The sequence below is a fragment of the Mytilus edulis genome, chromosome 3 (assembly GCF_963676685.1).
Source record: "Mytilus edulis chromosome 3, xbMytEdul2.2, whole genome shotgun sequence".
NCBI classification, from domain to species: Eukaryota; Metazoa; Mollusca; class Bivalvia; order Mytilida; family Mytilidae; genus Mytilus; species Mytilus edulis.
The window spans coordinates 85200612-85261532 of NC_092346.1; the positions used below are offsets into that span (position 1 = coordinate 85200612).

The 60921-nt window shown below is 33.1% G+C and overlaps 3 protein-coding genes across 4 annotated transcripts; 1 reads left to right on the plus strand and 2 right to left on the minus strand.

Annotated features, from left to right (window-relative positions):
• Positions 1-1058: 1058 nt before the first annotated feature.
• On the minus strand, positions 1059-22849 carry LOC139514594 (cyclic AMP receptor-like protein A). 2 transcript variants are annotated; one of them, XM_071304000.1, is made up of 14 exons: positions 22746-22827; positions 20708-20760; positions 20146-20200; positions 19135-19191; positions 18480-18540; positions 17159-17246; positions 16584-16673; positions 16169-16204; positions 10481-10559; positions 8333-8463; positions 7719-7795; positions 7158-7228; positions 6644-6770; positions 1059-5165 (listed from the first exon to the last, which is right to left on the minus strand). In XM_071304000.1, the coding sequence occupies exons 1-13, from the start codon at positions 22800-22802 to the stop codon at positions 6645-6647; spliced, it is 981 nt and encodes a 326-aa protein (XP_071160101.1). In that variant the 5' UTR covers positions 22803-22827; the 3' UTR covers positions 1059-5165; position 6644. The 2 variants fall into 2 exon arrangements, with proteins under 2 accessions (XP_071160101.1, XP_071160102.1); XM_071304001.1 differs by lacking the exon at positions 6644-6770 and having other exon boundaries at positions 22746-22849.
• A 10196-nt stretch (positions 22850-33045) lies between these two features.
• LOC139517656 (uncharacterized) lies at positions 33046-38495 on the plus strand. The gene is made up of 2 exons (XM_071308932.1): positions 33046-33475; positions 37544-38495. The coding sequence occupies exons 1-2, from the start codon at positions 33299-33301 to the stop codon at positions 38222-38224; spliced, it is 858 nt and encodes a 285-aa protein (XP_071165033.1). The 5' UTR covers positions 33046-33298; the 3' UTR covers positions 38225-38495.
• Positions 38496-40176: 1681 nt separating this feature from the next.
• On the minus strand, positions 40177-60385 carry LOC139517657 (von Willebrand factor A domain-containing protein 8-like). The gene is made up of 5 exons (XM_071308934.1): positions 60206-60385; positions 56463-56712; positions 49971-52799; positions 41825-43369; positions 40177-41293 (listed from the first exon to the last, which is right to left on the minus strand). The coding sequence occupies exons 1-5, from the start codon at positions 60254-60256 to the stop codon at positions 40311-40313; spliced, it is 5658 nt and encodes a 1885-aa protein (XP_071165035.1). The 5' UTR covers positions 60257-60385; the 3' UTR covers positions 40177-40310.
• Positions 60386-60921: the final 536 nt, after the last annotated feature.

The window sequence follows — 60921 nt, forward strand, 5'->3', positions numbered from 1 at the left end:
GTATTGGTTCCTAGATTTCCAAGATTTTATAGTATTTTAAATCTATAAAACATACTTGGATATGTACAAGACACAACTATGTCGTATATCAATATTTAAACACTTTTTTAATATTTCAATCGTGCTATAAAAAAATATATACTGGATACTTAAATTTGTTCACATCGACCACTGACACCATTCAGGCACTGGGTCGATGCTGCTATTGTTAGTTTATCAATCCTTGAAGGTTTCATCAGCCCAGTAGTGCACCTCGGTACTGTTATGATTTATAACAAACCTTTCTAAACTACATTAAAAAAAATATTTAACTTCCTCAGGCAAAGTTGACCTCAGATGGATTTTGCTAAAATTTGTATGTCCTTTTTGGTCATGCATTCCTTCAATTGTTTGGTTCGTATACATCCTTGGTTTTCAGATATTTAGAATTTGGTGTTCCTGATAAAGGTAAATCCAGACACGAGCTTCGAATGAAATTTATAAAGAGTTGTTCATATTTTGTTTTTAGATCTTTTGATACGATTCACAATCATCCTTCATACAGATGTGTAGATACAACATGTCACAAATCAAATTGCCAAAATATATAACATATATTCTTTTTAACAAATGAACCCATAAAAATAATAAGAAAACCACAAACGAATTGGCTGGTGTGAGACAGATACAAGAGTTAACGAATTTAAAATAGTCTTGTGAATATTAACAAAAGACAAAAGAGAAAGGGGAAAAATAATATTGACACTATAAGATAATGTTTACATTTTGAGTTCTTATCATTTGTCTATTTGTGTAGAACAATATAAGATAAATAAAGGTAACAGTAGTATACCGCTGTTCAAAAGTCATTAATTGATCTAGAGGAAACAAATCCAGGTTACAAACTATAACCGAGGTAAACACATCAACTAAGAAAGAAAAACAACAGAACTTTGAAGTGCAAAACAAAACAAACGACAATGCAACATACATAGAAACGAACTATATATGTGTTTATGAACTTTGAAAATTGGACAACTCATGCCTTTAACATCTTGTGCTAAAATAATAAATCAATATTTGTAACAAGAACATTTATTCATTTTTACAACATATTTTACAAATGTGATTACTTTTCAAATACAAATCTGAAAACACAACTATTTAAAAACTGTTTGTTGTGAACTTACATTCCCTTTAAAAATGTTTTTTGAAGAAGTTGTAAACAAGCCAGTATGACTCCCAAAATCAATTTTAATACAGTGATACCTAAGTGATCTACAATTAGTTTCCTGTATATTTCAAAAGAAATATAAACAAAGTAGCAAAGAGAAATATATAACTTAAGCCAAATATACCCCTAATTAATCATATATATCACATGAAAAAAACCGCCTCAAGTCAATAGCAGTATAAAATGTTATTGTTTACAACAAATTACTTATTTCCTGTTATCTACATTTTCATGTCAACTACAAATTCACAACATGGTGATATAAAACAAACTTGAAACCTACTTATTTTTTTCAGAAATCAACTCTAAAAGTGTGAACAAGGTGTGCTTATGCATATCCCATCCAAAAACATTTATAATTCAATGTCATGTAATCTTCAACAACATACATCATAGACAAATTATTAAACTTTCAAACAATTCAATTGTTCATTGGCAAAATGTAAGTTTTTGGGGAAGTGTATTTGATATTACTTATTTTATACTAAAAGTTCTGACTGAATATCACATTTATGGTTTGATTTTTTAAATAATAGTATGCAAAATAAATCATATTTTATATTTAATTATAAACATCTATAAATCCAACAACTATAAATCAACAAGTTTGTTATTCGTTCAAATGTATTAAAAATATCAGTATATTAACATTATTAGGCCAAAATAAAAAATAAATTGTGTTCAGGGTTTGCCTACACACTCTAATTTATTATGCCTATCTTTATGTTATTATTGGCACTTAACATTATTATTTCATTAGGACAAAATTGCAGCTTTCCCAATACACTGAAGCTGAGACTACACAGTTATAGTAGTCTCAGACTGAAGGTAAAAATAAAAGGTGAAATAAAAAATATTTTCTATGTATCTACCGTATTTTTCTCCATGGAGGAAACCCTAAACACACACTGTTTTTTGTTTGACCTTGGTGAAACGTATATATATTGTATCCTGCATGTCTGGTACTTGTATCATTAAAAATCTCTATAAAAACAATGATTCAAACTGAAATATAATGATCACATAAGGTGTTAAATAAAATTGCACAACAAATGTTTTATACACAACTAAATAATGTATATAGACATCTGACTATTTCCTTACATCTCTCTTGCTAGGTTCAATACAGCTTAATGAAAGTAGTAATATTGTTAGTCTTAAAGAGTTGGAGAAATCAAGATCATCCCAGTAGACTGTCAGTACTTACCTTTACACATATCCAGAAAGAATAGACAGGTTATACTATATTTAAAAGTTCAAATATTACAAATTTTCAGAGAAAGTATAGATGGTCACAATAAATAAAATGTACATTTGAGGCAAATAAGATAGTATGGTCCCACAGTCACCAATAAGCATTAATACTCAAAGTAGACAATATAAGCAACACTAAAGCTTAAATAATTTAAATTAAGTACTTGTAAAACTAATTAAGTAATTATATAAAACAATAACATGAATATAACACAATGGTATTTGCCATAATATATACACTTTATAGTTTACCAGTGTTTAGTGTCAAACAAAAAGCTTATTAAATGTTCATACATATTCTTCCAATACCTATCGTTTTTAGACATGTGAATGTATGATAAGATTGTTAATTTGATCCCTTAAATTTCAAATATATATTTTTTTTTAAATCTCTGTGTTAATCAAGTTACAAGCATCTAGATGTTGATAAGATTCTTTTGTGTATATTTAAGACTTCTCAACTTTCATTTACAAAATAAGCCTCATTTTAGGATCTTCCAAATAACACTTAATTTTCTCCCAAAAAGACTATTTCAAAAAATATCTTGTATCAAAAAGTTAAATAAGTGATACATTCTTTTGTGGTAGGCTGATTCTCTTTTTAATTAAAACTATTTTTTCAATAGAATAGAAATTTTAATCAAACAGTTCAATGTTTATGTTTGACATTACTATGCATAAAAGTCAACAGAACACATAATTTTATTTATCTACCAATTACATTTACACATGCATGTTTTACAAATTTAAGTATCTGTTTTCCAATTCTTTTCAATTTCAGAAGCAAAACTGAGGGTTCTTATCATACTTCCTTCTTTGAAATTTTTTCTTTTCATGAATTTTAAAACTAGAAATTGTTTACTTAATGAATGCATACTAATTCCAATGGTTGAAGAGAAAAATGTTTTCTTTACCAATGATAAGAAAACAATGTTAGATATAAATCATCTCCTAGTTTATCCAAGGATGGCCAATCAATGTACCATAAATATTTTATAAAATATATTATTGGACCTGCTCTACTAAATAAATATGATATACAATCAAAATGGTGATATGTATACACTGACAGAGTGGTTCCGTTGACAGCTTACTTACTTAAGTTAATCAATTACTTAGACCTTAAGAATTTAAATACCCTGTTCTCCACAAATACTAGTTAAATTAGAAAAAAATTGCTTATAAGTAATAAATATGCAAAAAGTTATAAAGAAAACAGTATAGTTATTATCCAAATTGTATGATATCAATTCTCATTGTATAATGATCACCATAATACTGGCAACACATAACTATTTTTAAAAAGACTTTAGTATTAACTCAAACAGACACTTTATTCCGTAAATGAAAATAAAGTTCTTTTAAGGCCCAAAGAAAAAGTAAAACATTCTGTCCTTCCAAATTATAATAATAATGGAATGATTTAGCATGTTAGTGGGAATATTACAATTGCCTTTATTTAATCTAGTTTATGTCAAACATGTATGTAAATAAATCAAATTGTAAAACCTAATTTCTTATACTTCAAACATTATTATAATATCGAATTCATATTACCTACTGCCATTTATCTCTAAAAATTCTAGCAATCAATACAAACTAAGATATTTATTCCTAATTTGGCAATTCAATACAAAAAAGGTAATTCTAAAACAAAAACATGAATAACTTGAGTAAATGTAGCACAGCTGCTGAAGCACATGACTTGTTTGCATATAAGTACAATAAGATAATAATTTAAAACTAAGCTTTTTAACCTTATCCACCTTATATAAAAAAGCTGCATAATGACAATGATAACTATTTTACTTGTTCAAAAGTTCCACCTTTCTTTCTACTCTCTCTCTGCAGTATCTGTAGTATGGGATTTCTGTTAAGAATGGCATAGGGAATTCAGAAAAGATCAGAAAAGAATGGATTATGAGAATGGAAATAAAAGCACCAAAGTTAGTACCCAGAGATTTGAAATATACACACAGTACCTTAACTGAATTGGATTAGTTAAATGTTTACCACTATTTAGGATAATGTGATTGCTAAAAAGTTTCATATATGTTATCACATAGACATTTTACTTACCCTGTGTCTGTGAATAAAATTCCTAATCATTTTACTGTAAGCAACTCTACCAAATATTTCAATTTGCTTTTATAATCTATTTTAAGACAAGGCCATAATGCAGGCCATGGTAAAGGGCTAGGAAAGAATTTAAAGAAAGGTTTGGTAGCTAAAAAAGCAACATCTGACTTATAAAAAAATAATAAAATAAAAATAAAAAATATCAGTCAAAAGCTAGCTAACTTAATGACAACCCATAAAAAGGTTATATGAACATGTCAAACAGAGTATTTTTTTCTGATGTAATAACATAGAGGAAGCAACAGGAAATGATAATTGATCTTAATTTTAACAACATACATTTCCACAATAATAAATACACATGTCCTGACAATTAAGACAGCAAAAACAGTTGCATTACCATGATTTTTTAAATGAGTATGAAAAGCATTACATGTATCAATAAATAATAATTCAACAGTCTCCTGAACATGAATAGCATCTGTATTATATTTGATTCCTAATAATCTTGGTGCTCTGGACAATGGTCTTCTGCATGCTCTATGGATTGTGCCATGTCATAGTTGGGGGTGTATTCCTGTATACCTTCATCACGCTGAAACTTACGTTGAATTGCAATCTGTAATTGTAATCAGAAAACATTTTTTTATTATTTCACTACAGTAAGCTCGTGAAGAAAAATATCTCAAAAACTAAATCTACCTGGAATGTTGCTGAAAGTTGTAGAATAACAATGATAGTTCTCACAAATGTTTTTTTCTGCAGTAATTTTTCATGTTTTTGAGAGTCTTAATTTAACACTTTTAAAACTTCTATTTCCATAATAAATCATAGAATTACATCAAAACCATTTCAAGTGTATTAATTCAAAGCCATAATATCAAACTTGTAGAAATCTAATTCAGACAATTAATCAATATTTACTAATCTACAGAAACCTACAACTTGAAATGTTAAAATTACAAATTTTCTATAAATTTTCATGAAAAGAACAATAGATACAAACTTCAAAGGCAAATATAGCTTCATGCGTATAAATAGAAAAGTCAATCACCAGATATATTTTTAACAGAGTATTGTGTCAGCATTCAGAAAGGCTCTAAAACTGAAGTATGATAATACACATTGAGAAATTCTGACATAAAAAAGAGTGCATACCTTTGAAACCAATAAAAAAATTAACAGTGCATGTTTTAAAAATGGTCTAGTATATGTAATCCAAAGACTATCAAAATAGTGAAAAATTAAGGATGATTGTTTTATAATTGTTGAATTTTCAAAATACTGAGCAAAGTATCTATATCTAAGTTTGGATAAAAATTGTCTCCTAAATTCAAGTAGGCACACAATAGTGTTTTTAATGTTTTTTCCAAAGATGTGATCGTGTGTTATTCTATTAGTATGGTTTGATTAAATATCCGAAACATTTGTGCATGTGTACCTTTTTCAATATTGAAAGCTTTTATTGCTAAAGTTATCATAAGTATGTGTGGATGAATATTAAATTTTTATTAAGGATTTTGGCTTTAGTTCTATATATCAACTGGTCAAGTCCCTTTTGGTATTTTACCTCTATGTGCCCTATTAGCAAATCATTGTAGACTATCACAAATGTGTACCTAATTTCTGTGTCACAAGCTGTTGCATTTTTTTTTTAGATTTGATAAAAAAATGTAAAAAAGAAAAAAAACCTGAACCACAGTAAATATTAAAAGCAGTTAGTTATAGAACACTGAATTGTTGTACCAGTTATAATGTCAAAACTGTAACTACATTTATATTTTTTTTATAAAAAATGAGAAAATATCTTAGAACTTCATATTTTACAAAGCAAGGTTGAAAGTATTCTACGATATTTTTTTTCAATAATGCATAAAAAATTAATTTTACACCATTAACATCAGTTTTGAATACTATTGCCTTGGCTTCAATGATGCAGATGATGAAAACATGATAGAGTTACCACCATCAACAAATTAAAAACATCAACTGCTGTGGCAAATAAAAAATGCATGCTTTAAAATAAATGCACTAGCTAATACACAAAGAAATTAAATGCACACTAGGTAGAAAACAAAAGTTGAAAACCAACAGTACCTCAATGAAGTCTGGAGTACGACACCTTACTATAACGGTCAGGGCGAGAAGGAGACGACGGCTCTTCATCATAAGCTAGAGGATATTCTCTGGGTTTTTGGGGTGATGTGTGACTACGCAAGGCCATCTAATAAGAAAAGTAAACCAACTAATAACATGCAAGGTGCATGCACAAAATTTTACATTAGAATTTTTAAGGTCACTTTGTAACTTGATTTTCTTTTAAAAAAAACAGTAGCAGATTTAAAGCAAAGAAATTTAGCTGCATCATCAAAATGGTTTTAAAATTAACTTTGTCAGAATGAGAGCTTGAGAGTTTCAGATTTCAGATTTCATGAAAAATCATGTACAATATCTCTTTCAGTATTCTGGTTAGAGAAATAATAGTTAGTCTTACAGTGCATAGAAGCATGCTAACTAGAAAATAAATCTAGAATGGCTGCTTTTACATGTTTAAGCAATGTCTCAAATCAATATGAAAATTATGTACAGGTAAATACAATACGGTTCATACCTTTAGCTGTGATGGTGTAAGTCTGCTGAAAGTTTCTCTGTCTAAACCATACACAACAGCATTTACAGCGCCTACAGGAAAGTCAATAATGGCAAACTTAAAAACACACAAACATTGTACTAGACAGTATTAAATACATAGCTAACTGTAGCAAATCAAAACCAAGAGAAATTGTTTTTTTTTTCATCAATAATATTTTAAACATAACATTGTGACTGTGGTTATTTTTTAAGATAAAATCCTGATATTGCTCATCACTTAATAAAGAAGATTAAAATCATAGACATGTAAACTAAACTTCAAAAACAGACTTTGTACTACAAATCATCAACTTAAATTCAGAAAAATTAATAAACCATCTTACATAAGTGATGAATAGCACTCAACTTTATCAAAGACTTCTATCACATGATACGTTGATTCAAATGCTGCTCATCTTTAAGTGTTGCATTGAAGTACTAGTGGTATGTCATGATAGAGAAAACAGCTGTAAAGTATTAAATCTTAATCTATTACTTAACTTACAAAATTGGACAAGTCACAGAAAGACAAATACCATACCTTGTAATGGAGAAGATAGAGCTTGTAACACAACCAGAGCAAACACAGGAGAATCTGGTGCAACAGCATTCTGTATCCTAAAAATCAAAAGGAATACATGTATTTTATATTTTCATCAATATTCCTTTAACTTCAATAGTTTGGATAAATAAGCAGAGGAAAAACTTTATACAATTGGTTTAATGATCAGATTAACAACTGTCTCTAAAATAAATAATTTTGATTGACAGGTTAAATTTTGATTTCTGACAGAATCAGTTAATACTATCTTTCTTCCACTTATATATTTTTTAGGTCATGGTTGAACAAAATAAGATGAAAAATTTGTCGGAGACTATTCGGAATAGCACAATAACCATGGTGAATGCACATACTGGATTTGTGTGTAAATTAGTATTGGATTTAGAGAAAATGTGTAATCATTTTTCTAGATTTCAGAATAACCTAGCCACCCTTTTTTAACCTTACTTTATTAATCAGAGGGAATATAAAACATCAGTTTGTAAACTTACTACATTCAAACATTTATAAACTTCTCATGGATGGTAATGCAGAAACAGCAGTGCTGTGCACTATTATTTACAATAATGATTATTATTAACAAAATTCCTCACCTATTTATCAGTGGAAATATAGAAACAGCAATGTAAACAAATGGATAAGCTGTTAGAGGCTTTATATCCTCCTTTAACATTTGTTTTTGTCTTTCTGTGTCTGGATCGTAAGTACCCTGCCAGCTGGAGGCCTGTAACCAAAAGTATATTTAATTGCATAATATCTCATTTAAAAACAATATGGGCAATCAGGCCCATACTGGTATTTCGCTCAAAATTTAATGCAACCTAAAATTTCCAATAACACAACTACAGTATAGTGTTTAAGAAATAAAATAAAATTTCACAATTGACAAGTTACCAAAGTAAGAAATAATGGTTTAAATTGTTGTTTTTGGTATGGTGTTTTCTTTTGAAAATATTGCTCAGCATGCATAAGATTCAGTGAAGTGATGCAACATATGGTAGTTCAACTTAATATAAGAAAACCCATAAAGAGAATTATGTCACTTAAGGGGCTCGTGGGTCTAAATCAAATTTTTTACTTAATATAGGATTTCGCTATATTTTTCTATAAATGAACTTCATCTTATACTTAAAAGAAAAATAAAATAAACCAGGTGCACAGCACGGCGCAGCTTTATACGACCCCAGTGGTTGAACCCTGAATAGTTGGGGCAAATTTGGTCACAATATTCAAGCTTGATTCTGTCTGAATTTTGATTGTGATAAAAAAAATTACATAATATAGGTTTTTGTCACAAAATTAATGTGGTCAAAGATCTAACAAATCTATTGCACAATACTATGCAATTGAAGATTTCTTCTTGAAACTTCTTTGAAAAAAAAGGAACCCCTTCAAAAAATGGTAAACAAAAAACCCCCCCCAACTTTTTGAACCCCCCTTGGAGCAATAACCCTTAAACTCAATCCCATGCTTTCCATTGCAGTATTGAACCTTGTAGTACAATTTCAGAGAGATCCATACACTTAAACACAAGTTATTGTCATAATTGTTTGGAAACTAGAATCATGTTTCTTTTTGGCCCTTTTTTGGCCCCTAATTCCTACATATTTTGGGCAATTAACCCAAACCTAATCCCAGCCTCCCCTTTGTTATATGGTACATTGTGGTACAATTTCAGAGAGATCCATACAATTACACATAAGTTATTGTCTTGAAACTAGAAAAAAGCTTGTTTTGACCCCTTTTTGGCCCTTAATTCCTAAACTTTGGCTCCATAACCCTTAAAATGAATCCAAACCTTCTACTTGTGGTTTTAAACATTGCAGTATGATTTTAGAGCAATTGAAATACTTCTACACAAGTTATTATCCTGAAACTAGAAAAATGCTTGTTTTGGGCCCCTAATTCCTAATTGGTTGGGACCATCATCCCCAAAATCAATCCCAACCTTCCTTTTGTGGTATTGAACCTTCTGAAAAAATTTCATGAAGATCTATTAACTTAAACTAAAGTTATTATCCGGAAACCAATGTGTCTTCGGACGACGACGACATCATAACAATATACGATCCAAAAATTTTTTTGGGGTCGTATAAAATGGGGTCACCGTTCATTTACGCTTACAATTTGACTTGAAATGAAAATTATTATTTATTTTTTTTTAATTTTTATACCCTTGAGTTGAGCCTCCTTAAGTAAACATAAAATACTGTTGACCAAATACTTTTTTTTAGACGACAGTAATCAACAACCTCAAATATTTTGACATGACCCTGAGTATATTTCTGAAAATATGATGTAAAAGTCAAGTGTTGAAAACAGTTAAAAAAGTCTCTTTTTTTGTGGAAAAAGTATATAATGAATAAGGGTTAAATGAGAATAGATTTTATTTTGATTAAAATTGATTGATTGTGCTAGTACAACACAAAGAGCCTGACTTTTAACATGCTAGATCACATGGTGAAAGTCCACACAAAGAAATATTACCCTACCCAGAATTATCTTTCAGACTTTGAGTCGGGCCAATATTTGCTCTCACTCCTTCTGTTCTTCAAGATGTAGCAGCAGAAACCCATTCTAAAATTTTTGATTAGACCTGGTAGAGAGTTAAACACATAACAACATTTAAGCCAGGCAAGCATGCTACCATGTGACTACTGTGACAGTTAATACACATTGGTATTCCTGATTCTCACATATTTGTATTATTTCTGGTATTATACTTAAGTCTAAAAACTTACCTTTCTATATAAGCTGTATACAATGTATGAATATGTGATAACTAATCCTATCAATATAACAAACAATGGTCCATAGTATCTGAAATGTAGAATAAATAGTTGTATTTCCATATGCTCATGTCAACACAATGCCATAATTAAAGGTGGGGTAGGATACCTTGTGGCATAAAACAATGTTTGCCGGACATAAATCGGTTTGACCTTAGTAATTAATGATATCATAACTAGGGTACTATATATCTTTGACCAAACTAAATTTTAATTGATCATGAAGTTGATTGAAGTTAAGTGATGAACTCATAAAGGATAAAGTATGGATTAAGAAAACCTTTTACAAGCTACAACAGACTTTTATTATAACATTTTTCATTAGGATAATGATATCATGAAATAACAATATGAAGCTAAGACTGAATAAACTTTAAAATAGTTGGGTCACATGCTTGATTAAACTCACATGATTTTGCTATTGAATATATATTAAAAAGTCCACAGATGATACTGCTACTTCCATATAACGCTATGAAGGGGCATTACTCAATAACTGTAAAAGTGATGCCTCCCAAATTTGAAAATGATCTGAGTTTTGTTGTAATCAACATTGTGTATAAGTTTCATAACATTTGGTTGAGGCAAACAGAATTTAAGAGAACAGAAACAAATTTTGGGACATACATATATTCAGATGGACATGGGCAACACTAATTGTCCCCTCTGCTGTGGCAGGGGCATACAAATATTTATCTACAATTCCATTCCTTTTTTCCACAAAAAGGTAAAGTAATAAGAGTTAGTCTGAATTACTTCCTGATAGTGAATATATGGCTCAATATCTTTAATTGTTTTTACATAGGCGGTAATGGTAACATTTTTTCCTGTAGCTCAGTCCATATCGTAAACTTGGATACGTATGATAGCTCGTTTCGAAGCTGTGACATTTTCACATATGTGGTTAAATTTTTGGGGTACGAATTGAGATTACTTTTTCCGTAAATTAGCAAACCCCGAACATCCTTTTGTGATGCGGCTCCTTGTGGTAAAATATCCCCTTTTTAACACAATAAGTTCTTTGAAAATTTAATACTTTGAACACATTCAATAGCTCTATAGATTTTACACATTTATTCTATGTTCCTCTACTTTCCTAATCACCACAAATAATTAAGTTCAGTCATTTGTTAAAAATAGAAACATGTCCAATATCACTACACAGAGATTTTTTCTTTACACGTGACTTTTGAGGTCCTCATTTCTAGGGGCATTAGGGATGTTGTCCCAATATATTGGCTCAATATCTTTAATTGTTTTTACATAGGCGGTAATGGTAACGTTTTTTCCTGTAGCTCAGTCCATATTGTAAACTTGGATATGTTCCAGACCATACGAGTATTTGGACCGTACGCGTACAGTCCGGACCGTATACGTATACTCGTACGGTCCGACCATACGCGTACGGTCGGACCGTATGAGTATACTCGTACGGTCCAGCTGACCATACATGTTTTGGTATCATATGGGTTAAATTAAAAAAAATAAACAATAACCAAAAATTTGTAGCTTTAGTTCTCCAAGATGCTATTTTTACATCAGATGGGTAAGTGAATAAGCGTACAATTGAAATTAAATGTTTGTTTAATTCTATATCTGAATCCCATTTTTGTACTCTCGCTCCAGTTGACACTAACTACCACAAGGAATGTTATGTTTTTTTTTATTAATTTACATTTACATGTTTGCGGTCCATTCATGTTCCTTTGCATATGCATTTTTTTTTAAAGTTCACAAATATTATAAAACAATTGAATGTCCTTGTACGTTTTGTTTACATACGTTAACCCCAATTTCAATGAGCATACTGGCCTTTAATTAATTACTGACATGCTAATTACAGGAGATTAACAGATTAAACTAGCGTGACCTTTTTAAAAAGTTATAATATTAAGTTTTCATTTCAATATCAATTGAACTTTTTATATTAATTTGAGATATAAGATTTTTTTATCTGTTATTTACATTTGTATCTGATAAACTTGACCATCTTCTTATTATTAGTTGGACCGTACGCGTACGGTCCGACCGTATGCGTATTTTGAAAAAGTACGCATACGGTCCAGACCGTACGCGTACGGTCCAAATACTCATACGGTCTGGAACAGATACATGTACGTATGATAGCTCGTTTCGAAGCTGTGACATTTTCACATATGTGGTTAAATTTTCAGGGTACAAAGTGAGATTACTTTTTCCGTAAATTAGCAAACCCCGAACATCCTTTTGTGATGCGGCTCCTTGTGGTAAAATATCCCCTTTTTAACACAATAAGTTCTTTAAAATTTAATACTTTGAACACATTCAATAGCTCCATAGTTTTTACACATTTATTCTATGTTCCTCTACTTTCCTAATCACCACAAATAATTAAGTTCAGTCATTTGTTAAAATTAGAAACATGTCCAATATCACTACACAGAGATTTTTTCTTTACACGTGACTTTTGAGGTCCTCATTTCTAGGGGCATTAGGGATGTTGTCCCAATATATTGGCTCAATATCTTTAATTGTTTTTACATAGGCGGTAATGGTAACGTTTTTTCCTGTAGCTCAGTCCATATTGTAAACTTGGATACGTATGATAGCTCGTTTCGAAGCTGTGACATTTTCACATATGTGGTTAAATTTTCGGGGTACAAAGTGAGATTACTTTTTCCGTAAATTAGCAAACCCCGAACATCCTTTTGTGATGCGGCTCCTTGTGGTAAAATATCCCCTTTTTAACACAATAAGTTCTTTGAAAATTTAATACTTTGAACACATTCAATAGCTCTATAGATTTTACACATTTATTCTATGTTCCTCTACTTTCCTAATCACCACAAATAATTAAGTTCAGTCATTTGTTAAAAATAGAAACATGTCCAATATCACTACACAGAGATTTTTTCTTTACACGTGACTTTTGAGGTCCTCATTTCTAGGGGCATTAGGGATGTTGTCCCAATATATTGGCTCAATATCTTTAATTGTTTTTACATAGGCGGTAATGGTAACGTTTTTTCCTGTAGCTCAGTCCATATTGTAAACTTGGATATGTTCCAGACCATACGAGTATTTGGACCGTACGCGTACAGTCCGGACCGTATACGTATACTCGTACGGTCCGACCATACGCGTACGGTCGGACCGTATGAGTATACTCGTACGGTCCAGCTGACCATACATGTTTTGGTATCATATGGGTTAAATTAAAAAAAATAAACAATAACCAAAAATTTGTAGCTTTAGTTCTCCAAGATGCTATTTTTACATCAGATGGGTAAGTGAATAAGCGTACAATTGAAATTAAATGTTTGTTTAATTCTATATCTGAATCCCATTTTTGTACTCTCGCTCCAGTTGACACTAACTACCACAAGGAATGTTATGTTTTTTTTTATTAATTTACATTTACATGTTTGCGGTCCATTCATGTTCCTTTGCATATGCATTTTTTTTTAAAGTTCACAAATATTATAAAACAATTGAATGTCCTTGTACGTTTTGTTTACATACGTTAACCCCAATTTCAATGAGCATACTGGCCTTTAATTAATTACTGACATGCTAATTACAGGAGATTAACAGATTAAACTAGCGTGACCTTTTTAAAAAGTTATAATATTAAGTTTTCATTTCAATATCAATTGAACTTTTTATATTAATTTGAGATATAAGATTTTTTTATCTGTTATTTACATTTGTATCTGATAAACTTGACCATCTTCTTATTATTAGTTGGACCGTACGCGTACGGTCCGACCGTATGCGTATTTTGAAAAAGTACGCATACGGTCCAGACCGTACGCGTACGGTCCAAATACTCATACGGTCTGGAACAGATACGTATGATAGCTCGTTTCGAAGCTGTGACATTTTCACATATGTGGTTAAATTTTCAGGGTACAAAGTGAGATTACTTTTTCCGTAAATTAGCAAACCCCGAACATCCTTTTGTGATGCGGCTCCTTGTGGTAAAATATCCCCTTTTTAACACAATAAGTTCTTTAAAATTTAATACTTTGAACACATTCAATAGCTCCATAGTTTTTACACATTTATTCTATGTTCCTCTACTTTCCTAATCACCACAAATAATTAAGTTCAGTCATTTGTTAAAATTAGAAACATGTCCAATATCACTACACAGAGATTTTTTCTTTACACGTGACTTTTGAGGTCCTCATTTCTAGGGGCATTAGGGATGTTGTCCCAATATATTGGCTCAATATCTTTAATTGTTTTTACATAGGCGGTAATGGTAACGTTTTTTCCTGTAGCTCAGTCCATATTGTAAACTTGGATACGTATGATAGCTCGTTTCGAAGCTGTGACATTTTCACATATGTGGTTAAATTTTCGGGGTACAAAGTGAGATTACTTTTTCCGTAAATTAGCAAACCCCGAACATCCTTTTGTGATGCGGCTCCTTGTGGTAAAATATCCCCTTTTTAACACAATAAGTTCTTTAAAATTTAATACTTTGAACACATTCAATAGCTCCATAGTTTTTACACATTTATTCTATGTTCCTCTACTTTCCTAATCACCACAAATAATTAAGTTCAGTCATTTGTTAAAAATAGAAACATGTCCAATATCACTACACAGAGATTTTTTCTTTACACGTGACTTTTGAGGTCCTCATTTCTAGGGGCATTAGGGATGTTGTCCCAATATATTGGCTCAATATCTTTAATTGTTTTTACATAGGCGGTAATGGTAACGTTTTTTCCTGTAGCTCAGTCCATATCGTAAACTTGGATACGTATGATAGCTCGTTTCGAAGCTGTGACATTTTCACATATGTGGTTAAATTTTCGGGGTACAAAGTGAGATTACTTTTTCCGTAAATTAGCAAACCCCGAACATCCTTTTGTGATGCGGCTCCTTGTGGTAAAATATCCCCTTTTTAACACAATAAGTTCTTTAAAATTTAATACTTTGAACACATTCAATAGTTCCATAGTTTTTACACATTTATTCTATGTTCCTCTACTTTCCTAATCACCACAAATAATTAAGTTCAGTCATTTGTTAAAAATAGAAACATGTCCAATATCACTACACAGAGATTTTTTCTTTACACGTGACTTTTGAGGTCCTCATTTCTAGGGGCATTAGGGATGTTGTCCCAATATATTGGCTCAATATCTTTAATTGTTTTTACATAGGCGGTAATGGTAACGTTTTTTCCTGTAGCTCAGTCCATATCGTAAACTTGGATACGTATGATAGCTCGTTTCGAAGCTGTGACATTTTCACATATGTGGTTAAATTTTCGGGGTACAAAGTGAGATTACTTTTTCCGTAAATTAGCAAACCCCGAACATCCTTTTGTGATGCGGCTCCTTGTGGTAAAATATCCCCTTTTTAACACAATAAGTTCTTTAAAATTTAATACTTTGAACACATTCAATAGTTCCATAGTTTTTACACATTTATTCTATGTTCCTCTACTTTCCTAATCACCACAAATAATTAAGTTCAGTCATTTGTTAAAAATAGAAACATGTCCAATATCACTACACAGAGATTTTTTATTTACACATGACTTTTGAGTTCCTCATTTCGAGGCGCATTAGGGATGTTGTCCCATATAGACTACCAGATGTGTCACATAGATATTTCTGTCTTACTCAGCAAAATACTTACATGCCTACTCTCCAACCAATATCAGACTCTATCCAGCTGGAAAACAACAAATATATGTTTGGTTTTGAAAAGTTATAGTTATTTATTGACACATATTGATCAAGTATCACATCTAATATAACACATCAATATTTCAATGCGTGCTTCTCTATATATAATAAAGTGAATTAAATTTGGAACAGTTTTCAATGTTCACATCATTTTTCTTTGCTCTTTGCTCGTTAAGGAAAAACATGTAGAATATTGATGGGTTGGTTTTTTAAAATATTTTTGCGTATAGGGACTCAAAGAGCAGTCACTTCTTTATTTGTTTATGTTCGGATTATGCACAATTAATAAGTTTTCAATGCATTTGTTCTTACTACGAAATTGAAGTTTTAAATAATACTATCTCAATAATTAGTACATGACTTACCACCAAGCACCAGCAGGTCCATAATGATCATTTATAAATGGAAGAAGTGACAATACCAATGATACTCCCCAACAGAACACATGGTATAACCTAAAATTAAAACCAGAGAATTAGGACTTTTCTAGATACTCCCCAACAGAATACATGGTATAACCTAAAATTAAACCACATAATTAGGACTATCCCCCTACAGAAAACATGGTATAACCTAAAATCAAAACCATAGAATTAGAACTATCATAGATACTCCCCAACAGAATACATGGTATAACCTAAAATTAAAACTAGTTAATTAGGGCTATCAGAGAAAGTCACCTAAAACTTGAAAACAAATGTAGCTTTCTAACAAATTTTCCATTAGACATTTTAACTCTCATTACAGACCCTATTTTAATGTACTGGCATTTTGCAAGCATGCTGATTTTGATTTTAAAGTTTGGTCACATTGAAGTTATTGTCAAACATGTTTATTATAACCTAGAGGTCTTTGTTTTCGCTCCCAAGTGCTAGCCTACATGTATATATTCTTAACAGTAATTCAAAAATTGTTAATAACTGTGTATGAAAAATCTTACCATTCGAACTTCTCTGTAGTTGTCCTTCTAACAACATTCATAAATAAGTTAAATGTTATACAGGCTACCCATAACAGAACAGAAAAATCTGAAAGTATATTTATGTAATATCAGACAAACTAATGGATTAAGAAGATTTCTAATTTAATGTTTTGTTGTAGACCAGTAACCAAGATCAAAACTTCTTTTAACAAGAATGTGTCCCCAGTACACGAATGCCCCACTTGCACTATCATTTTCTATGTTCAATGGACTGTGAAATTGGGGTAAACACTTTAATTTTGCATTAAAATTTGAAAGATCATATCATAGGGAACATGTGTACAAAGTTTGAAGTCGATTGGACTTCAACTTCATCAAAAACTACCTTGACCAAAAACTTTAACTTGAAGCGGGACAGACGGACCAACAGACGGACGGACGGAAGAACGGACGCACAGACCAGAAAACATAATGCCCCTCTACTATCGTAGGTGGGGCATAAAAAATCTTTTCAAATGTTAATAAATTATATTTGTTTTTAAATTCTCATTAAAAGAAAATAAAAAAGTATTCTTGTTGAAGTTGTTGTCAAAACAAGTTTTACCTTTACATGGGTATGAACTGAATGTTTTTGTTATATTTCTCACTTTGAAATTATATTTTACATTTTTACTTTTATAGTACAGTTATTGCAGTCAATTTAGATATATCAAGACATGATTGATTTGACAATAACTTTAGCTGTGGAGGTAGGGACCAACTGCATACCAAAAATCATGAATTGCATTTAGTGGTTCTCCTGAAACTGACCCAATCATCATTTAATTAACACCTGAGGTTGCTCTTCAACTGATCTAATCACAAACTTAAACAAATTGTATATTTTGATGATGCTAGAAACAGCAAGCCAAAGTCAAAAATTGGTTTTACAGATTAAATTTTTCAAACTTTATGTATTCAGATACTTACCTAAATAGGCATTTTGTTGATAACTGTCTCATTGGCAATCATACAACATCTCCTTAATCATCCTTCAACTTATATTGGTAAAAACTTCTTAAAAAATGTCCAAAAAAAAAAGAAAAAAAGGGAACTTGACATGAAGCATAGATAAAGATCTTTCAATTTTTGTATTACTGAGAACAAAGTACATTATGTTAGTAAATAGAGAAAGTGTGTTTGTTTTGCGATTAAATATATGTTTCCATATGTTCATGTAAAAGTAGTGTTTGATATTCATATCAATGGTGATATTTTTTTTGAAAAACACCATCTAATCAGTAATAAGAAATATTTTTGTTGTGTAAAATCATAAAATAGTCCTCACAAGTCTTCTTACCAAAAAATTGTAAAAACCAAGCTTGAAAATGACAAGTGGCTCCATCAGGAACAAGACCTCCCTGTAATATAAAAAAAAAGTTTCACATTTTCAGTTTAACATGCAAACGGAGCAATTTAATTAATTTTCAATTTCAAGTTTTTGTAAGAATTATCATAAAGATACTATAGTTATTATTAAACTTAAAGTTTGATATTTTCTTTGTTATTTGAAGAATTTGGTATTGATTGCATACCTTTTTGGTTGTTTATCTCTGCTAAATAAATTCAAAACTTTTATAGACTCACTCCAAACAACTCATAACTTGACATATTTTCTTTCTTTTGAAAAACAAAATTTCTTAAAACTTCTGTGAAATCACAAATACCTATGTACTACTTTAATACTAAATAATATAGTTTTGAAAATATAAAGAATAATAAAATATACAAGTTTTATTGATGATTGCCAGTAACTAATTCTACTGAAGTAAAAATCAAAGCAATAAGTTTAGCAAGAAACAAAGGCCAAGATTAGGTTTCATACTGGCAAATATTGATTGACCATATACTTCATGTAACTAATTGTACAGTACAATTTCTAAACTTTATAAAAAAAAATCTTTTCAAAGAGATTGTAAAGCATTCCCTACCATGGTTAACAATGATATACTTACCATCAAATAGGCAATGGAAACAAAAAATGCTGCTATACTGAGGTATAAAATTAATCTCTGAAAGAAGATAAATTATAATAAACACATAGAATAAATTTACCAAATAATTTATCTTTATAGATACATTTTAATATCATTTAAGGAGAGCTGATACAGTTTCACATTGTTTTGTCTTTATTTTATGGTGAAGATAGAGATAAGATTTTATTTTAAAATAAAACAAAGGTTTCTATACTTACATCTACGTCACTTGGTCATTGGAGGATTGCTTTCTCATTGACAAACATACCAAATTCAGAATTATAGAATTTTTGTTGATTTTTTACACTCTTCCCTCCCCCCCCCCCCCCCCCCCCCCCCCCCCCCCAACTCATACATATATATTTTATAATACTTTTTTGCATTTTTGCATATCATGGCATAAAAGGTTAGATTCATTGCAGCTCTAAAATGTTTTTAAATATAACCCTTTCAATTTCCTAATATTTCATGAGAGTTGACTTTTATAGGCCTTTTTACATATGTCATGTGTATGTCTGTAAAAATTTGTGTTTTAATGGTTATTTAAGAAAATCTCTAAAAATCGTTCATGCATTGTGTTTTAAATGGTTGTGACTTCACACTTTTGAGGAATTCACTTCCTAAAATTTTGAAGGAAAAAATAAGCAACATATCTTGCCAATTTACAATTACTTTAACATGTTTAAACATGATAATAGTTTCATGTACAAATATAAGACAACAAAATTTGTGTTCTGTTAAATTTGGAAATGACAGAATATTTTTTTATTCCTTCAATGACTATTTTAGTGCAATAGTCTATAATAACTTAATAGTCCTGTGTGGTTATAAAAGGATTAAAAATCAATTCATTTAAAGCAGTTTATGCTGGTCCAGGTTGCTAGAAATACTGTACATAATATAATGAGTTGTACAATAGTCTACATAAATTTTATTAAACTAAAAAATGTGTTAAAAATTTTGTAACTTCCTAGACAAATTTTTCTTTACCTGTGCAAAAACTGTATATTTCTTGAACAGCCATATCACAACTATCATAAAGAAACTGAAATTAAAAAAATCATGGATCTGATTATGTACATGTTTAAATATCACGAGGTTGGATATTTACAAGTGGTACCCCGGTCAATAACGGCAAATACTTTAATTTGCTGCTGGACCATGAGAAACAACTATCCATCCATCCATTTTTTTTCCATTAGAGTCAAATTTATTGGTTCAATCAGAAAATTAGAATTTAAAATTGATTCTATCGATTTATTTCTGATCTTACAAAACAAATACATGTGCAATGTACCATAAAGAAAGGAGATTCCAACCCTTCAAATAACTCTATCTTGATCAAACAATGCATATATATATACAAGCCCATGTAGTGCTGGGTCATTTATCTCATACATTTTAAAGCTGAATACATTTGAATTTAAAACTCTCTTAAATAAACAGTCACCATTTAGCTTTATTTTTAGTGCATAAATATTATAGACACCCACTGAATAAATATATTTTTGTAACTTGTTTTGTTTACTGTTGTCAATAAGTTAATATTTACCATCCTACTAAAGATAAGGCTCCTGTTGTCCTTCTAACTGCTATAACAACATCCTACAAATACAAGATTCAGTTTAGTCTCAATTAGGCCAACTAAAATTAATTGGTAGATTTTCATCCAAATTTTTTTTTAAATGAGGCGGGTGGGAGGATTTTATTATTTATTTCTTATGAAACCCTCTGACGACGTGCTCATCACATATGCAAGTGTAATAATAAGCTTATATCATGTATAAGGAATCGTACACAATTTTTCAAAAATTGAATAAATATCTCTGATTGGCAACCACTGTTCTACATGTAATTGCTGCTTTAGAAACCTATTTTTAGTAAACAGCAAGAAAGTGGAGAAATGCTCTCTTCAGTTGGACTTCCATCACCATTTTTTCTTCTTTCTAAGTGATGTTTTGCTGTCGCCATAAAATGCGGCAAATATGCATTGGTATGCAACACAAGAATTATGAGAACAGAATAAAATGAAAACTCAAACCATTTTGAAAATAATAGAGTTGGTGCTTTTATGGTTCTTCTTCAAGATGCAAATATAATTATAAAGTAAAACATAAACTTAACAAAAAAGAAGAAGTTGTTTAATGACTCTTTTGAGGGTATTGGGACAAAAGGTGTTTGCTGTTTGTCAACAAAAAACAATGGCCATAGGTAAATATAAGTGTATTGTTTGCCGACTTTTTAAACTCAATAAGATGTCATAAATCTACATGTAAATGTAACAACTTCGTGCTTGTTTCAGTTGTTTTTTTAATTGTTTTTGTAACTATGTGTTCCACGATAATTGCGCTTTGGATATAATTCACAGTCCAAAATTATCAATTAAAAAATCCACGGTTTTCTAATCACAGAAATTTTTGTAATACCGCGATTTGCGTTCTTGGACACAGCGTTTTACTTAAAACCCGAATATTTCATGCCCTTCTGATCTATTCCCGGTAAATGATGTTGTCATCATAAAGCTGCAGAATCATTTAAAATTACTAGTAGAAAAATGAAAACCCAAATTTGAAACAGGAAGTTTTGAATGAAACGAAATTTTTGACCATGTTGACGGTTACCGGAAATGAAAATGAACAAAACCGGGAAAAAAAATTTTAAGATAAAAAAAAATCTGGGATGGGACGATTTCAGAAGGGCGGGCGGGGATGAAAATCTATCAATTATTTTTAATTGGCCTTACATGTACAATGTATATCAAATTATACATTGTACAATGTAATGCATAACAAATGCATGTAAATAATGATAAAATTTATTCAGGCATAATTATTACATTTGTTTGTACATGTAGGTTTCTGAAATTCAGAAGAAAGTCAGATTATATATGTTGTATATATGAGCTGTTTTATAACATGCTAAATGTTAATCTCAAATTATTAAGGTAACTACAATCTGCAGGGAGAATTTTTAAATGAATTTTCACCTCACTAAAGACATACTGTGGTATTTTGTACCTTCTTTGTAATGTCATGTCTTGAAATTTAGACAGTAAATGTTTTGTAGGAGGGGTCCTGATTCCGAAATCCCAGGCTTGAAAACATGGCATCCTGAGGTCCTGAATTTAAAGAAATTTAAATCCTGAAATTTTGAAAAAGGAATTCCCAAATCCCGAAAGGATAAATCCTGAAATCCTGATCTGAACACCCGATCCTGGAGTCCCTATAAAGGTCCCACCCCGCTGTTTCCCACTGGCACTGATGAGGAAGTGTTTATATTTAGACATGATCTAGCAGGAATATTTCCATCATAATTCTAGCACCATCTTCATTTATAAATGACAGTGTCAAATAAAAGACTAAAATAAAAATATTCCCTTAACAATCACAGGCATGCTAAACTAACATGTACATCCTTATAGCAATTGAGAAATCGAAAACATTTCGAAATCACAATTACAACTACATGTATGTCACAAAAAAACACCATTTCCATCAAAAGTTTGTTAAAAAAAACTTTTTTAGAATTTGACAACAGCAGTATCCCATAAAGTAAAATTATAGAATTTGTTTTCAGTGTTCATAACTTACACATTGGTGAGGATTATCAGGAAATAGTGTGCACTCCAACTCGGTGACATTTTCCATTTTTCTGTTTACATGAAAAATACTATATAAATCTCCAAATAGGAGAGCTCATTAACATAAAAATATTTGTCGCTCCTAGTACAATAGTTTTTTCTTGTTATTTTATTATAGATCTTTGAACTACAGCTATAACTGCGATAACTCTCAGATCGATAATTTTCGTCTTGAAGTAATATTGTATTTGTTTTGTGTCGATCTTGCATGTCAACAGGTAATTTGGGGCATGGACCAACCTTTTATTTACAATTTTAGTCTAAATTGGTGAGAATTTCATGTGTTTTTGAGACTTGTTTATTGACACTAAGTCAAGTAAATGATTTGAGAATGAATGCATAATGTAATTTTATTTCTTTTATTCACAATATTTATGTTGTTGGTTTTTTTTTTCTCTAATTCTGACCAATGCTAATATACTGATATATAAAATTGAGAATGGAAATGGGGAATGTGTCAAAGAGACAACAACCCGACCAAATAAAAAACAACAGCAGAGGGTCACCAACAGGTCTTCAATGTAGCGAGAAATTCCCGCACCCGGAGGCGTCCTTCAGCTGGCCCCTAAACAAATATATACTAGTCCAGTGAGATCTCAACCCTCCCCCTAACCAATGTAGAAAAGTAAACGCATAACAATACGCACATTAAAATTCGGTTCAAGAGAAGTCCGAGTCTGATGTCAGAAGATGTAACCAAAGGAAATAAACAAAATGACAATAATACATAAATAACAACAGACTACTAGCAGTTAACTGACATGCCAGCTCCAGACTTCAATTAAACTGACTGAAAGATTATGATTTCATCATATGAACATCAGGCACAATCCTTCCCGTTAGGGGTTTAGTATCATACCATCATAACATATATGAGAAGAACATAACCCGTGTCATGCCAACAACTGTTTTTAGAATAAATGTGTTTAGTTCCGATGCAAAGACCTTATCAGTGACTCAATATTAACGCCAAAATATGCAATCTTTAATGACTTGACAACAGTATCGTAATTATATATCCCTTCTTAATAAGTCTATTCAAAGGTTTTGTAAGTTTCTGAGGTGAATACTGACACCTTTGTGCTTTATAAAGAATATTTCCGAAATATAAAAAATTGGCCATGATGTGAAATACCTGAACGTATTAGAAGTCTGCATGTAGAGCTATATTTACGAATGATGTCCTTATACCGATGATAAAATTTAGTAAATGTTTTGACTAGTTTGTGATATCGAAAACCCTGGTGTAATAATTTTTCAGTAATACATAAATTTCTCTCGTTAAAATCTAAAACATTGTTACATACACGAGCGAATCGTACAAGTTGAGATATATAAACACCGTAAGATGGTGACAAGGGAACGTCACCATCTAAAAACGGATAATTAACGATAGGAAATGAAAAATCATCCCTTTTATCATAAATTTTAGTATTCAGCTTTCCATTAGTGATATAGATATCAAGATATGTATGTATATGTTTACATGTACTCTGTGACTATTATATTGTTGTTGTAACCAATATATTATGTCAATCATTTGTATCTGATTGTATTCCCTTTATGGGCCCTGTACTTTGGGAAATAAAAATACCCGATTCTATTCTATTCTATTCTATCACGGTATAAAAATTCAGAAAATTGTAAAAAAAAATAATTGTTTGTTACACTTTTCAGATGGTTATTGGGGTGTTGCTAAACGGCGGAAACGGGAAACGGAACGGAAACGGAAACGGAAAAAAATATTTATATGGACGGAATGTAGAGGGGGGAAATGGTAAGAACTACGAAAGTAAATAAAGACTGAAGTATAAGTGAAATCACACACTAATTGTGTTGACAAAAAAATCTACATTGTAGATATCTAAGAAAATAGCAAACAGTTTTGGAAATACATAACATTGGCAGCTAAAAAAACAAGAGGCTATAAAGAGCACGAGCCAGTCATCTAGGTTTATGTGCATTTTTAACAACGGGAACTCTCCAACATTATAAACTTGAATAGTTCATGAAAAAAATATCTGTATCTTCTTTAGTTTTTATCCAAAACACAAGAGAGGATGAAAAGTCGTCCGTTATCATTAATTTACTTTAAAAAGTATACTTACTATAACGGATGTATTAACTTATTTTTAGATCTTGTCTCGCTGATCATTTTTGTTTTAATAGTTTCAAGGCTAGGTATTGGCCTTAATAGTTTTCAAGATAATTGATTAAAGCATCAAAGATTGGTAAAATCATCAAAAGCGAAGACTAATAACGAGTCTCTAACGATTTCGCCGGATATTTTGAACTCCTTGTAAATCTTGTGTTGCTGGTAACTTTTGCAATTAATAGTGTTGAAATATTTTCATATTTGTCTATACTATAGGCAAACATGGAAAGTGGTAAATTTGTCATACATGTATAAGGGTGATAACTCCTATAAGAAATAATTTGACCGTTTTGACGTGAATGAGCATTTAGTAGAGCTCAACTTTCTATATTTCTGTATTGGTGTGTTTGCACACAAGATAGTGATATGCGTCTAGTGTGGTGATGTCATAGACTTAACACCCACCATCAGCTAGTCCACTTTATGGACAAAAAGAGAGCAGAGCTAGTGCGTCAGCCTCTCCTGCTGGTACAAAGCCTCTTCACCATCAAGACTCTTGCAATGCCTCCTCGCGGCAATACACGGATACTGGGGTCTTGTATCTCAGGCTAATTTGCAAGGGATCTCAGAGCAGCAAGGGCCTTAGAGATGCAGAGTGCAGGCCCACCGGCGAGTGGACACGTCCTGGCTCTCATCAACCTTTCCCCAGATATGAGTTAAATGCCCCACTGCCTTGTGGTTGATTTGGGAATAGTCAAAGGCTATGGAAGTTAATCCAAACAGAAAATCAGGGTAGATGGAACTCGTTAGCAACAGCAATTGTCTAAGGGATGGGAAACCCCTACAGAACAACTCGACCCTTCACGTACAAGGTTTAGCTTAGGGCCAACACCCCTAACTTTTAAAAAATATTTCGTTACAGAAACGACTACAAAAGAAAACCCTCTTACTCGTCAACGGCTTGAGATAGAGGTAAACACAAAATCAAAACCACGAGGACAACATATGACGCGAAGGCCGATGAAGTTGTTTTCACCTAAGTATCCAACCAAAATTGGGACTTGGAATGTACGAACACTGTATCAAAGTGGAAAGAGCTTGCAGACAGCCAAAAAATGGCCAGATACAGTATTGAAATTTTAGGACTCAGTGAAGTAAGATGGAATACATCTGGCATGACAATGTTAAACACTGGTCATACCATCATCTACTCTGGTAACAAAAACGCCACTGACACTCATGATAAAGGTGTTGGATCCATGCTTACTAAAAAGGCAAAGCAGTCTCTCTTTAGAATGGAATCCTGTGTCATCTAGAATAATCACTGCCAGGTTTGACACAAAATTTCAAAAAACAACTATAATTCAGGTTTACTCACCAACAAATAATGCAGATGTAGAAGAGAAAGATGACTTTTACAACTCTCTGCAAGCCACTGTAAATTTTGTGCCAAAACGCGACATCCTGATGATAATAGGAGACCTCAATGCAAAGATGGGTAAGGACAGGACAGGGAGAGAAAGAGAAATGGGACCAAATGGAATCGGTGAAATGAATGAGAACGGTGAAATCTTTGCTGATTTCTGTGCTGTAAACAGTCTAGAAATAATAGGTACACTCTTCCCCCATAAAAACTGCCACAAATTTACTTGAGTTTCGCCAAATGGAGTGACAGCAAATCAGATATACCATATTGCTATATCCAAAAGATGGAGGTCATCTCTACAAGATGTGCGAAACAAGAGCGGAGCCGATATAGCATCAGATCACCACCTAATCATTGTAAAGATACAACTAAAACTACTTTCAACAAAAAAAGCTAAATCTAGAAGAAAGAAATTTAATGTTGATCTATTCAAAGACCCTAAAGTTGTTCAAGACTACCACATTCTGCTACAAAACAAATTTAGTGTACTTGAGAATCTACAACTAGCATCAACACAGCATGGGAAATGACCAGAGATTCTATTGTTCAAGCATTTGAAGAAACTGTCGGCTATCTCCAACAAAACCGCAAGTAATGAAAAGAAAATACCTGGAAAATTGTAAAGGAAAGAAGTGAAAGAAAAAGTTCTAACTGCTATAACTAGACAGCAGAAAAAACAGACACAAGAACAGTATAGCAATAAGATAAAGAGGTGAAGAAAAGCTGCAAACAAGATAAAAGGAACTTCGTAGAACAACTAGCCAAAGAAGCCGAAGCCGCCTGTAGCAAGGGAGAAACCAAAACCCTATACAACATTACAAAGCAATTAAGTCGTAAACCACCAACTTCAAATACACCAATCAAAGAAAAAGACAGCAATACCGTCACTAAACTGGAAGATCAACTTGAAAGGTGGAAAGAACATTTCGAGCAGGTTCTTAACCGGCCACCACCTACAGATCCACCTGAATTACAAACTGGTCCAATATTAAACATCAAAACCACCAAAATAACAAAAACTGAAGTTACCAAAGCTATCAAAAATCTAAAAAATGGAAAAGCAGGCGCAATTGATAACATACCACCAGAAGCTATAAAAGTCTTGAATGATACATCTGTCCTTAGCCTGTTACAATTTCTGAATAAAATCTGGGAAGAAGAAGAAATACCAGATGATTGGAGTAAAAGACTTTTAGTAAAAATCCCCAAGAAAGGTAACAAGTCGTTTTGCAAAAACTGGGGAGATATCATTTTATCGTCCATACCTAGTAAACTTCTCTGTAGCACCATCCTTAGCAGAATGAAAAATAAAGTCGGCAAGATACTTAAAGATGGACGAGCTGGCTTTAGACAAGAAAGATCATGTGTAGACCAAATAGCCACATTGAGAATTATCATCGAACAGACAATAGAATGGCAGTCAACACTATACCTAAAATTTGTTGATTTTCAGAGAGCTTTTGATAGCATTGATCATCAGGTCCTCTGGGACATTCTGGCACACTATGGAATTCCACAAAAGATCATCAAAATGATAAAACTGCTATACGACCAATTTTCCTGTCAAGTTATACATGGTGGAACTATGACCGAATCATTCCCTGTTACAACTGGGGTACGTCAAGGTTGTATTCTCTCTCCTATATTTTTCCTAATAGTAGTTGACTGGGTTGGTAAATCAGCCTACAAAGATCCCAAAGGCATTGGATGGACCCTCACAACACGTCTTGAAGATTGTCTAAAGATCGACGACTTTACTGTTGAAGATGTACAACAATTCACCTACCTTGGAATTATTTTCAGTACATCAGGAGGCACAGACGAAGACATATCGACCATGTCAGTTATCTTAGCTGGCAGGCAGGGTAATCCAGCACACTTTTTAAACTAGATACACCAATGATAATTGTTGATAAGTTTAACTAAAACTGTCATACGACTTCCTTTAAGACATGTTCTTGGTAAAATTTGGCCCAGTAGTTTCAGAGAAGATTTTAAGAAAAGTTGGCATAGACGAAAACGAACAATGGACTTTAAGTGACATAAAAAGCTCACTTGGTAGGTCCAGGTCAGATAAAAAAAAAGAACTTTCAAAGTATACCACCACTAAAGACGAAAATCAGCAGAAAGCGAAGACATTGATCAACTAAATATGTACCACTAAATAAACCGTTAAATCCAAAATGGAAAGTCATAATAATTTAAGTAGGGCGAGTAAAAAAAAAAGAATATGGACTCAATACATCAAAAGTATGAAGGTCAAGATAAATTAGCAATAGAATGTCTAAAAAAATATATAATGAATTAACAGCTATATATCATATCATTATTCACTACTTTTTCAACAATCATCAATACCAGCTTAATACCTGGTGATGAACAACAGCAGACAGTTGTGCATTTGCGCTATGCATTCTCTCGAAGATGCTCTAACATATAGTATGCTCCAACATAATGCGTTACCAGCTTGATTATTATAAAACCAACAATGCTTTTCGTAAATATCGCAGTTGCAACTATGTGCTGTTTTAGTTTATATATTGTGTTTTGTGTACTATTGTTAGTCTGTTAGTCTATTTGTTTTGTAGTCTTTGGTATATTGTTTGTGTTTTTAGTCATGGCGCTGTCAGTTTGTTTTCGACTTGTGAGTTTGAATGTCCCTTTGGTAACTTTCGCCTATCTTTTAATATTTTAAATAATAGTAAAGCATCATACTGAATGAGTAACACTATTTTCCATTTCAATATTATAAAGAAAAACAAATCACGGCTACTTGAGAGGGACGGATTTTTCAGATAAGAATTAAGCGGTATGATATTTAAAGCAGACTGAGTGTGGACATTTTGATTTTGAAATCACTAGGACATAACTACGACTACCTAATTGGTAAGGACACTGTGCAAACCGTATATCCATGTAGGCTACTAATTTTCCGCCACTTTTTTTCACATCAATTCGTGCTAATTATTTCAATACTTTATGCTCTAAAATCTTTTATTTTAAATTTATTCATCTGGGTTTTTTTTTCTTGTAAACATGTATTATACTATATAAAACATGCCTATGTAGATGAGATAACCAAAAAGAAAAGATGTCAATTCTTTCCGTTTCGGTTCCGTTTCCGTTTCCGCTTCCGCCGTTTAGCAACACCCGGTTATCATGGCCTTATGGTATGCATAAGCCTCTTTTATAGGGTAACTATAAAGACCGCAATAAAAGCAGTGACCATGGAATCTATTTATATCACAATGATTCGTATATAACTAAACTGTTCTCTGTAGGCCTATCTGTATGAATACGTTGTCGATACCAATACTATTAGTTATCTTGGTGTAATCAGGGTTGTACATATAGATTCTTACATTGATACCAGTGGATGATCGGATTTATCCAATCGTGATAGTAAAATTTATAATTTAACTATCGAGATTGGATAAATCCGATAATCCACGAGTAACTATGTAAGAATCTGTTTCTCTAATGATTGAAAAAATCAATTACACCAAGATAACGAATTTATTTCTTATGAACAATTACCATTCGACAATTCTTGGTAGAATCCGCTACTCTCCTCGGCCGAGTTAAGACGAATGGAACATCTCCACTACTCATTTATAAACCGGAATTTGAAATTAAAAAATGCTAATGAAAATTGTTCAGTATAACAATTTTTCAGCATAGATGTTGCTGCGTATTGTCAAATCTTCTAATTGTTCCCCCTCCTCTACCACTTTCATTTTCCTGTTTGTCAAAAACATATTCAGTCAGTTGTTTATTGGCCCACGAGTTCCATAATCGCCCATGTTTTTTAGTAGTTTCTTATGGGGTACTGTATCGAAAGCCTTGGAGAATTTTAGTATGGCAATATCGGTTTGTAGTCCGGCATCATATGCGTTCATGAAGTTGTGCATAGTGATAAGTATTTGGGTTTATATTCCTGCATATTATATGTTCCAGGATCTTACATGGTACTGATGCTAACGATACAGGTCTGTAATTCTCAGCAGCATGTTTATCGTGTTTTTTTTTTTGAAAACGCATAATATGTTTGCGTCTTGTGGAAGGGTTCCAGTGTCTATAGATTTTTGAAAGATTGCTGTCAGTCCTGGTGTAATTTGGCTTGCATATTCTTTCAAAATTCTGTTTGGAAATCCATCTGGCCCAGAAGCTTTTGATGGGTTGACATCTTTCAGTAGTTTTTCTAGTCCCTTTTCTGTTAATAATATGAGGTTTGGTATAGATTCCTCAATATGTTTTGTTGTGTCTGGTATTGTTGCCTATTTATCTATTGTGAAAACCGATTTGAATTGTTGTATTAGTACTTCAGCTTTCCTTTTGCTGTCGGTAATGAGTTTCCCTTTGTTTTGTAAGTTGCTACTCCACTGTTGTCATTTTTTTTTGATTTGATGTATTTGTTGGAATTATGGCTTGGTATTGTTTGTTTCTTGGCCGTTTAGTATGGTGTCGTTGATATATGGCCATTCGGTTTTCCTTATTTGACTTTTGACTTCCTTTTGGAAGTGCATGTACTTTGACCATTTTTTTGTTCTTGAAGCTTGGTGGTATAATCGGCTTTTCTTTTTGAACATATTCCTTATTTTGTATGTTATCCAGGGAAGGCTATTTTGTAGCGAATTTCTTTTGATGATAAATGTTTGTCAATGCTTTGGAATCACTAATTTCTTGGACATTTGAGCCTTGATTGCTTAATTCTTGTTGGTGTTTTAGAGATGTCTTCATTTTATTTTTCCCAATTTGTCTGTGAGTAGATATAGCATTTTCTTGGTTTGCTGCATTGATAGTATAACTTAGTGTCTGTCTGTTATCACCATTTCATGATCTGATATGCCTGATGCGTTTTTTATGCTTTAACTAAAGATGGATTGGTGATGAATACTAAATAAAGGAGGTTTGTTTGGGATTTCTTTATCGTTTGCGTCTGACTCGTTTTATCTGTTGATGTTTCCGAGCTTATATCTGGACAATTAAAGTCTCCTGTTAACATGATGTTGGTATTTCTGGCTATTGCAATGTTGAGTGATTTTTCTAATTCTTCTACACATCTTGATGTTCGTTACTTTCATTTTTGTTTTTGTTTTTGAATCGATAGTTAAGTATTACCTAACAAATAAATTGTAATTGTTAACATAAAATAATAAAATACATGATTTCTGATATACCAGTATAGTTAAATATAAAAGCAGCTAGCAATATTTGAGACATATGATCGTTTTAAAACATTTGTTAGCCCAAGTGTAAATAACGAATAAGAATTTATTACAAGAAATAAACAAAATAAAAATATTGAGCATCCATTTGTTGTAATGAAATTATGTCTAAACATGTATCTCAAATTATTTCCAAAGTCAGTCGGTTTAATGCTACATGTATGCATAAGAATAAAAATATCAGATCTTTTAACTGTATTTTTCATATAAAAAAAAATGATAAAGTAAAAAACTCCTTGGCTCATAAATTCGATTAAACAGTATACAATTTAACAACGTCAATCAATATAACTTTTAAAAAATCAAATCAAACTTTTGAAACATAAACTATATTGCCGACTTGAATTATGATATTTTAATAATAGCCGGCAAAATAGTTTATTTGCTATATTTTGCCGGTGCCTGCAAAATAGTCAGCCACTGCCTTTTTTATGTGAATTGTATCACGGTATTGTAGTAAATGGAAACAAACAGTACGGCTAGCCAACTCTTGAGTTTCAACAAAATGTTTTAAATTAGCGAATTTAATGTTGATTTATGTTGGAATCCTTTGCATAAAAGTATTATAAACATATACATATATTCTACATTCCTTCTTGGTCAAATTTCTGTCTGTACAATTTCAATATACGCTTGGAATGCATCTTACTATTTGTAACATTAAATCATAATTTTAAACGTTCTGGGTGTTTTTGAAAGAGACATCATTTTCACCAACGATTATAACGATTGTTTTGTTTTGTATTGTTGCATATTCGCCCTCCTAATCTTTTCTGTTCGCATCCTTTTGTTGTACGACATTTGTTTTCTGCAATCTGCAAACTCTCATTTACACACGATTTTAACATCACTGGTGTTGTAGTTTTACTTTTGTACTGGAAACGTCTTGGTCACCGGGCCCTATCCTGTTATCCACTATTTTCTAGATCTTGTTTCTACCTCAGTTTCAGTCTGACTTGGGAACAATTGATAAATGCCGAGAAAAAAATACCACAGTAGTCACAGATAAATAACTGTCGTTCTGAATTCGTACGGTAGTTGCCTTTTACATTTTTAACGCATATATAATAAAGTATGTTTGGTATATAGAATAGAATGATAATTGCATCAAATCTTATCTTGTTCCCAATTGTTTATTTTTGTTCATAGGAATTTGATTTTGATGGTGAGAATGGTTTGGTGTACTATTAGACTATTTTTGGGATTATTATGTTACCCTTTTTATGTTTAAGTAACACAGTTTAAAATACAGATTTTTTAAAGACCTAAACGTTGTACACACAACGTACCATTTATACTAAATTTTTATGAATTATTTGCTTTTCAAAAATAAAATCTTTAAATCGTATTCCTTTTATTTCGAAAAATGATTTCTTGACAGAAAATAAATTGAAGTCTCCGATGAACAAAGGAATAACATTTCAAATCATTGAATGGTGAATTATAAGTTAGGTCTATAAGCTTTAGAATTTAAACTGCTAGGTGCTACAATTTAAACTTTTCAATACATGTCTGTAGAAAGGTGTTATTGTTCATAGCGAGAGAGAATATTATTTGATATTGACAATGGTTATGTTTATATAGTATATTGTCAAGGAGCGACATGCCATTCTTTGTGGAATGCAATGTAGATCAGCTAACTCGGAACAGAAACATTTATATCAAAATTGATGTATGTTAGACTTTCATATTTTAGCTAATTTCTTGAGAAAAAATCAACAGTATTGATGTACAATTAAACTGTACTGATAACCATGTCGTACAGACTGAATTTAAGTAAAGACTACGGTTCAGACGAAGACAAAATAGTGAATGCCGTGATTGATAAAAATGAAGGATTTCTTAAACGACACATGGTTTTGTCATCGTCAATAGTAGGCAAGCTACGAACAACCGGAGTTCTCAATGATATGGCTAATGTTAAAATGAAAGTAAGTTGTTTGAAATATTATGCCACGATTGAAATTGCTAGGGTTTAAGCATTAGGACACAATAAACTCTTCAACAAATAATAAATGAATAATTATTTTTGATTCAATATCAAAAATCATGCACGTAAAAAATAAGTGAGAAGCGATAGACAAGGAATGGACTACGGAGTGATATTTAGTTTTTGTGATATATTTTCTGTTGTTGAATGATTTTGTGTATTCAAATTTGTCATTCAGAATTAATTTGAACGATTGAGTTTCACGGTTGTGAGTGACCTTTTCTTAAACGTCGCACTTGTGCTGCGCATTTGTCACTGCATATCGCATACAACGCTTTTTTTAAGTGTCATATATATGTTTACAACTGTAGTGCTAAGATTTTGACCATTCATCTGTTCATTGTGTTTTTATATGCCATATAAATGTGGTTCATACACTGGGACAAATTGTTCGTACATTTTATTGCACTTAAAAATATTTATACGATTATATCAAACTGTAATCGATCACAAGTGGTAAAACCAAATGTACAAAACATTCTTTCTGTGTAAGCATTTAATACAAATTTATTAGGGGTTAGTCTACGATTAATGTTTATAGGATTACGGATTCATAAGGAAAGGTAATGGAAGCTTAAATAAGATTAATGGGGCTCCAACATGGTATAATCCGACCTGTGACCTTGCGACGTCTCATTTAAAAGAACATGTGATCTTGAAAACATGTTTTAAAAAACTATGTTTATTGTGGATTGCAGTTGTTTTTTTTAAATTTTCTAAGATTTGCATGGTGACCGTATAGGCAGTTATAAAACAGTATCTTGTGATAAGGAGATGACCCACAGAAGCTCTTGGTCACCCATTCAACGATTTCAAATCGATTCCAATATGCATTTGTACCGAGTCCGGTTATTGTCAGGATGGAGTTTTATTTTTAAGTCGTTTTAGGGACTTATCTTTTTTACCTGTGGGAGGGGGGGGGGGGGGGGGGGGGCTGGTCGTTTTGAAATCAAACATGTAAAATTTTCTTGATCCCCCTAATATTTTACTAAGAGGGATCTATCATATGTCCCTCCCTTGAACGCTGCTTAAACTTAGTTTTACGTTAGGCCATATGGAAACCCCCAGTGAGTCGGTAAACTTTTAGTTTTAATGCTTTCAGCTTGAACAATTCAATAACTCATTTATCGTAACACTTCATTCATAAATGTGTGATAGTTACCCCCAAATTTGTATTTATTAGACCAAAAAGTACAAAATGAGGGATTGAGAGGTACAGTGGAGATCACTTCTAACCTCTCATTAGCTTAAACATATTTATTTATAGTGGATTGGGAAACAAGTTTTGCAACTTATATTAATCCCTTTCCACTTTGCGGGTGCGAGTTCTGCCTTGTAGCGGCATTAGCCTACTCTTTTTCGAAATCTACAAGGGTGTCTTTAACGTGCAAGAGATATGGCTCTCTCTTAACACGGGTCAGCCATTTATCGTCCCCTTCCGACGGACTATCATCGTTTCCTCAAGACCATACTCGCAGATGGTGTCAAGGGAGACCCGAAAATTGAGTTCCTGAAATTTTCATCCCAAACGGGAATCGAATCAGGAACCTTTGTGTTAGTAGTCCGATGCACTAACCACTACACCACGGCTCTCATTAGAAACCTGTCCGGATTATAGTCAAGAACAGTTCTAAATGAGAATTATATATATATATATATATATTCTATTTTTGTTAACTTATTTATGTTTAAATAATTAAAACTGTTCTATGGATATAGCTGACTAAATCAATTCTAGCCGTAAAACTGACCAAATCAGTTCTAATTGTAGAACTGTTCTAGTCGTAGGACTGTTCTAGTCGTAAAACTGACCAAAAATTTGGTGGTTTGGTCAGTTCTAGGAAGAACTGTTTAAAACTGTTCTAGGGAAGAACTGTCAGGGTCTGATCAAATCAGTTTTCGGTTATAACTGTTCTAGCTAGAACTGTCAGATTTGATGAGAGGTTAGAAGTGATCTCCACTGTATAATGGACCCAATGGAATATTATTGTCTTTCGTATCAATATTCAACTGTTCGTATGCAGATACGTTGAATATTTGATCATTTATTGGAGAATTTATTGCTCTACACTGTATAGCGGTATTCCTTCATGATGTGGCATGATTTGAATATTTGGTCAACATCTTGCACAAATTGCGGTAATAGATTTCATTTTAATAAATCTATACTTCATTTCTCTCAAACTATTAAGCTGATTATAACAAAACTTGGCAGTAATGCTTGTTCATGAAGTGATCTAAGTCAGTGTAATATAACGACTGGATCATTCGAGTTATGAAGCACCATTGCATTTTATATGGGACAAAATGACACAAAATGGCAGCTTCATACATCACCAAAGTCATGTGATGTCTTACTTAATTGTATATGGAGGGTGGTAAAAATATATTTCCATTTTACTGTTGTTTGTCTCTTTAAGTATGTTTAAAACTATTTATTTCTATGTTCAAAAACCATTGATCCCCCACTTTGAAACTATACAAAAATTGAACCACCTTTTCTCCCCATACAGAAAAAAACTTGATCCCTCCTTTATTTTGACCAGATAAAAAAATGATAAGTCCCTTAACGAGTTCGGTAACTCATTTTGACCACTTAGATAACTTGTGATAACGACTTAGCAAACTCTTTTAAACAACTAAGCTATACACATTCCGTTAAATTGTAAAGCTCAATCATTTAATAGTGGTTGTTTAGACACATGAAGGTATATTTTTTCCCATATTTGAATTGCTTATGTGAAAAAATAGCTTGTATGCACATTTTCGTAAAAAATCATCATGCGATCGAAACTGTATCGTATGCCCTTTACGTATAAATTGCTATATCGTGGCCGAATATTCAAAGGAGCACTATAGCTATCAAATTCATGTTCACCGATTTGACTTAAATTCTCATATTTGATTTATAACTACATGTAAAACATTTATTCAAATTTTAAAAAGTCTGAAATAAACAATTTACAGGGCATTGACTCGATAATATACAGCCTCGTTTCGTACATGTGTTGTAGTCTTGACGCCATCTAATTAACTATATCTAGTTGACCTCCGATGGTCATAGAAGCGATATAAACATAAATATAGATATAAATAGAACGCGAACTCATGCAATTGGATTTTTCTAGGTCTGTTTAATTTCATATTATAGATTAATAATGTTAATAATCGTTTTTACCTGTACAAAAATGATGTTTTTTTTGTGGATCAGTCAATCAAATGATTTACCTTTGTTTCTTTTTCAGTGTTGACATTCTCTTCCTTTAAATAACCGAACACGCACAGTTATTGCGTTATCCACCCCTAGCTACGGGGTTAAATTAAAGTTCATATGCATACGGATTCAATTAAGTTGAGTTAATCACTTGCATGTGAATAATTCACCATCAATGTTTCTTAGCTTAGTTTGACAAAATTGTACAATACTGACTACTAAAAGCGAATTATTATTTCACTATTTTACTCACATTAATGATTGAACTAAACAAAATACAACTTGGCCCTTATACCACATCTTCTTACATCTGTTATTATTTTTATATATATATTATATATATCGTAACTAGTGCCCTATACAATGTGAAAATTTAGCAAGTGTCTTCAATCATTTCCATTTTTTCATTTTTTTAATGATTTTTTTTACCTTTTTCAACTGATTCTTATAATTTGTTTTCGTGTTGTGCTGTAACACCACTATCCCAAGTAAGGGTATGATAGGGTTGAGCGCTCACATATTTAGCCCCCGCCAATTTTGCATGTGCTTTCCCAAAGTCAGATTCCTGTATTTCAGTGGTTGTCGTTTGTTCCTTTTTGTCGTTTTTAATATTGGTCGAAGAACAAAAACTCCTTTTATTTAAACTTAACTGTCAAATATATACTTCATTTAAAAGTATGGTGTGCGATTCTTCACACATACAATTTCTATTCGTATATGAATATGCACTCATTCTATAACAGTATATATAACATGATTAACTGTATAAATACATAATGTCTTCGTATTTTGCAGGGAGAAAGCAACGAATCGCAGGTACATATACTGCTATGTGTATTACGTCGAAGTGGGATGCGTGTTTTCCGAAAGTTTATCGAGGTATTACGGACGTCAATGGACAGCTGGGTAGCTGATGTAATTTTAGACACAAATGTTGCAGAAACTGCTTTTATGGGGAAAAAGTACACATTAATTGACCATATAAAGAAAGAGGACTATTACGAAGATAATGCTAATACTGATTACAAAGCATTAGATGTAATACCTTACAGCATCCCGCAAATATCAGACAAATATGCAAGCAAGAGAACAATTTCTAATTTATCGGAAAAAATGGCGGCTATCAAAAGTATGAATTCTCGGGGATATGGTTTGCCATCGTCGAATCAATTACAGAGGATGACAACAATGTTTGACAGTGAAAGACAGACTCAAGAGGCAGCTTTAGCGGTTTTAAGACAAGAAGAGAACGCAATAAGAGAACTTCTTGACCAAAACATCAAAGAACAAACACAGATTCGAAGAAACCAAAAATCTCTTTATGAAATCGACAAAAAGTTAAAGCAAATATCGATGGAAACCTCTCAGTTATCAAGTCCGTTACCAAGATCAAACAGAGCTCGAGAGAGACTGATGCATATCCAAAGAATGCCAAGGTTGAATCTTTCACGAGATGATATGATAAACAGTACCTGAAAGTATTTTTTTAAAAGCATTTACAATAAAGCAAGCTAACTTTTGCAACCACATACGCCTTTATTTGGTTCATATCAATGTTTTCATAATGATTATTTTTTTAATTTATCCAGAAAAGATATTGAAACCATCATGATCATCATCAACTTGATGACATCAAGAGATTGTGAATAATAAATTAATAATGTTTTTGTTCATAAATTTTGTTCTTATTTTTTTTATACGTTAGCTTATTGACAATAGTCGAGTTTATTAAACGAAAAAAATACAATTTTAGTTTGCTGGTTGGTTAATTAATCTTATGGGTAAACATCCAATATATATATTTGATAAGATTTGAAAGTCCAACAGTTAAAACTTGAAAAGGTAACATGACAAGCGTCTAGCTAGCCTACTATAAAACAACTACGTTTACCCGAGCAGTGTCACAAACATGTTGAACAAGTTAAAATGACCATCATTAGCAGAGACGATTACTAATCCAACTTATTTGATTTCATAAAGTGATAACCAATTTATGAAATGAAATAAGTTACTGATACAATGCCTAGTAGCAATCAATCATGTTTGAGCGAATCGACAATAGTACAAGACAAAACCATATACAAACATAGTTACAGACATATCCAAACTTCCAAGGACACATACAAATGGTCGTATTTTCCTCGCACAATCAAACAATGCTAGAAACTTCGCGTGATTTGCGTGCGCAACAACATGTATTTTTCAGTATTTAGGTTTTTGTGACCCAAATGAGAAGACTTTACCAATACTCAAAAAAATATTTCCATGTGTTTCAAAATTTATGATGTAAATATCCACGCTGCAACTTTTCATAAATATATTAAAAACAAGTATGACTCATGCATGTGTCCTTAGTACACGGATGCCCAATCCGCACTATCATTTTCTATGTTCAGTGGACCGTGAAAATGTGGTAACTCCTCTAATTTGGCATTAAAATTAGAAGGATCATATCAAAGGAATCATGTGTACTAAGTTTCAAGTTGATTGGACTTCAACTTCATCAAAAACTACCTCGACCAAAAACTTTAACCTGAAGTGGGACAGACGGACGAACGAACAGACAAAAGAACGCACGAACGGAGGCACAGACAAGAAAACATAATGCCCATAAATAGGGCATACAAAATAATATCCATACATATAACGGATATATTTACATTACTGTTGTCAGGTCATAATAGTTGTCAAAGGTACCAGGATTATAATTTAGTACGCCAGACACGCGTTTCGTCTACATAAGACTAATCATAAAAGATAGCATATTTTGGTATTAATTTAGATTCATTCATAGGGTCTTTGTATCGGATATAAACACATTTATTCTAAAACAAGTTGTTGGCATGCTACGGGTTATCTTCTTCTCGTATACATTATGATGAAATGATACTAAACCACTTACGGGTTGGATCGTGCTTAATTTTCATATGACGAATGAAGACATACGCTACAATCAGTTTAATTGAGGTTCTGGATCTGGCATGTCAGTAACTGTATAGTAGCCTTTTGTTAATTTATGTATCATTGTCATTTTGCTTAGTTTTTTCTGTTACCTCCTCGATCATCGGACTTTGACTTCTTTAAAACTGAGTTTTCTATGCGTATTACTGTGTTTTTGTGTTTTCTACGCTGGCTAGAGATATATAAATGGGAAGGGTTGAGATCTCACAATTCATTTTTTTACCCCGTCACAATTTAGCGCCTGTCTCAAATGAGGAGCCTCTGGCCTTGCATGTACGAAATTTAAACAGTGATTTTTTAAATAATACTACAGCAATGGATGACAAAATGTGCAGTCGAACAAATGACAAAATTAAGGGGTCAACAATAGTGTGCTGTATACCCAACTGAATTCCGAAAGGTATTCAACATAATAGCGTTACGAACAGGACAAATGTGCTCATCAGAATATGTCAAAATAAAATCTGTTTTTAAATCAAACTCTATTTATATTTATAATTGTAAGATACAAATGCATTGCTGTATAAATACTCCTTAAAAAATAGCATAAAGTTCACTGACTAAGAAAATTATCACAGAATAAGATTATTCCTTGCATTCATCAACTTGATGATAACATGGTCGAGGTAAAAATCTGTTGTAAAATTTGTGGCAAAGTTTTCGTGTCCATACAAGCAAAAGCATGTCCCATCGGTAATTCCTTGATCAACTGAGAAGCCTGGTCCTCTAAAGAACCGATAAAAATAGCATAGGCATTCACCTTGTCGTTTGAACGCAATATTTGCCCAAATCGACGAGGAGAAATGCCATATCGGTCAAAGTTCGCATCACTTAACAGAATGACAAAATGTTCGTCTGCTTCTTCTTCTGCAAGACTATCTATTGCATGTTTTGTTGCCGTCAATGTATTATCACCGCTCAAACAAAATTGAGAATGTGCATGCATTGTTTTAAGAATAACCAGTCTTTCCTTGTTGTTTGCAGGAATTTTTTCTATCTTGCATATCTCCAATTTATGATCTTCTCCGGAATGCCCAATAATATCGTATTTGAATTTTTCTTCGTAATTTTGAAAGGCTTCCATCATCATAAGCGTCGCTTCCATTTCCCGCTCTAAACGTCCATCATAGCCATTAAATCTATACATACTTCCAGAAACGTCGACAACCAATCGAATACGCTTAGGCTTTTCTTGTGGCGTTCCAAGTTCGGGTTCCTTCTCTCCCCTTCTTTTGTAAATGGCCTTTTCACCTGTAAGCCCTTCGATTAATTTACCATCATCTAAATCACCGTATGACTGGTTTTTCAGCCACTGTCTTTCTTTCCCTTTAGCTTGTAAACTGTCCAAAACTACCCGTAATGACTGCACTTGACTCCTCACACTGCCAGAGAACTTTTCGTAAGTTTCAGCATCGTATTCACTCATATTTATTTCTTTCAGTCTTTCTTTAAATGCCTTCTGTGCCATTTCTCGAGCAGCCTTTTTGACTTCTTCTGGAACTTGGTCTTTCTGCCACTGAGGCACTTGATATACCTTGTTGTGGCCGCCATCTAATCTATAGGGTCCACCAAAACCCCCGAGTCCTACAGCAATGAGACATACATGTGTTAATTGTGTACGAAATACTAGTTCAAATTACTCAGAATACTGATTAATATACAAGAATTACATAATCCTGAGATATTGATAAGCTTTATTTTACGAAAATAGTCATGTACAAAATGTTCTGACTCTTAAATTGCCTTTGTTTTCGTGATTTTCAAACATGCTAAAACAAAAGTTTTACGATTGCAATATGGAGTTCAAAATTTAGCTTTTTTAAAATGTAATTAGTAAAACGGTTAACACACATTTCTTTAATAGCTGTGTACTTTCTTCACCTTTTCTAGATTCATTTTAAGCTTTAAAGGAAAATTATTATTAAAGATGTGAATTTTTTAACAGCTTCAAAAGCGTAGCAATGTTTGCAAACGAATATTCTTTCAAACTGCATCACAAAATCAAAAAAAGAAATTTTGATATGAAAAATTCCCGTTAAATTGGTTTAATTACTATAAGTAGTATACTAGTAATTTGAGAATTCACAATACTCACAACATAAACAAACTACTCACCAGCAGTGTTACTACCTCCAGTGCCACCAGCCCAAGTATTACCGCCATGATGTGCAGCACCAGTTGGGTCAGTCTTTCCATGTTTTGGGTTATCTGCTTTGCGATCACTTTCCTTGTCGTAGGTAACCTGTAAAGGTTTGTCGTCTCCGTGTCCAATCATTCGCCTCCATTCCTCGAGAGACCGTTCAATATTAACCAGGGCAGTTTCCCACATTCTTATACACCCTCCTGTATCAACAGTAACTAGACCGTCGTTGCTAGCTGGGGCCATTAACACAGAGGAATCGGATATGTCGTACAACCACGAAGTATATGGAGATGTACGGGTTGCTCCTGGTACAGGAATATATCTCAAGGTACGGTTCACAACATCTGTAATTTCAAGGAATCCACTTGCATCTCTCGGTTTCTGATCCTTTTCGTATACATTTTCCGGTACTTTCCAGGGTGGTATTGACCTTACTATTTGCCCAGAGTTTGGCAAATTAAGAATTGCACCTTTTGACTGTGCAGCAGATGCAGATGACGCTGGTTTACCAAGAAGACCTAACATAGGATCTATTTTTCCTGATAAACTATTATTAGCTAAAGGTGTCCGTGGTACTGAGAAAACTTCAATGCTGGATGAATCTGGAAACCCAGACAGAATAGTAGCATAGCTGGTAGGTGTAACAACTACTCGATTTGGACCAGTTGTTGGTTTATCCAATGATTTTGATAACTGTACGTCACTCAGAGGTAAGGGTGCTGATGCTAATAATTTCAAATCGATATTCTGCTCGTCAATATGACTGAAAATAAAGTCGTTGTCTGCATTTAAATGTATTAAATACTTCTTATTATCAGTTGCAGTAACAGTCCATTTGTTATCTCCGACTTGGAGAACGTCTTCAATATTCACAGGTAAAGATATACAATGAGTGTGTGGCCCAGTAAATGCAACTATTTCGTCTCCACCTTGTTTGAAAAATATAACAGTACCTTTAGAATTTGGAAGCGTACTCGGCAACATTTTGAATTGGTTGGGAATTTGTACAGGTTTTGAAGGAAACATCCGTTTCTCAATTTGTGTTTCAGGCAATGAACTCGATGAAATTCTAACAACCTCACCTCTTTCATAATTAATGGACAACAATACATTTGCGACTTCCTCGTGGACTAATAAATTATCGTCAAGTGGCTCTGCCAAAGGAGCTAATTTTACCCTTGGACGATATGATCCCGCAACACCCGGAAATAAATCATACATATCAATAAAACCTGCTTCAGAAGTTCTTGGATTAAGTGTGAATAAGCCAACCGGATTAGCAGTTGCTATGTGGATGATGTCCGAAGACCCTTTGCCTTGTGATCTATTTTCTGCCTTTGTTACTGCAATATCGCTAATAACTGTTGTTTCATTCATTGGAAGACTCCAGAAGGCTTCTTGTTCTGAAAACGTTGTTGATCTTGATTCCTCTTTTTCTAATTTGAATTTCTGTATCGCAATTTCTATCGGACCTCTCATGCTAACGTTGGTAGTCTCCATGGGCAATGTCATCAAAGCTATTAATAAAAGAAAAATATTGAAAAATAAGACATCAACAAAGTAAAACAAGGAAACTTGACAAACATCATTTTACGTATAGGCAACAATATGGTAATCAAGCACAAGTAATAACCCTTTCAAAGTCGCAATCTCTAGGTCGTCCCGATCCATCATTATTTACGCCATAGACCCAAATTTGGGAAGCAAATTAATAGAAAAGTTTGAATGAGCGACAACAGACGGGGGATATCAAATGCATATAGTACAAGTATTCAAACTCCGACAACGCCATGGCTAAAAAACGACAAAAATATTAATTGATATCCTGCTCGTCAATATGACTGAAAATAAAGTAGTCTGCATTTAAATGCATTATCAGTTTTTAGGAATTTTCGGTCCTCAATGCTCTTCAACTTTGTACTTTATTTGGCCCTTTTAACATTTTTGGATTTCAGCGTCACTAATGAGTCTTTTGTAGACGAAACGCGCGTCTGGCGCAAATATAAAATTTCAATCCTGGTATCTGTGATGAGTTTATTTACAGTCAACTCGTTATCACCGACTTGAAAACTTCTTCAAAATTTAGGTAACAATACAATGAGAGCGTGGCTCAGTAAATGGAATTGGTTCATCTCCACCTTGTTTGAAGAATAGAACTATCGTAAGACAAACAACATCCTTTCACGAAAAAAAATGAATTTGCAAGCAAAAACGAAAGGTTTTGTAGGCGGAAGTCTATGCATTTAATCTCCACAAAGTTTTTATGCCCCCGTCCGTCCTTTTTTGTTTCCACACTCTAACTGTAGTTAGCCTTATGCACACTTTATAATACTCATACACAATGCTTAGAACCACAACACACAAACAGACTTCGATTTTGAGTTGTAATTAATGTACCGTTCAAGAGTTATACCCTTCTTCGATTGCAAGGCTTTAGCGTGGGCATCGGTGACATGTGCACGCAAACTTAACGTGAATACCTGATCTATAACATGAGGTGTAGGTAAAAAAAATCTGTTCGACGAACATCTAAGCACACACCAAATATAGATGACACATTGCAGTCAATGCAGATAGAATTTGAGAAACGGACTACACCAAGAAACCTTCACGATGACCAATGAAGTTACAAAAATGAGGTCGATTCCACATTAACCCTGCTTTACTGACCATGATTGAAGAGAAAAAGGTTGAACAACATGTGTAACATGGAGCTACTAAAGGCCAAATGAACCCTGTCAGATGAAACATTAACGCAGCTTTCAATCATTCCATACACCAAATTAAGTTAATCTTATAATATAATATCTTTGAATAAATGATCCGCAGGGCGTAGCTTTTACCGACTGGAAAGGTCGAACTCTGAACAGTTTGGGTAAGTATGAACACAACATTCATGCTTTATACAAATATAAGATGGGGTATGGGTGCTAATGAGACAGCTCTCCATCCAAGTCACAATTTGTAAAAGGTAAAGCATTATATGTCAAAGTATAGCCTGTACAGCTCTAAATTTGGATCGTGATAAGGTATTTGACATAGCAAAGATTTCTAACACAGAATGAATGTTGTCTTAGAATTAAAATAAACAAAAAACTCAAATTGTTAATTTTCCTTTTAAGGTCCAATATCCAAAATCTAAATACATGTTTAGATCCAGAATATAAAAGCCCAATATTTCAAGACTTTGAATTAAACCACATAGAAATTTAATAAATATATAAATAAATGCGCTGTTCCTTTACTTTTAGGTGTGTTTTTGCTCTGTATGTATTGATTTTGTGTCATGGATGGATATCCGATATCATTTGTTTTTTTCTTTCTATTATTTGCACCATATCAAAGAATCCAAGGAAATATTTTTTTTTATGAAATAAAGAGAGATTAGTTTTGAACCCTTTGGACATAAATGTGTTACAATTTGATAACAGGGCCTAGATCCAAAAACACGTTGCTTTGGACATGAATGTGTAACAATTTGATAACAGGGCCTAAATCCAATCCAAGAGCAGAATGCTCTGAGGGATACGATTGCCATATAGTTTTCATTGACACATGTATAGCAGTTCTGCCAACTTTTCATTAAGCAAATTCGTGAGATTTGGCCAAAATAGAAAAGATCAAAGAGGAAAAAAATAGATCCAAGGATAGTGCTGCAAAAAAGAATGAACATGCGTGAGTCTCACGCATTTTTGGCAGCCCTGGCCTTGATAGTCCAAATAATTATGACGTCTTGAAAGGCTATTATATTTTTTTTTCTTTGACGCCTTACTTCGAAACTAATTCAACTGCACATGCAAAGGTAATATAAATCTGAATAGTCACTCAACTTTAAAAATAGCCAATCCCAGATACAAATGTACGAGCAATGCACTTATTGTGTTTTATTTGTGTACTATCAATTCCAAGTTTACTTTCCACAGCAGTCACTGAGAGAGAGAGAAGGTATTTCACTTCATAGTCCGAGATTACTCTGATGTCTGAGGGCTGATTTGCCAGACAAGCTGGGACCGTGGGGACTTTTATGCTAGTATACTTAAATTACAAACTTAAATAGTCCCAGTCCCATATATTATATCAAATATTATTGGATGCCGAATTGAATTTTAAATAGGTGCCGATTTGACTAGATGCCGATTTGACTTTTTCTATGGGTGCCGATTTGACCAGGTGCCGATTTGACTTGTACCCAGTAATCTCGGACTATTCACTTCGTATCTTATCACCGTTAATTCTAGGAGGAACCCCATTTCCCAGTCCCATATATTATATCAAATATTATTGGATGCCGAATTGACTTTTAAATAGGTGCCGATTTGACTAGATGCCGATTTAACCAGGTGCCGATTTGACTTTTTCTATGGGTGCCGATTTGACTTGTACCCAGTAATCTCGGACTATTCACTTCGTATCTTATCACTGTTAATTCTAGGAGGAACCCCATTTCTAACTGTTTAATTATTAATTTCCTTTGGGTCAGTGGGCATGAATCCTTCCGTACACACTCCTCTGTTTAAATTGAGATCGTTCTTAATATAATACGACGTTTATCGACATCTAACGAGTTAATTTTTCTTGACGATTTTAACGGGAAATACTTCTGAAAGGGAGACAACTCGAAACGATAATATGGAAGACTCCATTTCGGCTAAAGGAGTGTTATAGGTAAAACTTCATTGATTTTAATTTAAATGATGCATATGATTTTAAATTATGCAACAACAATATTAAACCATCAATAGCAGGAAGTCATAGAAAGAATCCATTGAGTTTCAAATTAATTAATAAGCGGGGAATCCAGAACAACCACCAAATATGATACCCCTTGAAATCAAGAAAACTATACGCATGCGCATTAATACATAAACAAACCCGCGACTTGCGATTTGGAACAAGAACGTTTATTTAATTTAATATATGATGAATGAGTCTCAATTTCTTTATGAGAGTACAGTCAGTATCAGTTTCATAACGGTAAAAATATATATATAGAAAACTCCACTTCAGTTCTTATATGACAGAAATAGAATTATCGGAATTCAAAGAACTCTCGCATTTATCAAAACTGGGGAATTCCCTCTGACGGGTTTCTACTAAATTTATAAAAACACTAAATATAAATACTGCTTAATTCTGACTTTCCGTGTTGTTAAAAACACGCATATAAGTCAAGGGAAAAATCAAACATGAAGATTATGAGAAGTACATTACAGGAAAGTTGTTTATGTTCAATCCTTTTGCTTGTTTTTACCTTTTAAAGCAAGACAATCATAAGAATCTGAGATGTTGCTGAATGTTTAGAATAAAACGGTTGACGTGAGGGAATGAGCCCTGAGTCAACGGTAAAAGTCTACAGATTGCTTGAAAGCAATCGTATCCCAAAAACACGTTAAGATTTAGCATATTAAAGAACCCCGTATATTATATTTTTGCTGAAATCAAACAAAGTTTATTTTTTGAACCCAATTTGGACCAACTTGATAACTGGACCCAAAAACAAAAAAATATAAATACACGTTTAGATGAAGCATATCAAGAAGCCTGACAATTAAATTTTAGACCATTTTGACAGTAATGTTGACCAATTAAAAACGGCCCCTAAAAAGATTCTAAATAATTGGTAAGATTTGGCATATCAAAGAACCCCTATAATTTATTATTTAATGAAATTAACCAAAGTTTAATTTAAAACACTTTGGACCTCAATGTGGACCAATTTAAAAATAGGGGCCAAAATTAAAAATCTAAATAGATATAAGAATATGTGGTACGAGTGCCAATGAGACAACTCGCCATCCAAGTCACAACATAAAGGTCAAAGTACGGTCTTCAACACGGTGCTTGGCTCACACCAAACAGCAAGCTATAAAGGGTCCCCCAAAATAACTTGTGTAAACCCAGTTAAAAGGGAAAAACAACGGTCTAATATATATAAAAAAAACGAAAAACATAGTTAGATTCAGAATATTAAAGAACCCAAAAAATTCAACTTTGAATTAAAAAAAACATTGAAATTGGTCAATAAATGAGAATTTATACAAAACTATTGTTTTGATCCCTCTTCCGAAACGGTTAAGGACATTATCCCAATAATCGATCTAAACATTTATTTCTTTTGAATAGAACCTTGTGTAATTTCACAGAGATCCATATAAGAGACATGTATTGTCGAAATGCGCATCTGGTGCAGGAAAATTGGCACCGTTAATGTTATTACACAAGTTATTGTCCTGAAACAAGAAACATGCTTGTTCATGGCCATTATTGGGCCACCCATTCCTAAACTCTATCGAACAATAACCCCTTAAAACTTGTACAATTTCACGGAGATCCATACACACATACAAAATTAATTGTCTGGAAACAAAATATCTTCGGACAATTACGATGACGATTAAGTCAAACCATAAAACGACCACAACAAATTTGCAGTCGTACAAAACGAACTTCCTAGACAACAACTTTACCATATGAAGTTGGACTTAATGCTAAACGCACACGTGAAACCGATATAAACACAAAAAAATAACATTTACCAATGCCCAAAATTAGGTCAAGATCATAAATTTAGAACAACTTTATTTTTGAAGAGCCTTAAAATCTTTATAGTTGAATTAATATCATCGAAAGACTGTTTTTTGGTTATCGCATAAATGAATAATAGCATTTTTACTACTATCAAAGAAATAAAAAAAACAATGAAAATGAACAATGGTTGGGTGTTCTTGGATTTATTTGTTTGCTTGAGGTCAAGGTAGACAGGTTATCACAAAACGTCTGCTTTAACGTCTTCTCTTGTAACAGAATGCAAAATATGAAGTTTATGGTGGACGTCCTAGAATGCAAATTGATCAATATTGTCTATATTGCAAATGCCGATACCAAGTCAGGAATATGACAGTTGTTGCCCATTCGATTGATGTCTTTGGCCTTTTTATTTTGCCATTGATAAAGGACTTTCCGTTTTGAATTTTTCTCGACGTGCAGTATTTTTGTGATTTTACTTTTCGCATCATTGAGTGATACTGGAAAAAGCCACGTCACAGTTGATTTAATTCTTGTATAAAGCTTGGTGTATGATGCCAATTTTAATTTAGTCCCTAAAAACATATTTATACTACTGTAACAAATTCTTGTATATATGTAGGACTCGGGGTGCGATGAGGACGCTAAAGTGCGATGGTCACGACACGCTGTAGTCCGATGGTCCGTTCGCTGATGTGCGATGGTATATTTGACGTGTGATGGCTAGTTTAATATCTACAGATGTTGATTAATTATGTGAGGTAGATCTTTTTTTCATAGTTTGTAAAAATAATATCATTATTGTCTATGTTTGTCCTAAATTTCAGTTGCATACTAAATGAGAGATCGTCCTCTTTGATATTCTGTATGCTGACAAAATTCTGCAGTAACAATTTATCTTTTCTTTGTTCCTCTCGATAGTTCATCGTTACCGTAATTTCATAATACGGAGAGTGTCTGCGACTCGTATGTATTTAATGAACAATTTGTGACATTTTTACTTATTATGTCTGTTTGTTTTGTTCACACATCGTTGTCAATATAATAGGATTTGATGCGACTGTCATACAAGTGAGAGGTTTCGAGCTTTAAAACCAGATTTAATCCTCAATTTTCTACATAAGAAAATGCCTGTACCAAGTCAGGAATATGACAGTTGTTATCCATTGCCATTTGAATGGGTACTTTCCGTTCTGAATGTTCCTCGGAGTTCAGTAATTTTGTGATTTTTTACTTTTTGTAGAAAAATCAAAAATCAATTGCAGAAGGTTCACTTTCCCCTTTCCATTAATTCTCCTCGTTTCTCGTAGATTTAAAAGTTTATAAGCTGCTTAAAAACTTGAAAAACTGCTGACATACAAATTGACTCCTACATCGACATGGAAAACCTTGAAAATGTAGTTTGTGTAGACCATCGCAGTTCAGAGATACCGCCATCGCACTTTGGCGTAGCTATCAATAAGTTTACGTCACAATACCACCATCACACTTCAGCGACAAACCAACGAATTTCAAAGTATCATCACAGTTCAGAGTACCATCGCGGTTCAAAATCCTACATATATAAGAAGAAATTAGAAATATCGTATTAACCTGTGTGTTTGCGATCACCTTGACTTGATATTTGAAGCTGTCCCTTCAACTCAAATTTTGGCAGCGGCATAAGTCTTGCTAAATTCACCACTGCCTCGGTTGCTCCAAATGGTATACCATGCTTCTGCATTGTTTTTACAATAGTCTCTTTAAGTTCATTATTGTAGGAATCAAAATCAAAAACATTCCTAACAACTGCGGTCAATCCTTCATCTGGATACATCTGTAAATGTTTTACCATGTTGACAATTTCTCTAGTTGAATAAGGATATGCAATTAAACCCTGGTCTGCCAAATCGCGAAGTTCACCAAAGGCCTGAACTAGTTTACGTAATGTGCCTTCTGGAACGTCAGGTCCATACTGTTTCAGCATTTCCATTTCAGATTCCATATCAGGATTATTAATTGCGTGACAACTAAAAATATCTCCTAATGCTCCAAAAAAGTCGTTTCCTAAAAATGGAAATCCAGGACGGTTAGCTAAGACTATCATTCGAAAATCTGGATGGCTCAAAATCAGTTCTGCTGATGGTTTCAATCCAGAATTATGTGGTACAATTCGTCTACCATCACCTAAGTGCATTTCGCCAGATTCAACTAGTGTTTTCAGAATGCAAGTCACGTGCGTCAGTGCCTTGTCTGCCTCGTCCACAACAAGCACATGGCCTTCTTTGACAGCTCTTACTAAAGGAGAATCCTCGAATATTATGATCCCATCTTTCACAGTTGGTTGAAGTGTTAGTGTCTGAACTGTTGTGTCTCGGTGTAACTGAATGTATTCTCTCGGTCGATTTAACAACTGCAAAAATCTATCTACGATTTTATTTTTCCCTACACCTTGGTTCCCAACAAGAAGTAAATGTTCCCCAAGTAAGAAATCCTTCATCATATCTTCCATAACCATTAAATGTTGATGGTTCTCATAAAATAAAATGTCAGGTACTTTTGTTCTGTTTTCTGGATTGTACAATGGAATTGACGTTCTACCTATCCGTAATCTGCCCTCCTTTACTTCACATGTCATATCTTTATCAGAATAATCTAAGTTGTGCTGGTCTTTTCTAATGTCAGCAGCTTCCAAAGCCTGATCAAGACTCACTTTTGGAAGACGTGGTAGAAATCTAGCTAAACAAGCTTTCTGTACAACATTGTGGAAATCTTTACTAGGGAAAGCTGCTAAGCGCTTAGCAATTCGTAACAGCTGACGTGTTGACAAAGATGAAGCAACTGAATTCATAGCAGGATCCGTGGATGAACGCAGCTGGTGAACAAATGCAAACAATTTGGTCAAGTCTGGACAATCTTTAACGACTGATTGAATGACCTGCATTTCTTCCTGTTTAGAAAGGCGTCTTTGGTTGTGGAAAAGAAACATTGTAAGCATTTCAGGTGTTATCCACTGCTGTGTTCCACTTCCTGTTACTGGTGGTTCTGCTAAAGCAATAATTCTAAATGAAGGATGTATTGGATGAATTCCTTTTGCACTGAGTTCTTCTGTCGTTTCTCCAGTTTTCTCTTTTATTTCTAAAAATCTATCTTGTCGAAGTAGTCGTGTGCCATCAAATAATTGTAGCTCACGATCATGTATCAATCTGTGTAAAACACCAAACGATCCTTGGTTAATTCTATGTACACCATCTAAAACAGCTAAATTCCCCTCTATTGCTGCTGTCAATAAAGGAGACATTCTCCAAGTGGTGTCTCCGTTTGGTAAAGTGTGGCGTTGCTGAAGCAAATCTCGTGACGTCATGTCTTGGTATAGCATAATGGGTTCTACATGGTAACCTAACATCTCAGCAAATTGTTCTACAATGGCACTTTTACCACTTCCCCGTGGACCAACAATACAAAAATCGCCAACCATATGAGACTGAATCATTTCTGCCAACATATTATCAAGATAAGGTGTAGGAACGAATGACTCTTTGCCAGTTCTATTTAAAGGTTTTGTCCCTACTGTGACACTTAATTTTGACTTGTCGTTTAATATCACAGATGCTTGATCGTTAGGTGCAATTGGAGGTGAAATTTCTTCAGTCTTTTTGGATAAGTCATTTTTTCCTAACAATTCAAATTTTGTCAAAAGTTGTTTGACAGCTGTTTGTCCTTCTTTTCCAAGCATTACGTCATAAGGATACAATCTCTGTATTAAGTTATAAATGTTGGTATTTGGTGCAGTGTTTAAGATCCTGGCAATTGACGAAATATTGGAAATAGGAAAATCTGGTAATCCTAATGTATTGGATTCTTTTGTCAAAACTGCTGTAGCAAATGACAGTACTTGAGACAACTGGTGTGTTGGTATATTATGAAGTTCATCCTGCAGACTCTGCATCATTTCCTTAAATGTTGGAGAATGAATGTCTCTTGCCTGAAATCGTGAACGCAAAGGAGGATCTAGAGGGTTACCCTTGTATTTAGGCACAGGATGACCTAAAGCAATTACCCGAAATCTTTCATTTACCCGTACTAATTTGAGCTGATCAAGCTCTTCTTTTGAATGATCTTCCAAAAGTTTATCATACCGTTCTGCTGCAACAAGGAATCGTCCATCATCTAGTTGCATCTCACGATTTTCCAACAAATTGTTCAGAATAGGCAGTACATTTCTTTCAGCTTTTTCTATTCCCTCCAAAAGTAATATTCGCCCATGCGTTGCAGCTCTCACGGCACACTGGTCGAGATAAAAAGCATTTCCAGAATGGATCTCCCGCCTCTGCTTAATATCAGACTCAGTTGTGTCTCTTGACAAGGCAATGTATTCTCCTTCACGATTGGTTAGTTGTAAATACATCATGGCCACCTGCCGTCTCAATGGTCCTGGTGAACCTAAATAAAATATGAAAATCTTATTACTTTTTATCAATAAACTAAATTGTACATACCAGGATTAAAATTTTGTAAGTTTAAAGACGCGAATTTCATCTGCAAAAGATTCTTCAGTGACGCTCGAATATAAAAAAAAATAAATATTAATTAAAAGGACCCCAAAAATGTGTGACGTTGAAGAACATCGAGGACCCCAAATTCGGAAGAGTTTTGCCAAATACACCCGAGGTAGTCTATTTCTGGGTTAAATAAACAGTTAATTTATAATTATTACCATGCCAATGATAATTTATGTGATACATAAGTACTCATGACTACTAAAATGGTTTTCCTCTCGGGGAGGAATTATCCATCAGCAGTGGCATCGACCCAATCATAGATAACGGGGTTAAGATTATGTAAGCCGGACGTTCAGTCGTCTATAAAAGGTAAAATAAACTAATAAGTTGAATAGTATTGAGGACCCACAATTTAGAAAGGTTTTGACAAATACAGCTATAGAGGTTGTCTATTTCTAGGGTCGAACATCAATAGTATTGTGAAATTCAAAATTTAGTAAACAGTTAATTTATGACCTATTATGACATAAACAATGGTAATTCGTGTCGCCACAGAAGTACTGACTACTAGGCCGGTGAAACCTTCAATGAGAAAACCCTCCATAAACAGAAGCACCGGACCCAGTTGGTATAATAACTCATCATAGATACAAGGATTTAAGTTGTGTATGCCAGACACGTTAATTAAAATTAAGACCGTGCATGACACAGTTTGATCTTTTTCAGTCATTTCAGAATTTGTTTTGGAAGACAAAATGAGCCCAGGTTAGGAGAGGATTTGGGGCCCTGTATGTGGTCGCCTGTAATTCAGAGGTTGTCGTTTGTTGCTGTGTTACATGTTTGTTTTTCGTTTATTATTTACTACATACATTAGGCCGTCGTTTTTTTCGTTTGAAATATTTTACATTAGTTAATTTGGGACCTCAGTGTTCAAGGCGTAAATACAGAACTTAGAAAGTCTAAGGTAATTTGGGTCTTAAGTTTTGATTTCGATTTGAAAAGAAAAAGACATTCCCAAAGACTATAGCTGTTACTTTCTGTGTCTTGGTGAGAGTTGTTTCATTGGCAATCATACCCCATCTTCTTTTTATATTTACAAATATGAGACATCATCAGTGGTCACAAATACAAATTCACAATTTCTAATTATCACAATAAAAAATCAAGTTATCCCTTTTATTATGCTCTTTAAAGCAAGATAGTTAATTTATTGGTGCTTCCCTCTGCTCATGTGTCCAAATCTAATGGTTTCCGGATGATAGCTAGAGACTACTCCTTGTTTGATTGGAATTGAACTTTTAATCAAATAGGAGAAATAGAGAAGGCCTATACATTTTGGTCAATAGGTCAGTCAATTTTCTAAAATAGAAAAACTTGGAGAACAAAGGTTGCTGTTTATACTTGTTCCTTTAGATATTTTGTTAGAATTGGGAACTATATTTCAGTGTATAGATTTTGTGGTTAACCTGGCCAAATCCTGGTGGATGATATGTTGCTTAGGAAATAATTCTAACCTTGATTTTTATCTTTCCAAAAGGAATATAGTCAAAGACTTAATGTATTATAAAAACATTGAACAGGTTGGAAACAACCCCTCTTTATGGTGTTTATACCTGTATAGAGGGATAATCTTTATATAAACACCATATATAGAGGGTTTGTTCCCAACCTGTTCAATTTGTTACCAAAAAGCACTTACAATTAACTCAAGAACTAGCACATTCATGAATTAATGTGTGTTTTGGTCACATTTTGAAACATCGAATTCTTGGATGAGTTTTTTTATAAGTATGTTTCATGCTAGAATTTTTACAGAAATAAGAGGTCAGCTGAATATAAAACTGTGAGATATACATCCACATGTCTGTAACAATGTTATAATTTCCCAATAGTGAATCTTCATACCAAACAAAGGTTGGTAGATTGACAGTTGCACAAATTACATTTCCTTTAAGTTGAGGTTCATTTGGTATGCATTTACAATTGTTTGTATCCCTTAATAATGGGTGTGGTCATATTTGAAGGCAATAACTACTAGTAAGGGAAGCTTAAATAATTGACAGAGATGTCCTTCAGTTCTTAAGGAATGTTTTGAGTTCATGAATCTGTCAGCCATGACAACCCTTGGCTACGTTTGCAGTTGACATTATAGTAGTCAACCTCTTTCTCAAATTGTGTTGTGTAAGGCCACACTTAAAAATATTTTGGTTTGCCCAAACCCTACCCAAAGGTTGAGACCGTGGGTAGGTAGGTAGGTAGGTAGGCATTTTTTTATTTTTTTTTCAAAAGAAGAAATCGAAGTATCAGATGTTTATTAGTCTTCATGCCTATTTGATTAAAAAAAAACTTCTTTAAATCAGGACAATAAAAGAATTTGAGTAGGCAGCTTTTTTCTGGGTAGGTAGCGTTTAGGCAAACAAACCTGTAATTTATTATGGCCTAATGAAAATTTATTGACATGCAGTAGCTAGTAACCATAGGGTTGACCTGGGGATTGGTGGTCATAAAAAAGACTCATTTACAAATCCTGCTTGATTGTACTATTGTTTAATATATGGACTGACTTGGGAAACTGCCGACATGAAATTGTATACCAAAAGCTGTCTAATTATCTCATGTTAACTTCACCAATGTCAATGTGAATATGAGTGAGATTTTAAATTTTTCTCATCAATAAGAAGTTTGGCAAGTAAAGTAAGCATGAATAGCAATAATATGAAAAATAATCATGTTTAAACCCCCCCCCCCAAAAAAAAAAAAAAAGTTATGCAGTATGAAGTATTATTGCCACTACACACCAGCTGGGGTTTTGTCAGAGGAAGCCTCACCACATGTTTTTAAAGCAGCCAAAAATTGGATGTTCTTAATTTATATAGCCTTAAAAGAATGCACAAAATGTAAAGAATATTATTCAGTGACGGAGCCAAAATTTTTTTTTTAAGAGGGGGCCCACTGACTGCTTCAGTGATTCCCTATATAACCAACCAAATTTTTCTCACAAAAGAGGTGGCCCAGGCACCCTGAAAAACCCTCTAAATCCGCCTCTGTTATTTTTACATTGAGCAGGGTCAATATCATTTAATGCATTTAGCTTTGAGTATAAAGATACATTTATTTAGTTGAAATCATCCCTTCGTAAATTTTACGGACGCCATCACGAGTTGGTTGATCGTTATGGAATAACCGTTTCACAAATGATATCGGATATGTTCCTTACGTCGTAACTACAATCCCCTTCCCTTTCATGAATGTGACCTACCGAATTAGACTATTTACCGGATTTGTAATCACATAAGCAACACGACGGGTTCCACATGTGGAGCAGGATCTGCTTACCCTTCCGGAGCACCTGAGATCACCCCTAGTTTTTGGTGGGGTTCGTGTTGTTTATTCTTTAGTTTTCTATGTTGTGTCATGTGTACTATTGTTTTTCTGTTTGTCTTTTTCATTTGTAGCCATGGCGTTGTCAGTTTGTTTTAGATTTATGAGTTTGACTGTCCCTTTGGTATCTTTCGTCCCTCTTTTAGTAATTTTAACATTTTGATTTTTTTTTATATCAGCAAATTCTGCTGTTTAAAACATCCAGCAGCTGGAGGAAACCTACCTATAAGGAAGATATCCTGTCTCAGTGAATCCTTCTGCATAATCCATTGTAGATGTCTCAGTATGGACTGTGGTGAATCTTTATCAAGATACTTGGAAGGCACTAGTTCTGGATTTTTAGCATCTTTCACGTTAATGGAAATTTCACCAATGCTGACACTGGACTTTCCAGAGCTGCTGGAACAATTTCGTATGGACAAAAACTCACAACCGGGTCTTCCATAGTTTCCTTTCAATGTCCCTGACAAAACCTAGAGTAGGAATAGGAATAATAGGTCAACATATGTTTATAAATACAACAATGAAATAACAAAAATACCAAACTGAAAAGGAAAATCAAAATAAAAAGTCTCTTAACAAATGGCATAATCAAAAGTTCAAACACATCAAACAAATGGAAAACGAATGGTATAATCCTCATGATTTTGTAGTTAGTTAAACCTCTCACTTGTATGACTGTTGCTTAAAATTTAAAAGTCTTTCTTCAAATATTTCTCTTTGACCCTTCATTTTGCCCTTACCTCATGTACATGTACTTGACAAAAATATATAGAATAAAATGTCTCCTTCCATAAATGAAAGAAAAGATGGACAAAATAGGTCCATCAGCATTCATTAGATGTCACAAGGGACTCTTCTGAATTATTTGATACAAAGTTACAATAGTACAAATGAAGGTAATTAACTAGAAAAATTGAGACATAGAATGGCATTGTTATTATTTGCTACCAATGGGAATCATTACCTATGGAATGTGCAATTACCTTGAAGTATCTTATATTCTATGTATAGTTAGAAAAACAATAAAAAAAATTAAAAAAATGCAATATAAAAATCAATATACATTGCACATGTTTTCTACATGTTAACATTGTATACTGATGAAATTCAAAATCCTTATCAAATCTTTTTTTCAGACTTTCAAACTTGCAACTAAACCTTTTCCAATATGGTTTCTCTTGTCTGGTATTGTTTTTCTTGAGATTTTGCAAAAAAGTAAAAGGAAAGACCATCAATGGTAGAAAATAATAATTATTAGTTCAAATATACAAGATAAAATTGAGAATGGAGAATGGAGAATAGAAATGGAGAATATGTGTCAAAGCTTAATTTTATTTTAGGTCATCTTAAAAAAATTAAATTACCCTTTCCGCCTCAGATGCATTTATAACTTATTTTATCATTACTCATGTTACTTTGGGAAATTAAAGAAAATTTTTCCACAACGAATTTTATTACTAAATTGCCCTCTCAAAGTAAAACCAATTAAAAATGTGTCCCAAGTACACGGATGCCCCATCCGCACTATCATTTTCTATGTTCAGTAGACGGTTTAAAATAAGAAAGATCATATCATAAGGAACATGTTTACTAAGTTTCAAGTTGATTTGACTTCAACTTCATCAAAAACTACCTCAACCAAAAACTTTAACCTGGAGCTGGAAGGACGAACGGGTGAACAGACGAACAAACCAACGAACGGACATGGACGAATGAACAGACCAGAAAACATAATGCCCATGTAAATGGGGCATAAAAATAGTTTCAACATGTTCAATGTTTTGAAGTCACAAGAAGCAAGGCCATTTTCAAAAGGGGGTCCCCAAACCAGGATAAAAAGGGGGGTTCCAACCAAATGTACCTATTAAAATGCATTGATCGTCTAAAAAAAGGCGGGGTTCCAACCCACAGAGCTTTCCCTCTGGATCTGCAACTGAGAAGGCATAAAAAAATATATAGGTGGTATAATAGAGGTCACACTTATTACGGTAGGAATTTTTTTTTTTTTTAAATAAAAATTCGGGAAATTTCCTGAAAGTTTTATTCTACTAAAGAACTCAAAATCGTTTACTTTTTATTTCAAACTTTTTTTAAATCCCTGCATCTGCGCAGAAATCCACTTCCTTTTTCCCATCTTGTATGCATGAGACTTTGAATAAAATATATATTTTTGACAATATAGTAAAATATAGGATTGGAAGTGACTTATTTGGAACTCAAAGATACCAATTCATTTTTAATAATTGTTTTATATGAAAAAAACGTTACCCATTGAAAAGCGTTTCTTTGTTTACATTGAATATGACGTCATAACTTTTAAAATAACTTCACAACTAAATCCCTAACAACAGAACCAAAATCAGAAACGTTACGGTATTTCCGTTTCTTTTATTCATGTTATTAACATGTTTGAATTAAAAAAAATAATTCATACAGACTTCGTCCCCATTCACAGGTAATGTCTGCCTCATATTATAGGATAGCGATTGCCATTGACAGTAAAACCTCGTTTGACCCGGCCACTTGTTTAGTGGGTTAGACGAGGTTTTACTGTCAATGGCGATCGCTATCCTATATAAAATTACCTTGTCTGACCCACTAAACAAGCAAGCCTTGGTGAGTAAATTTGACTAATTTTACTGCAGTTTTCATTTGCAAAATTACAATTTACTTGTGTAGCCACGAGCTCACTGGACACAATTACGAACGATTTTTGAACTTTAATTATTTTTTTTTCTTTGTAGAATACTTTTCTTGAATTGTTTGTACCATAGAATTAAAGATGTATGAATGCTTTTCATTTTGAATCATAACACACATAATTTTCTATTTACGTTGGGATACTTTGGTAAGATTTTCATGACCTAGTTTTATGGGTCTAGCAAGCCCAATATGGACGCAATTACGAACGGAACTATATTTAAATATCTGGCAGAAAAAATCAATGACAACGATCTAAATTCATAAAACATACATTAATCTTATCTTAAACTTATTTCCTAAGAAAATTAGAAGTGTAATATGGTATTTTACTTCAAATTCTTCAGCAGTAGTTACAGACGAAATTAGTGACAAAAAAATATTTTGAAAATTTAATAATTCAGATTTTTTGTTTTTATGCAAGTTCTTTCGTCTAAGAAGCACTGAATTCTCTTTTCAGTTAGTGAACCTATGATTTTAATTTATATTTAGCCTTTACTTTCGGAGTTCTCAATAAAAATACTATTTTCTTCTGACAATGCTCAGGATCACCTGAGTCTGAGAAAAGGTTCATTATTTTGTTTATTTGGGCACGATAAAGGGTATCATAGATATGAACAGATTCAGGAGATATTTTTCTATCTATATAATAACAAAAGAAGGCAATTTACACTAACTTGTGTGCTTTATTCATGTAATTTCCAAGAGAGGGAGTCATTATTTTGACATATACGAAACTTAATTTTTCGTCGTCTGCAACATTAACCAAGTGTGCATGAACTTTTTTTCGTGAAAACACAAATAATGTAGTGGGTTTTTAATTAATAGAAACATTTATTAGTTATCATGCATAAATATAATATAAGGGGGCAAACATTAAAAATCGTTCGTAATTGCGTCCGGTAAGGCTATACAGAGTGTAGTCCGAGATTATTCTGATGTCCAACGGCTGTTTTGCCAGACAAGCTGGGGCCACGGCCACGGCTCCAGCTTGTCTGGCAAAACAGCTGTTGGACGTCAGAGTAATCTCGGACTATACAGAGTGTATCCCCTAACATGCCTAACACAAGTAAGATCCTGTCTCGTATTAAATTTTTGGGCTGCATAATTTATTGAATTTAAAATGCAGGAAAAAAAATTGTTGTGTTTCACTATTTGACTGGTCTAATTGGATCCAGATTTGATTCAAGGCTAGTAGAACCTAAAAAAAATCATTACATAAGTTGTGGTGTTGAAAAGACGTGATTACTTGTAATAATTTACCTGAAGTCGGCGTATTGAGCGTTCGACGCTCATCCGTGCTGCTTGGAACATTTATCTTTGTTGTGTCATAAAGTAGAACGATATGAATATTTATTTAGACATGTTTGACCCTCAACAGTTCAAAGTCCGCAAAATTACTTCATGGGCGCAGCCATTAATAGTAGAATTAGCAGCGATACGTAAATACTAATTTAATATTCAAAGTCGGAATATCGCATAAGATCCGTATAACTTTCGATACTGTATTTTTTAAATGATTTTTTTTTCAAAATTAGCTAAATCTTGAGACTGTTCCTTATTATACATAATAGTCCCAGGTTTAATATACAGCAACAAATCAAATGTTATATTTAAGAAAATGAACTTATCATATGAATTATTTTCAAAATTATAGATAGCTTATAAATATTTTTATAATTTTAGTCAAATATTTTTAATTGTAATTGGTAAAACCTTTAAGGCCCAAAACACAGTCTATGAAATATGATTGAATGTTGTTAGTCGCTTTACATTCAATATCAAATATCAGATCAAGTGCCTGTGAATCAGATGCAGATCCAGGTGGTGGGTGCACATGCACGACCCTCCTCCTCATGATATTTCAGGATTCAGTGCTATATTTCGTTTAACTGGCCACCCTCTGTTTGATAATTCGTTTGTGTAGATAAGATTGAAACAACAGCAGAGGTCCAGTTTAATATTTCGTTTGCGGTGTC

Excerpts from the sequence above, each read along its gene's own strand:
- LOC139517656 (XM_071308932.1), top strand. The coding sequence starts at position 33,299 with ATGTCGTACAGACTGAATTTAAGTAAAGACTACGGTTCAGACGAAGAC. Across the intron at positions 33,476-37,543 it reads TGGCTAATGTTAAAATGAAA|GGAGAAAGCAACGAATCGCA; the intron begins GTAAGTTGTTTG and ends CGTATTTTGCAG.
- LOC139514594 (XM_071304000.1), bottom strand. The coding sequence starts at position 22,802 with ATGGAAAATGTCACCGAGTTGGAGTGCACACTATTTCCTGATAATCCT. Across the intron at positions 18,541-19,134 it reads TTTCCATTGCCTATTTGATG|GGAGGTCTTGTTCCTGATGG; the intron begins GTAAGTATATCA and ends TTTATATTACAG. Across the intron at positions 6,771-7,157 it reads TTACACCATCACAGCTAAAG|ATGGCCTTGCGTAGTCACAC; the intron begins GTATGAACCGTA and ends TTTTCTTATTAG.
- LOC139517657 (XM_071308934.1), bottom strand. The coding sequence starts at position 60,256 with ATGTTCCAAGCAGCACGGATGAGCGTCGAACGCTCAATACGCCGACTT. Across the intron at positions 56,713-60,205 it reads GCTCAATACGCCGACTTCAG|GTTTTGTCAGGGACATTGAA; the intron begins GTAAATTATTAC and ends TTCCTACTCTAG. Across the intron at positions 41,294-41,824 it reads TGGAGGTAGTAACACTGCTG|GACTCGGGGGTTTTGGTGGA; the intron begins GTGAGTAGTTTG and ends TCATTGCTGTAG.